Genomic DNA, 58,501 nt, shown 5'->3' with positions numbered 1-58,501 from the left:
GTCTGTGTGGTTACATGTCTGTGTGTTGGAAAAGCAGCCATCTCATCCTGCTGCATGCCAAAATAAAAGGGCTGAGGGGCCGAAGGAGACTTATGGGCTCGACACACGGGGAGCGACAAACGACAGCGACGAATGGGTCGCATCGCCACTGGGGTGAAACCGAACACACGGGACGCGATAGCGACGGCAGCTTTGCGAATCGCGCTCTTACGTCACTCGTCTCCAAGAAATGTGATTGGTTATGAAACTGGAGGGATTTAGACATTTTCAAAGCAGTCCATGTCAGACACGGCAATAAAGATGAGGAGTCTGAAGATTTTATTGGAACTGACAGAAATCTTGCTGTTAAGTCTCCTCTACAAAAGAAAAAGACAACCTCGCGTTCATCCTATATTAGCACAAAAGTCCTCTCTATCCGTCTGTTTAACGTTAGTCTTGCACCAACACGTTCTCATATGGCTGCCTTTTATGTTTAACTCGATAATCACTGCGTGAAGTGTCATATAATATAGGAAAGTCAAACACAGCTAAAACGATGCTTTCCTTCCTGCTGAAAGTGGTTGCAGACTGCAGTGTGTAGCATACTCTTCGCTCATTGGTCAGTCAATGAAACTCTTGCTGATTGGTTTAGTGCCACGCGACAGCGACAAAAGTAGAACATTTTCCAACTTTGTTGTGTCGCGTCGCCTGGTCGCGTGTGCACGTCTACGTGTACGAGCTCGAAATTTCACATGCACGAATGTCGCCGGTCGCTTAGCTGGAGGAGGGCAAGCGATTGTCGCCTCATCGCACAAGCTCCATAGGAAATGAATGGAGAGCGAGCGACGTTGCTCCCCGTGTGTCGAGCCCCTTAGACCACTTCAGTATTCAGCTGCTGATGAGGAAACTGAGAGTTTAGCTGAAACACTTCATCAGTCTCACACTCACATGCCCACCTGGAAACTGGTCTCCCATCTCTGTTTCCACTGCTCAGCTATCAGTGGGCAGATCAGTCATTTCCTTCAACATAAGCAGCAGGCTCAGTAGAAACTTTGTTGCTGGATTTTGTTAGACTCTAAAAGGCAGAGTGCCGTGTTCCTAGTAATGTTTGGTTATTGTACATTTGTTTGTGGTGCCTCCATTTCCTCCCATGTCCCCCTGTACTTCCTCTTTTAATTAGGAAGGTAGTTTCTTGCAGTGTATTGTCATCCTGGGACCTACAATACTGTTTTGTCAGATGCTGCCTGCGTCTCAAGATTATGCAACACAAATCTGCATCATTTGGCACTGTTGCTTTGATGCCCCAACAGCAGGAATATCGGCCACTATGAGACAACGGCTTCATTTTACTGACATACAAAGTCTGCCTGAGGAGGCTGGGGGTGTCTCAAGTTGTATGTTTATCAACCATGAAGTTCAAATTCCATTTGGACCTTTGTGTTTTACACCTCCCATTTTTTTCCACTTGTGTTTTACATCTGCCTTCACTCACTGGTTTGTTTGGGTTCAGAGAAAGGTTGTGGTAAATACACTTGCAGGAGACTCTTGTATGAAAAGCAGTGGCTCCTGTGAGCCTTTCACTGAAAAATGAGTTGGAAGTGACAGAGATGTCTCACTAATACACCACCTGGCATAAAATAAAAAGTCACCACCTGGATTATGATCTGGGGTTGCTGCAGTTGGTCAGGTCTAGGTTCAGCAACATTATGTGGTCAAAGAATGAGGTCAGCTGACTACCTGAATATACTGAATGACCAGGTTATTCCATCAATGGGCATATTCCAAGATGACAATACCAGGATTCATCGGGCTCGAATTGTGAAAGAGTGGTTCTGGGAGCATGAGACATCATTTTCACACATGGATTGGCCTCCACAGAATCCAGACCTCAACCCCACTGAGACTTTGCACAGTGGTCAGAATCTGCCATCATCACTGCAAGATCTTGGTGAAAGATTAATGCCACAGTGAATGCATGCCGTAATCAAAACTAAAGGTGGTCCAACAAAATATTAATGTGTGACCTTTTTTTTTGGCCAGGCAGTGTATATTAACCAGGTGCATCTCACACCCTCACCAGAGGACATCTTGTGCAGTACTTTTACTTTTCCTCTGGATTGAGAACCACCTGCTCCCTCATGGGTCTTACAGATTGGGAATACACCAGGTGTGTGATGGTAAGTTGTGCCAGGCCTTTTATCTTGAAAACTGATTAGAGTCTTCTTGTGTCTGAATTCCTGGCATACTTCTCATAAGCAATACACAACCACGGGCACTGCTGGTGAGTGGCTGTAGCTCAGAAAGTAGAGCAGGTCACTTATTAATTGGAAGGTTGGTGGTTTGATCCCTGGCTATTCGGGTCTGCATGCCAAAGTATCCTTGGGCAAGATACAGAACCCCAAGTTGCCCTCTGATGCTCTCATTGGAGTATGGATGTGACACAGAAATCACTTAGAAAAGCTGGTGGGAATGGTTGCATAAAGTGCTTGAGTAGAAAAGTGCAATAAAAGAACCAGTCTGTTTACCATGTTTGTGTGGCAGTGTGACTCCTGTTCACGCCCCCGGTTAACCTTTGTGTTTGGCACAGAATATGACAAAATGTCATTATATGACACCCAGGTGGAAAATTAACCTTCAAAATAAAACATGAAGTAACTGAAAGAGAGAAAAATAATAAGGATCTAGAAACACAGGAGTTCAGCAAAAATCCATCAACACAAAAAACATCTAGGGTCATGGTCCTTACATAAGAGGCTTTTAACAGTTTTAACAACTGTACTCTTAACAAATTCACATTGTTAAAACAACATTCGGAGGAAGCTGCAGACTTTTAGTCCAGTTTGAGTTTCTTCACACAAAACACTGTAATTATACTGAAGCAGCATTGTTTGCATATGGCAGAAAGTAATGCTTCTGTAATGCTTCTCTGTTAGGAGTGGTTTTGGTACCTTTATATAAAAGCACCCTCGGAAGTCCCCCAGCAGCCTGAGCCTGTAGCAGGACATTCAGGGTCACCTGATCCAGCCTCAACTATAAGTTTTATCAAAAATGAAAGCTTGACACACATTCTTAAAAGTAAAGATTGTGTTTGTCTCCTGACCCCAAACCAGGAACTGGAGTTGGTTTCCTCATGATCTTGTGCAGACATCGCTGAAAGGAAGCACATATAATCTGAAGTATATCGATTGAGCCCTGTGGATTAAAAAACTCTTCAAAATATTTTTCATTCTTTTTACATTTAATGTAAACTCTTTTTTTTTCTGCTTTCACTAACTCATAATATTTAGCTGCTTAATTCAAGATATTCAGCAACTTCTGTTCAGTGTCTTGTGTGAAGAAAAGCACATCAGCATCATTGCACTTGTTGCAGATAATGAGATAAGCTGTGGTTTTGGTGTAGATCTATATAATGGTTAACACTGTGAGCAACGGCATAACACAGTAAACTTTAACCAGAAAACACGGCAGTACAAACGGCTATGAAAGCAAAAATGAAATGGCTCATGACGCACAGAACAGCTATGTATAAACCACAACCACAGGTGCAGGATGAAGATTAGATGAGAAAAATATCAACATGCAAAAAACCAGCTAAAAGTTTGCATAGATGCAATATTTTTTAACAATTATCGATTTCTTAATTTTCCTGCAGGTATATTTTTGTAGAAAAATTGTGCCTATGATCATGTTATGATTGCTTCAGGGTTCTTGAATTTGTTTTTATTTTACAGAATAATAAAATAAAACTAAAATTAACTATCTTTCTCCACTTTGGCAACATATTTAGTGTTTCACACCTGTCGGCACAGGTATAACACACTGAACTTTAAGCAGAATCAATGATGGTAAAAATGAATATGAACAGCCATAAGAATGGGAATAATGAGCTCATTTTATTTATATGTCAAAACCAGAACCAGCAAAGGGGGAGTGTGTGTGGTGTAGCTTGGAATGTTAAGTGTGTCGTTATGCAGAGAAACGTCAGAAAGCAAAGCAAAAGTAAAACTGGACTTACAGTCTGCACCTTCTCCTGAATATTGGCTGGAAAATAAGAAATTATTAAAATGGCAGCTGGTGTTAATTTGAGGGAAAATGCTGGTGAGTCAGGTTGATGAATGACACATTTTTGAGACGTCACCGAAAGTTACAGGATGGCTTCACTCTGGCGCCCTCTAGAGGACTTGAGGCATTTAAACATTATTGTGTAGCTCATACAAATGATTGATTGAATACTGCAACAGGAAACCTTGTGAAATGTTCTATCTATCTATCTATCTATCTATCTATCTATCTATCTATCTATCTATCTATCTATCTATCTATCTATCTATCTATCTATCTATCTATCTATCTATCTATCTATCTATCTATCTATCTATCTATCTACACACACACACACACACATACATACATATACAGATATATATAATATATTATATATATATATATATATATATATATATATATATATATATATATATATATACACACACTTAAAAGACACTAGGTGCATTTTCAAAAACACAACAGTTTCATTTATTGTTGGCATAGATTTAATATTGATGTAGAAAACAGTGCAGTGCAGAATAAATCAGTCATTATTTTTTAATAACAGTAAATATGAATTAAATGATACTGAAGCTGTTTTGGAAAAGGTTGAATATCCAGTTTTAACTTCTAACACAGAAAAAGAGCTTTTTTTTTTTTTTTTTCTAACATTCCAGCTTCAGCTGTGGAAAGTGGTTGCCATCATTTCTTTTGGCTTTGGGAATCTGTTGTAAGGAATAGGATGAATGAGTCCCCTGTGATGGACCTGTGAACAGAGAGAATGCTGCAGTGCTTATAATATGAACATAAAAAATGCCTGAAAACAAGTTTATAAAGTTGATTTTATTAAAATATGGAACTAGCTCAGTTTTCAGCAGTCCTGATTCCTGTCTTTGATACACATCATTTACATAATTTCAAAAAATTAGAGCAATAATGTTTTCATTTTTACCTCATCATAAATTCACCCTGCCACCTAAATAGATACCAAAATACAGAACGATTTGTGTTTCAACAAGACAGCAGTAAAAAGTGCTTGATGATCTACCTGGAAAACTGGCCAAGGAGTAAGCAGCTGATGAATGTGCATTTCTGTTGTCTTTGCTGCTTTGCAGACCTAAGAAAGAAAGAAAGAAAGAAAGAAAGAAAGAAAGAAAGAAAGAAAGAAAGAAAGAAAGAAAGAAAGAAAGAAAGAAAGAAAGAAAGACATTTTCAAATATGAAAACATTTACCATGTTTTCATATTCCTTTAGGTTGGAGGTTTATTGCTTCTGTATTGCATGTTTGTAAGTGTCTGAAAAGTTTATCTAAAAAAAAAAACATATTCTGTTGTTCTAATGTAGCCTTGTTTGATGTGGATTTGAATTGGAATTTCATACGTTCCAGTTTCCAGTGTGCCTAATAAGAAATACCTCTTAGAAAAAAATATTTCAGCTGTGCAATCTAATAAAAGTGTAAGATTTGAACCTGCAGTGAACATTTTACATGTGTTTTAAATGTCTAATAAAAACAAAACATCGAGCAGTGACTGCAGGCGCCCTAACATTTGCATCAACTGAAGGTGGCATTTATTTATGTTTTCTTGGCCATTTTTTTAAAATCTCATAAAATCTGCACATATGAATGGACACTACACAAACATTGTGTTACACACTGTGAGGTAGCTGCTGATTGTCACAGTGATGTCACAACATTACTGTGAGCTCAAATAAGACCAAATAGCATTTAGCTTTACACCAGTTCCTGTTTCTTACCATCAACTATATAATGATAGACATGGTCTTCTTCTTCATTTCCTGGCAAAGTCTCTCTTAACACTTCCTGTTTCTCACAGTTTGCAGGTTCAGACCTGCTGACATCAACTGTGTGGTGACAGGTGTGGCCTTTCTTCTCATTTCCTGCAAAGGGAACAAGTGAAAAGTAATAATCTCTAAAGCGAGTGTGTATGGCTGAGTGTGTGTGTGTGTGTGTGTAATACTGAATAGTTAACAAAAAGTGGTTTCAAGCTGTAAGCTGGCTGTAGTTCAGTGCTTCTGTCCTGCAGTGTCTGAGTATTCAGAGACATTTTGCAGTGTACAGTTAGTGCTGTAAAGTATTCTGTCAGTGCCATGTGTGCATTTTCTCCCTGCCTGCATTCTTAGAGATTCGGTTACTTGTCAATTTCCTATTTTTATTATTAATCTTAAATTTCTTTGTCTTCATTATTTTAATTTTCAAAGGGGAAATTTAGGAACTGAAAAATTGGTTGTGTTTAACATTGTGTTGCAGAGACGGCTACTGATAATTCTGAATTTACACACCACAGTCAGCCCATGGCTGCAGTTACTGATTATGTATGTATGTCTGAGCTGATTCATGATTTTCACGAGTCTTTCAGCTGAATTCATTAAGTCTATATCAGAGTCTGTTTCACAAACACAGTTTTCCATATTCCAAAGTGAGCAATATTCATAAAGCACATTACAGTAGTTTTTTTTTCATTATTATTAGCATTAAATTGATGCAATATATAGTAATTTGTACTAATTTGTATTAATTTAATAAAATTTGTTTGATTTGATGTTTTCCATTGCTGGGTGTTCAGATGAGGCTTTATTCACCTTGTTTGGTAGACCTGCACCTCCCAGCGGAAAGAACAGTGATGATGGAGATTATGAAGAGTGTGGCAGTTATTCCAGACATCAGTCCAAAATGCAGCTGCTTGTCTTAATGAGCAGAAGAAAGAAAAAAGTAAAAATCTACTTATAATACATCTGCTAGACATTTTATATCTACTTTTCTGCCTTGTTGCTTTTCTTGCATGTTTGTTTATTATTTATTTATTTATTCATATGTTTGTTTATTTTTCACTCCTGCTGAGTTTGTGTAGCTACTGGAACTTTAAGTTCCCTGACTGAATCAGATCACATGCATTAGACAGGAATTCCACACAACACAACACACAATTGAGTTTCACTCAGTTCTGGGAAGTAACTCTGTTTATTACAGTAAAACTAAAAACTTTACTTGGGCACTTCAGTTTTTTTCTACTTCTAATAAAGTTCTACGTCTGCGACTGCACTACAGTCCCAATATTTCAGACCTGTTTTCACCTGTAATTACAACAAGTTTATCACCAAATAACATTTTACAGTGTGCAATTTTGCATATTGACGATATGATAAATGTTTCATTTCTTTTCCATCGTGGTGTTGCTGCACTCACACAGGAAGGTTAAATTATCTGAGTACCTCCCAAATTTGGTGAAACTTTGGATCTTTATGGTGGTCATACCTGTGCTGGCCTGCGCTTTCCTCAGAGCTTTTATGAGAGATGGGAGAAATGATAAACACATGTTAAAATGACATTTTTTTTAAAGACAGCAACAGTAATATATATATACATATACATAATCTATCTATCTATCTATCTATCTATCTATCTATCTATCTATCTATCTATCTATCTATCTATCTATCTATCTATCTATCTATCTATCTATCTATCTATCATCTTCCACTTATCCATTATTATTATTTTAACATTTGATTTTTTAAATAATACTAATAATAAACAAACAAACAAAAAAAACTTTAAAGATCTAGTTGGTTCTTTGTAATGTGCTCGCTTACATTTGAGTCCTAACTCCAGTATGTGTGTGATTTGTACCTGGTAAAAATATGACATTGTGTGCTCCTGATCAGATGTACTGTGGGCATCAGGAGGGATTACACAGACATAAAGATCACAAGCAAAATAATTTTTTTTAATTAACACTGAACCATACAAAACCCAAACCTTTTTGATTTTAAGGGTCTTGAGCCCAGGCTTTTCATTGGGTTTTTCAAGATTGGATTATGTTTCTATATTCTGTATTTCTGTTCTCAGGTGGTAAAGTTTATGTTGGGTTGGTTCGTGCTGTATTCTTGCTCGTCCCTGTTTATCTTTTGTGCTCTGTCAGTTTTTTTGTCTCCTTGTGTGCCTCACTTATAGTTTGATTTCTTGTCACTGCTGCAGTTTAGTGTGTTTCATGAGTTCTCAGCAATAAAGCTGTTCATAAGTTCATCTTGCTTTCCATTGTGGGTCCATCCTCTGGGTCCATAGAGATGTTATATCCTAAAAATGCAGTTTACTGGTTCTGTTTTGACAGCTTTTTTACAATGCAATCATTTTAAATTATTATAAATCAATAATAAATATAAGTATTCATTTTTTTATTTATATGTGAGGATCTGGTTATTATCATTTATATAAATCAAGAATCACATTACCATCATTGGCAGCTGTATCACGAACACAGACTAATTCATGTTTCTAATTATCAGAAAAAGTTGCATGCTATTTTTATCATTTCCCAAAATTAGCACATGTGAATGAGGCATTATGAAGTTGCTTTATGAAGTTCAGTCTAGTTACAGAGCAGATCTACCACACTCAATATGTCAGTCGCACTGACGTATTGCAGCAATGCAGGGTCTGCATATGTGTCTGTGATGCAGCCTCTAAGTTGAGACACACCCACAGAGCAGGTTGATTACATTACTTTTTGTTTCATAACCCTGAGAGTTGCTGGAAGTGAGTATAAATGTTGCTTCATAGGTTTTGCTGCAGGTTACAAACACTTTTCCAATCTGATCTTTGAAAGAGAAACGTTTGATGTTACCTGATGGGAACACTGTCAGTTGCACAGCTGGTTCATTATTACACAGGTATCTTCCAGAGTCTGATGGAGTAGGCCTCAGGATGAACAGCGACTGATCAGGTAATGACGTGAATCGTGTGTCATTAATGTGTCTCATGAACGTTTTACAATCAGCTGTAAGTATTACAAATTTCCTTCCTTTATTCTCTCTGCTCCACGTCACGTTCCCCTTCACAGAGAGAGGACAGGACAGAACGATGGACGCCTGATTTCTGATTATTTTTTGTTGTATTTCTGCAAGAGAAACATGTTTCTCAAAAACGTGTGCATTTTAATCAAAGCATCTTTAACATTTTGATCAATCAACCCAAAAATATAACTCACCTCTCAAACAGTAATGTTGGTTAAATTAAAACTTTTCATGTTCTTTAGTCTAACTATTTGCAGCCTGTGCATGTACTGCTTTTTCATTGGGAATAATACTCATTTAAACAGAATTGAAAGAATTTCCATCAAGATATGAACCCAAAATCATGCATAAAGTCATCGTCGGCTGTAAATGATTCTTTCATAATATTTGCTGTTTGAGTTTGTTATATTCAATGTTTAGATCTGTCCCCCCTGTTTGTGTTTGTCTCTGTGTTTGTATTTCTGTGAACTGTAATTTCCTCATTGTGGGACTAATAACGGTATTCGTATTCATATTCATATTCGTAGATGAGGCTTTAACTTAAAGAGGTTTGTAGAGAGGTGCTTTATGAAGTTCAGTCTAGTTACAGAGCAGATCTACCACACTCAATATGTCAGTCGCACTGACGTATTGCAGCAATGCAGGGTCTGCATATGTGTCTGTGATGCAGCCTCTAAGTTGAGACACACCCACAGAGCAGGTTGATTACATTACTTTTTGTTTCATAACCCTGAGAGTTGCTCGAAGTGAGTATAAATGTTGCTTCATAGGTTTTGCTGCAGGTTACAAACACTTTTCCAATCTGATCTTTGAAAGAGAAACGTTTGATGTTACCTGATGGGAACACTGTCAGTTGCACAGCTGGTTCATTATTACACAGGTATCTTCCAGAGTCTGATGGAGTAGGCCTCAGGATGAACAGCGACTGATCAGGTAATGACGTGAATCGTGTGTCATTAATGTGTCTCATGAACGTTTTACAATCAGCTGTAAGTATTACAAATTTCCTTCCTTTATTCTCTCTGCTCCACGTCACGTTCCCCTTCACAGAGAGAGGACAGGACAGAACGATGGACGCCTTATTTCTGATTACTTGATGTTGTATTTCTGCAAGAGAAACATGTTTCTCAAAAACGTGTGCATTTTAATCAAAGCATCTTTAACATTTTGAACAATCAACCCAAAAATATAACTCACCTCTCAAACAGTAATGTTGGTTAAATTAAAACTTTTCATGTTCTTTAGTCTAACTATTTGCAGCCTGTGCATGTACTGCTTTTTCATTGAGAATAATACTCATTTAAACAGATTTGAAAGAATTTCCATCGAGATATGAACCCAAAATTATGCATAAAGTCATCGTCGGCTGTAAATGATTCTTTCATAATATTTGCTGTTTGAGTTTGTCATATATTCAATGTTTAGATCTGTCCCCCCTGTTTGTGTTTGTCTCTGTGTTTGTATTTCTGTGAACTGTAATTTCCTCATTGTGGGACTAATAACGGTATTCGTATTCATATTCGTAGATGAGGCATTAACTTAAAGAGGTTTGTAGAGAGGTGCTTTATGAAGTTCAGTCCAGTTACAGAGCAGATCTACCACACTCAATATGTCAGTTGCACTGACGTATTGCAGCAATGCAGGGTCTGCATATGTGTCTGTGATGCAGCCTCTAAGTTGAGACACACCCACAGAGCAGGTTGTTTACATGACTTTTTGTTTCATAATCCTGAGAGTTGCTCGAAGTGAGTATAAATGTTGCTTATTTACAGTGCAAACTTCCCTTTGGGAAGTCCGATCACACCTCTGTCCTTGTCATGCCGAAATACAAACAAAGGCTCAGGCAGGAACCCCCTGCTGTGAGAGAAGTGACACGGTGGTCTGATCAAACAGAGACCGCTCTGCAGGGTGCGTTGGATTCAACCGACTGGGACATGTTTCGCAGCACCGCGGGCGGAGACATCGAGGAGTTTACGGAAACTGTCGTGGGATTTATTGGGAAAGTTGTTGATGACACTTCGCTTAGGAGGACCATCAGGACCTTTCCCAACCAGAAGCCGTGGGTGGATAAATCTGCCCTGAGGTCCCGCACCATTGCCTACAACTCCGGCCTCGCCTCTGGGAACATGAAGGACTACAAGGTTGCATCATACAACGTCCGCAGAGTGGTGAAAGAGGCTAAACATCGCTACGGCCGCAGACTGGAACAGCAACTACAACAGTCTGACTCCAGGGGACTGTGGCAGGGACTACGCACCATCACGGACTACAAAGCACCACACACACACCCGGTGAGTGCCGACGCTTCTCTGGCTGATGAACTCAACAACTTCTTTGCGCGCTTCGAGTCGGGAAGCCGACAGCCCGCTGCGCTCCCGGCCGGAGGGGCGGAGACACTCACTGTGACGGAGCGCGACGTGAGGAGGGCGTTTAGACGTGTAAACACCAGGAAAGCGGCTGGACCAGACGGTATTAGTGGACGTGTCCTTAAGACCTGCGCTGACCAGCTGGCACCTGTGTTTACAGTGATATTCAACCTCTCACTGAAACTGTGTGTGATTCCCACCTGCTTTAAAAATTCCATCATAGTCCCTGTCCCAAAGAAACCACACCCCAGCAGCCCCAATGACTTCAGGCCCATAGCGCTCACCTCTGTGGTGATGAAGTGTTTTGAGAGACTCATCAAGACATTCATCACCTCCTCACTGCCCACCACCCTCGACCCACTACAGTTTGCATACCGGCCAGACAGATCCACAGACGACGCCATATCCTTCCTCCTCCACAAGACCCTTTCACACATAGACACTGGTAAGGGGAACTATGTGAGAGTGCTGTTTGTAGATTACAGCTCAGCATTCAACACCATAGTTCCCTCCAGGCTGGTCTCTAAGCTGCTGGACCTGGGCCTGGGCCCATCCCTGTGCAGGTGGGTTCACAGCTTCCTGACCAGCAGACCACAGGTGGTACGAGTGGGTCACCTCACCTCATCCTCCCTCACCCTCAACACTGGATCCCCCCAAGGCTGTGTGCTCAGCCCTCTGCTGTACTCACTGTACACCCATGACTGCGAGGCCACGTCAGAGTCCAACGTCATCATCAAGTTTGCTGACGACACTGCTGTTGTGGGACTAATCTCCCACAATGAGGAGACAGCCTACAGGAGAGAGGTCTCCCGCCTGGAGAACTGGTGCCAGGAGAACCACCTCCTGCTCAACGTCAGCAAAACGAAGGAACTGATTGTGGACTTCAGCAGGAAGCAGCAGAGGGACTACCATCCACTTGTCATCAGTGGTGCTGAGGTGGAAAGAGTGGACACTTTCAAATACCTGGGAGTGACCGTCTCACAGGACCTGTCCTGGACTCATCACATAAACATCACTGTGAAGAAGGCCAGACAGCGTCTCTACCTCCTCAGGCGGCTGAGAGACTTCAAGCTCCCACTCAAGGTGCTCAGGAACTTTTACACCTGCACCATCGAGAGCATCATGCGTGGGAGCATCACCACCTGGATGGGAAACTGCACCAAGCAGGACTTCATGGCTCTAAAAAGGGTGGTTCGTTCAGCTGAACGGACCATCAGAACCACCCTCCCCAACCTGCAGGACATTTACACCAAGCAGTGCAGGCTGAGGGCCATGAAGATCCTAAAACAGCCCAGCCACCCCGGACACTCTCTCTTCTCCCTGCTCCCATCAGGCCGGCGTTACCGCTGCCTGAGGACTAAGACTGAAAGGTTGAAGAAGAGTTTTTACCCACAAGCCATCCGTCTGCTCAACTCTGAGCCCTAACTGGACCATTATTGCACAATGTAAATATTATAATCTATAATTCCATGTAAAGTGTGTATAGTGTATAGTGTGAATTACTTTTTTTTTATTTTTATTCTTCTTATTTATATGTGCGTGTATATATGGTTGCAGGTACAAAATACATTTCACTGTGCATTGTACTGTGTATAACTGTGCATGTGACAAATAAACACTATCTTATCTTATCTTATCTTAATAGGTTTTGCTGCAGGTTACAAACACTTTTTTCCAATCTGATCTTTGAAAGAGAAAACTTTGATGTTACCTGATGGGAACACTGTCAGTTGCACAGCTGGTTCATTATTACACAGGTATCTTCCAGAGTCTGATGGAGTAGGCCTCTGGATGATGAGCGACTGATCAGCTGATAATGTGAATCGTGTGTCATTAATGTGTCTCATGAACGTTTTACAATCAGCTGTAAGTATTACAAATTTCCTTCCTTTATTCTCTCTGCTCCACGTCACGTTCCCCTCCACAGAGAGAGGACAGGACAGAACGATGGACGCCTTATTTCTGATTATTTTTTGTTGTATTCCTGCAAGAGAAACATGTTTCTCAAAAACGTGTGCATTTTAATCAAAGCATCTTTAACATTTTGAACAATCAACCCAAAAATATAACTCACCTCTCAAACAGTAATGTTGGTTAAATAAAAAAATGTTCATGTTCTTTAGTCTAACTATTTGCAGCCTGTGCATGTACTGCTTTTTCATTGAGAATAATACTCATTTAAACAGAATTGAAAGAATTTCCATCAAGATATGAACCCAAAATTATGCATAAAGTCATCGTCGGCTGTAAATGATTCTTTCATAATATTTGCTGTTTGAGTTTGTTATATTCAATGTTTAGATCTGTCCCCCCTGTTTGTGTTTGTCTCTGTGTTTGTATTTCTGTGAACTGTAATTTCCTCATTGTGGGACTAATAAAGGTATTCATATTCATATTCATATTCATAGATGAAAATAAAGCTTAGAAACACATATGCATGTTTTCACACAATAATAACAAATTACAAGAAAATCCAAAAATATCAAGATGCCTACTGCTGCAGATAAAATGGAAACCTGTTCAGTACAAAAATGTTAAAAGTGTTGAATAAGACTGAGTTTGAATACATTTTTAAAGATCTCACCTGCAGCAACATCACAGCCCAGAGCCAAGGTCACAAGGCAGCAGCAGATATTCACCCACATCCTCATCAAGATATTTGAAAACAGACGAGCTTTGAAAGCAGTTTTTATCTCTGCTGAAAACAGGAACTCAGCTGGTTGTGCTTATAAGGCTGTTCCTCCAGCAAACACCCACCTCTTCAAGAAATATTTTGACACATTGTGGTTAACAAACACTGATGTTTCCCATTATTTGACCACAGGATGACATCAATTATCATTTGTCAAAAACATTGAGATACCTCAGTGAGGAATAAAGGACTTAATATCTCGAATTAACATGGCTAATATAACACAGAGCTCAGAAACATATACATGTTATTGCACTGATGAAATGTTTGTTTAACATTTAACAGATGTCATAAAATCAATAAAATAATAATGCTGAATGAGAAATGCTTTGTCATTATGAACAGGAAGTCAGCATGAGTCAGACAAACGATTAAAAATATGAACCAGTGTCATGACAGCAGACATGTAGACAGGAGTGGTCTTAGCAGAGTGAGGGGGCAGCAGAGTCTGTAAAAGAATACAAAAAAATTATGTTTTCTTAATTCTTCTTAAAGTTGTGTTTACCTTCCATCCATCCATCCAGCCATCCATCCATTTTCTTCCGCTTATCCGGGGCCGGGTCGCGGGGGCAGGAGCCTAAGCAGAGAAGCCCAGGTTTCCCTCTCCCCAGCCACCTCCTCCAGCTCATCCAGAGGGACCCCAAGGCGTTCCCAGGCCAGCTGAGAGATATAATCTCCTCAGTGTGTCCTGGGTCTATCACGAGGCCTCCTCCCGTAGAGCAACAGCTCTACTCTGAGCCCCTCCCGGATGGCCGCACTCCTCACCTTATCTCTAAGGGAGAGGCCAGCTACCCTTCGAAGGAAACTCATTTCTGCCGCTTGCATTCACGATCTTATTCTTTCGGTCACTACCCAAAGCTCGTGACCATAGGTGAGGGTAGGAACGTAGCTCGACCGGTAAATCGAGAGCTTCGCTTTTACACTAAGCTCCCTCTTCACCACGACAGACCGGTGCAGCGTCCGCATCACTGCAGAAGCAGCACCGATCTGTCTGTCGATCTCCCGCTCACTTCTTCACTCGTGAACAAGACCCCGAGATACTTGAACTCCTCCACTTGGGACAAGAACTCGTCCCTGAGCCGGAGAGGGCACTTTACCATACAGCCATAATTTCCCTCTTTACCAAATTTAGTAGTAGATATTCAGGTTCAGCTCCCAAAATTAGTTCTTGCGATTTATGAAGTTTTTTTTTAATGCAAACTGGCTTTATTACTGGCAGGGATGCTGCGTGGCTGGTAACTGTACTTGTGAGGCTGCTTGGTTAGGTACAATAGAGAAAGTTGGGGAGCCGCTAAGACACTATAGTTAAAGCTAGAAGAGTTCCTGCTCCACCAGTTAAAACTGGTTTCTGGTGACTGCTGGGGTAATACTCTTTATGAGCAGAGACCCTTTAAACAGAGAGCCAGTCCAGAATCATGAGAAATCATAAATATTTATTGAGTATTTTAATGATTAGTGTGGTTGATTCTTCCAGGCTCTTGGGCACCTACTCAGTGTGTAGCAGGCACAAAGGCACAGCTGTTAAGTGAAAGCCAGTCCAGGTGGCCACCTCAAAAAGCTGAGTGAGAAAATACCAAGATGTGCAAAGGTGTCATTTAAGGAAGAGGCGCCTACTTTGAAGAACCTAAAATATAAAACATATTCTGGTTTGTTTAACACTTTTTTGTTTACTAAATAATTCTATATGTATTTGTTCATAGTTTGGATAACTTTAGTATTAAGTCATGATGCAGATATTTTTTAAACAATGAAAAAAAAAACACTTAATTAGAAGGTATGTCCAAACATATGACTAGTTTGAATATATACTACTGTAATATACATATACTAAAGTTTGAATAAATCACATGAAGATTACACTGGGAAATATATCGTTATCTAGAGTAATCGAGCTACACAGATTAAACAGCTAGCAGATACATTAAAACACCACTGTGCTTTGGAACAGGAACAGGAAGTGATACAATACCGCAGTGAGAGCCAACACCAAGCGACAGCCAGTGATTACAGCTTTTACCTTTGACAGGAATGCTGTTTCTAGCTCAAAATGACTTCTCAAGAGACATGTTTGAGAGCTATTTTGCAGATTATAGCCATACTGCTCATTCGATTCAATTTTAATTCAAATGTATTTATATCTCACCAAATTACAATGAGCAGTTGCCTTGAGGTGCTTTATATTGTAAGGTAAAGACCCTACAATAATTAACGAGAAAATCCAGCAGTCAAAATGGCCCCCTATGAGCAATCACTGTGGGACAGTGGAAAGGAAAAACTGCCTTTTAACAGGAAGAAACCTCCAGCAGAACCAGGCTCAGGGAGGGGCAGTCATCTGCTGTAACCGGTTGGGGCTGAGGGGAGAGAGACAGGACAACAGAGATGCTGTGGAAGAGAGACAGAGATTAATAATAACTAATGAAAATGCAGAGTGGGGTATAAACAGAGTAAAAAGAGGTGAATGAAAAGAAACCCCCCCCCAGCAGCCGAGGCCCATAGCAGCATAACTAAGGAGGGTTCAGGGTCACCTGATCCAGCCATAACTATAAGCTTGATCATAAAGGAAAGTTTTAAGCCTAATCTTAAAAGTAGAGAGGGTGTCTGTCTCCTTAATCCAAACTAGGAGCTGGTTTCACAGAAGAGGGGCCTGAAAGCTGAAGGCTCTGCCCCCCCATTCTACTCTTAAGTAGGAACCACAAGTAAGCCAGCAGTCTGAGAGTGACGTGCTCTATTGGGGTGATACAGTACTATTACCACATACTTATATGTGAGAAGAAGAATTTTAAATTCTATTCTGGATTTAACAGGGAGCCATGAAACATCTGCATGAATCCTATTAAATTCAGTTGGTTAAATCCGAAAAGACCAGTGAATACTGAAGTAGCATCACAGCTCAGCTGATCACAACCTATACACGAATAAAAATCTACTGAAGCACACAAAAAAATTTCTATATTGTGGTTTTTAAAATAGCACTGATGGGAAGTAAGGAAATAGTAAAGAGAAAGTGCCCAAGGATGGATCCTTGAGGTACACCACATGAGAGCAAGGCAAATGATGAACAAAATCTTCCAAGAGTAACTGAAAAACTTAGGGTTCCCCTACCAACCAGATCCCACGTTAAGACCTGTCCACAGGTACACTATGTTGTTACAATGGTAAAAGAACTAGTTCTTATATAGTGCTTTTCTACTCTGAGCATTCAAAGTGCTTTATCCAACACGTTTACATTTACCCATTCACACACACATTCGCAGAAGCACTGCTTACTATCTAACATTCATACACATTCATACTCCAACAGTTGCACTGGAAAGCAACTTGGGGTTCAGTATCTTGCCCAATGATACTTTGGCATGCAGACTGGAGCAGCCACAAATCGAACCACCAACCTTCTGATTAGTAGATGACCTGCTCTTCCTCCTGAGCCACAGCCACCCCAAAAGTATTAATTTGTCTGCCTTCCCACAAATATTAACTTGAGTGTCAGCTGCCACAGCTTTATTTCTTCTGGGAATGGGAATTTTTTTGACAATTCTCCACAAGCACACCAGTGTCTGACCTCACAAATGTGCATCCAAAGCTGTTCTGTCAGGTTGAGGTCAAAACTGTGCAGGACAGTCAAGTTTTTCCACACCAAACTCACTCATCCTTGTCTTTATGGACCTGCTTTGTGCACTGGTGTGCAATCAGGTTGGAAGAGGAAGGGCCAATCCCCAAACTGTTCCCACAAACTTGGGAGCATAAAATTGTCCAAAATGCCTTGGCATGTTGAAGCATTAAGAATTCCTTTCGCTGAAACTGAGGGCCTGAGCCCAGCTCTTGGTAAACAACCCCACACCAACCCCACTCCCCACTTGAACAAACTTTACACTTGGCACAATGCAGTCAGAAAAGCACCATTTTCCGGGCAACCACCAGACTCATCCATCGGATTGCCAGACAGAGAAACATAATTCATCACTCAACAGAACACATCTCCACTGCTCTAACAGTTCAGTGGTGGCGTACTTTAATCAACTGCATCCAACGCTTCATATTGCGCTTGGTGATGTAAGGCTTGGCCATGGAAACCCATTCCATGAAGCTTCCTATGCACTCTACTTGAGCTAATCTGAAGGCATCATGAAGTTTCAAGGTCTGTAGCAAGGAAATACATCACTTTCACTTGTATTTTGATGGGAGTGAAGACAGGCTTCTAGCCAGGAAAATGACACAGGCCAGTGCTATCGGATGACTGAAGAGTGGGGCCACATGGGATTTTCTGGTTTTTTGAGAGGGCTGCAGAGCTCTTGACTTTGGGAACCACTGCATCGGAAAAGTAAAATTCTTACTTGCCGATTCAGCCAGAGTCTCATTTAACTGCCCTAAGAGGATGTTGCTGGCTGCTCGTTATTTTGCTCATGTCTTTCCACTCAAAAATAATAAAAAATGTTAAGTCTCAAACTTTTTATAGAAAACACAAATTTCTTTTTATTTCATCAGCACTATGATCTCCATCATTATACTAACTGTGCTACATAAAGGGCTACAAAAGGCTACTGACACTTTAGCTCACATCTACCAAACCAAGAGTGTCAATGTAAATATGAATCCTCAATGTCTGTCTATACTAAAAGAAGAGAATTAAAAGAAGAGACTAAGACAGCAAAGAGGAATCTTTTTTATTGGGTTCACAAAAACAAACCTGTCCAAGACCTCAGCTTCTCATGACAATAAAGTGATCACAGAGGACAATTAATGCCGAACTCCCTCATGCTCCTCTTTTCATGTTATAACTGTGATGTAAAATGTAAAAAAATGACCAAACTTTCAGTTTCAGATTGCTCTAAACACCCACAAGGTTTCTTCTACTCTTGGCTCTGTATGATGTCAGAGAGAAGAACTACAGGGTATTTATGGGTGTTTAGAAGGTTTCATGATGTGTTTTGTTTGTGACTGAGTGAATCACAGAAGGCAGAGAAGGAGTCGGTTGAATCAGAGTTATGGTGACACAGTTTGACAAAGAGGGAAAGCAGAAGTGATGAAACAGGAAAGAAAAGCAGATGGTGACTCTGCCCATTATCCAGAATCGTTACACAAACCACCTGTTAAGTGTAGTTTAATTTTAAATAGACTGGGAGTTATACAGTACCTTTCTACACTTTATACTACAAGTTTCATTCACCCAATCTCACACACACACATCCACTCACTCAGACTCCAATGGATGCATTGGGGGAAACCTAAAGATACGCTGATATTATCTATCACCCACCTGGTCCTTACTCAGTTTCTGTCTGATTTGTCAGACTTTTTATCTGATTTAGTGCTCAGTTCAGATAAAATAATTATAGTGGGTGATTTTAACATCCATGTAGATGCTGACAATGACAGCCTCAACACTGCATTTAATCTATTATTAGATTCAACTGACTTCTCTCAAAATGTAAAGGAGCCCACCCACCACTTTAATCATACTCTGGATCTTGTCCTGACATATGGCATAGAAACTGAAGACATAACAGTATTCCCTGAAAGCCCCCTCCTGTCTGATCATTTCTTAGTAACATTTACTTTAATGGATTACACAGCAGTGGGGAATATTTTATTAATGTTTTATTACAGTAGAAGTTTAAGGACCTAATTCCTATAATCATTAGTAATTGAACAAGAGCAGACTAAAACCCTTCATGTCATTTTGAGCAATTATGCTGAAATGTACATATATGACATTGTAAATTTTGAAATCAGGTCAAAATTACCTAAAGACAACAAGAGAATTGCAGGTGTTTACTTAATTCATATAATATTAGAGCACTTCAAGACTGTGGTAGCTTCAAATCATTCATTTACAAGGAGGTGTTGTCAACCAACAATGAAAAATTGTTGGTTGTCCGCTTTTTGTCGCTATTCTCATTTTTTTTTAACTAGACCCACTCCCCAGCAGCTGCTTCCACAAGGAAACGGTGAACGCTGCCGCTTGGTAGAGAAAGCAGGATGGGTGATACCAAGTTTTTGTGGGGGGAGGTGGGGGGTTACGTTACCAAATGATTAAATATGCTAGAATTTTACCCAAAATTGATAATGAATAAAGAAAATTAACATGTTATTCACGTAAGAGTTTTTTTGTAAATCGAAATGATGGATAACACAACAACAGCAATCAGCTGTTTTACCTGCAGTCTGTCTTCACAAGCGCAAAGAGGCGGAGCCGGTGAGCTCAGAAGGAGTGGACAGAATGTTTTTCTAGCCTCCAGAAAAAGCTTTTCCCCCTGTAACATCTATTAAACAGTAGTACAGAAGTTAAAATATGCAAATGAACTGTTCTTATCCAGTTACTCGGGTAATCTATGGAATAATCGATAGAATACTCGATTGCTCGAATAATCAATAGTTGTAGCCCTAATGAAATATGCAACACACCATAAGCCAATGCATCACCTTCTCACATAGGAGCAACAGGATTCAGGTGATAGAGCGATTGTTGTAAGTAAGTAAAGTTTATTGATATAGTGCTTTACACAGACAAAAGTCACAAACTAAAACACAATATCAAAAAAAGAGAACCACACACACACACACACACACACACACACACACACACACACACACACACATAAAACACTGTGTTAAAAACATATTAACATTACCATATTAAAAGAAAGTCAACAGAAAGTCTGGTTAAACAGAAAAGTTTTCAACTTTTTTTAAAACACACCACAGAGTCAGCTAAATGGAGCTGGAGTGGTAAACAGTTCCAGAGCTTTGGCGCCACTGCCTGAAAAGCTCTGCCCCCCCTGGTCCTTAGGTCTTGTACGTGGGACAACTAAAAGATTTCGATTTTGTTGTGTGAGAGACTGTTGACTTATGTAAAATGTATCCAGGCATTTAAAAACAGTTTTTAAAAATAATAATACAAAAAGATTGGATTTGTATCGGTATCGGACATAAAAAAAGTGGCATTGTGCCATCCCTCGTTTGAACTGGATCAGGTGACCCTGAACCCTCATGCTGCTGTAGACCTAGGCTGCTGAGCAGTTCCCATAATGCACTGTTTCTTTTCACTCACCTCTTTTTACTCTGTTTATACTTCACTTTGTATGTAATAATTAGTTATTATTATTCTCTGTCTCTCTTCCACAGTGTGTCTTTTGTCCTGTCTCTCTCCCCTTATCCCCAACTGGTCACAGCAGATGACTGCCCCTGTTGACTGTTGGGTTTTCTCTGTAATTATTGAAGGATCTTTACCTTACAAAATAAAGCACCCTGAGCCAACTGTTTGCTGTGATTTGGTGCTATATAAATGAAATTGAACTGAATTGCATGTGGACTGGTTGACCCATGGTAATTTTATTTCCTTTTGTATCTGCTGGTTGGAGGCAACAAATGAAAAATAGTCATTTAGGTTCTTTTTGAAAACGATATTTAAACAAAACCTGCTGGACTTGTTTGCATCACTCGTGGCTATATTTAACTTTCTGCATAGACAGACAGAGGGAGTAAAAAAATAGAAAAAAAGAAATTGTAATGATGACACACAGTGAGGAAGCAGAGTCGCATTATCTGGAAACCTGTGGTTTTCCTCAGAAGCGCAGGCTCTGTGTCAAAAATAAAAGTTAGACGATACGGAAGTATTGAGCTGATGATGAGCCAGCAGAGGAAACTGAGAATGTACAGCCCCAAGCATCTTACAAACTGGACACAAAACTGGAATCAGCTGCACTGAATCTCTCAACACGGAGGTTGTGTTTTAGCCTATGACAAAGAAGCACATCATCCAATAAAAAAGTTGAAGAAGTCTGACCCAAAAGTGAATCTTTCACACAGAATTAAATGTTAATAAATATGTTTGTTATGATTTGACCAATCTAATCAAAATAAGTAGATGAATGAGTTATTTAAAATATAATATTCTTGAACAGAAATTTAAGGAATGTAATTACTGTTATTGAATTATATTTATCAGTTTCAAAAATAAATCCCCTGTTTTTGGACCCCTGACTTGAGCTTTTACCAGAACTCCAGTGCTGATGTCACAGCGTCGGTGACTGACTGCAACAGTTCTGTAATTCCCAAACATGTAAACTTTGTGTCGGAGCCCTTTAAAGTCTGCACTTTAGTCATTTATTCATTTAAAATCCCTGTGGCAGTGTACAGAAGCAAAACAAAAAAAAATATGTCTCTGACAAGGAAATTATGAACCTAACTGCAGCTCCTGAGATCTCTCAAGGATACAAACTCTCCACCTGGATACATGGAGGGGCGGAGACCCCGGGGGACAGTCAGACCGACCTGAGAGAACTTATCCAAGGTTCTTGAAAAAGTTGTTTTTAAGCAACTTCAAGCATTTTTAAGTGAACATGGAATGTGGGAAAAGTTTCAGTCAGGTTTTAGAATGCGTCACAGCACAGAGACGGCTCTTTTAAGAGTTTTTAACGATCTGCTTTTAACTGTGGACTCTGGTAGTCCTGCAGTTTTAGTACTTCTAGACCTGTCAGCTGCCTTTGACACTGTGGACCACGAGATCCTTCTATCCCGCCTAGAACATGAAATTGGCATTAAAGGCACGGTTCTGACTTGGTTCAGATCTTATCTTACTGATAGAAGTTTCTCTGTCCATCTAGGAAACTGTTTTTCTACCACAGCAAAGCTTTCTTGTGGAGTGCCTCAGGGGTCCATTCTGGGCCCAATTCTTTTCTCATTGTATATGTTGCCTCTAGGGTCGATTTTTAGGAAACATAATATTTGTTTCCACTGTTTTGCTGACGACATCCAGGTGTATATGCCCATCAAACTGAACAGCAGAGATCCATGGGAACCCCTGCTGAACTGTCTAAGTGACATCAAGTCCTGGATGAGAAACAATTTCCTAAATCTTAATGAAAGCAAAACCGAGGTCATATGCTTTGGTAAATTTGACCCCTCAAGCTACTCCTCTGGCACTCCGAGTCATTTGGCTCCTCACTGTCATGATGCTGTGAAAAATCTGGGTGTCATTTTAGATAGTAGTTTTAAAATGGAGAAGCAAGTAAGTGCTGTTACCAAAATCAGTTTTTACCAACTCAGAGTCATTGCCAAGGTAAAACCTTATCTCCCGCAGCAGGACCTGGAAAAAGTTATTCATGCTTTTATTACTTCCCGCCTGGACTACTGTAATTCTCTGTACTTTGGCATAGATCAATCATCTGTGCGCCGCCTGCAGGTAGTCCAGAATGCGGCAGCTCGTCTTTTAACCGGTTTAAAAAAGCATGAACACATTATCCCAGTCCTGTCATCCCTTCACTGGCTCCCTGTCCGTTTTAGAATCGATTTTAAGATTTTATTGCTTACTTTTAAAGCCTTAAACGGACTGGCACCTTTGTATCTGTCTGAGCTGCTTCACTGTCACACCCCTGTAAGAGCTCTGAGGTCATCGAACCAGCTGCTCTTACAGAGGCCTAAAACTAGACTAAAACAGAGAGGTGATCGAGCTTTTGCAGCAGCAGCACCAAAGCTATGGAACGATCTACCTCTCCATATCCGCACAGCTCAGACGATACACACATTTAAATCTCTATTAAAAACACATTTCTTTTCCTTGGCATTTGGCTGCAGTGCTACCTCCTTTTAGATGATTGTTTTATGGTATTTTATGGTACTTGTTTTAAACGTTTTAATTTTTAATTTTCTTATGTTATTTATTGTTCTTAATGTTTTTATTTATTTATTTTTATTTTATTATTTTATTTATTTATTTATATATTTTTATTTTTATTTAGTATAGTCCTTGGGGTTACAGATCTTGTACAGCACTTTGGTCAACGTCGTTGTTTTAAATGTGCTTTATAAATAAACTTGACTTGACTTGACTTGACTTATCTGGGCCTCGGTGTCCCTCGAGAGAAGCTGGTGATATTTTTATCAGCTAGATGTTGCAACCTATGCAAGAGTTGATACATCAAGTTTTGGTGCAGTCAGCAGGTATGAAATGATTTGGTTAGTAGTATTAAGGCAGTGGCTCACTTACATTTCATGGTTCATGGTTTTTTCCCAATAAAAAATACATGAGTATGGTTGCATCACGATGTTTCCTTCAAAAATATTTACTGGAAATTTGGGGATTTAAAATATAAAGTTAAAAACACAGAGGCACTCAAATATTCAAAACTTTATAAAATGGAAAAGAAGCTTGTGCTAATGATATTCTAATTAAACTCTGAACATTTATTCAAAGAAAACATTCAGAAATAATACACTAGGCCCCCAGTAAAAGTTTAATTTAATTTAATTTAATTTAATTTAATTTAATTTAATTTAATTTAATTTAATTTAATTTAATTTAATTTATAAATATCATTATTATTTAAACAAGAATAATGCAGCTAGAAAGACAGAGGCTTTTTTTTCTCCATCAGTGCAGGTTGTGGTTTTCATTTCCAGCTTTGGGCTTACCCAGTGAGCAATACGATGAGTTATAATGCAGAGATGGCATTCCGGATAAAGTAAATACATTAAAATAATATCCTTTGCTCCACATTAAGTATTTAATAACAGAGACTTTCTTGTTACCACAAAAAGTGAATCATATGTGTATATATGTATTTACTTGTATCGTGATTATTTCTGTATTTATTTTGCTGGTGAAGTTGTGTTACATTCGGGCTGCCAGTTATGAGTTACAGGGTAGCTTCGTGGGATGAAATAAACTGTGTGTACACAGGTATATAGTTAGAAAGTTATGTAGACAACTGTTGTTAGCTCAGTCTTTTACCAGCCTTGTTTCCCATCTTTAGAGGAAAACAGATCAGCTATGATAATATTATAACATAGCTTCATCTTCATTTAAAAACACCAAAACACAGTAAAAATTTGTGTTTCCCGAGGATGGCAAGAAGTTTTTTTAGTGATCTGAAAGTGACCGATGAATGAGCAGCTACTGCTTCCCACACCTGAGCAAGACTTTTGGTTTGGAGCTGCAGCTTCAGGACTGATCTGCAAACCTGAAAACTAGAAAAAGTTTTGAATAAAGACAGAAAATGGTAAAATTAACATTTATGAAATCCAAAAGTAGCAATTTTGTTTGTCAGCAGTATGTGTGTGTGTGTGTGTGTGTGTGTGTGTGTGTGTGTGTGTGTGTGTGTGTGTGTGTGTGTGTGTGTGTGTGTGTAGGAGCACAGTTTGGTCACAGACAGCAGAGCAGAGGATGCAGTGAGATAATAAATGACAATAAAACATTAAATATGATGTTCACAAATACAGTAGGGTCAAAGCTAACCAGTGCTACAGCTTTCCTAGTTTAACCATGGGGATCTGGCTCTGTATCTGCTGCTGTTTGCGCTGTTTGTGTGAGACACGTGCTGTGGATGCAGTTGTGTGGTCTACAGAGACCTCAAGTGGACATTTTCAGACATTGCTTGCAGAGTTTTTGACTGTCCCAGCACAAGGTGATGTTATTGTAGTAAGTGACAAATTACACAAAGGGTAAATAAAGAGCGGAGCCTCCATTTTAATCCGATGGATGGAGGATCGCACATGTCAATGTGGAGCATGACAAGTCACTTTAACCAGCCTGACCCACTCTGCTGTCATAACAGACAGAATCAAAGTTTGTTATAAAATATATGATTTCTTTTATAATGTCTGCCGTCATCATTTACACAACTTGAATCTCCATCAGATGAAGCTGAATCCTAATTTTACATTTGATTTATAAAATCTAATTATTCAATTCAATTCAATTCAATTTTATTTATATAGCGCCACATCACAAAAAACAGTCGCCTCAAGGCACTTTGTATTGTGGATAAAAACCCTACAATAATACAGAGAAAACCCAACAGTCAAAACGACCCCCTATGAGCAGCACTTGGTGACAGTGGGAAGGAAAAAACTCCCATTTTAACAGGAAGAAACCTCCAGCAGAACCAGGCTCAGGGAGGGGCAGTCATCTGCTGTGACCGGCTGGGCTGAGGGGAGAGAAAAAATATGTGCTGTGGAAGAGAGCCAGAGATTAATAATAATTAATGATTAAATGCAAAGTGGAGTATAAACAAAGTAAATAAGGTGAATGAAAAGAAACAGTGCATTGTGTGAACCCCCCAGCAGCCTAGGCCTATAGCAGCATAACTAAGGGATGGTTCAGGGTCACCTGATCCAGCCCTAACTATAAGCTTGATCATAAAGGAAAGTTTTAAGCCTAATCTTAAAAATAGAGAGGGTGTCTGTCTCCCGAATCCAAGCTGGAAGCTGGTTCCACAGAAGAGGCGCCTGAAAGCTGAAGACTATGCCTCCCATTCTACTCTTAAGTATCCTAGGAACCACAAGTAAGCCAGCAGTCTGAGAGCGAAGTGCTCTCAGACTGCTGGCTGAGAGCTTCTTCTTGCTCTTGTCGGAGACAGTCGCACTATCTCTCTCTCCCTGCCCTCCCCATCTCTCCGCTTGCTGCTTGCTGTGAGAGCGTCTTTTACACACTGTCCGAATAAGAACAAGATTGAAACATGGATCTGGCAAACTGGGCATTCTCCATCATTGATCGAATTTTTTCCACTATGAGATCCGGGACAGGGGAGCCTGCGTGTCCGAGTGGAACAGACCCGGTTGGATACGTCATCGACTCTTGGAACTCGTGGAGACCGGTGTGCTTCTCAGCCCTTGGAGTGGAAGACGTAGAAGACGCATATATATTCGGCCTTTTGGTAGCGGTATCTTCTCTGTTTGGGCTCGGTGGATACCTGCTTTACTGGCAAATTAAGAAAATCTGGACGGCGGTTCGACATCTGCAGAGGCTGCCGACCCAGGTGGAAGGGCTGAGCAGAGCCGTACAAACTCAGACTCAAAGCCTGGTGGACCTGAGCCGCAAGATTAGCTGGCTCGCAGGCGAGAGGGGTTAGATCAGGAGATATAGTTCGGTTCTGCACAGTGAGGACGGCAATCAACGAATTTGGAATATTGGATTTTTGAATGGTTTCCCAGTAAGACTGAAGGCTGTTGGAAAAACAAGCAGCCTGTTCCAAAACAACATTTGTTATCAGGAATTCGGCTCCCCTGCCGGCCTTGGGTTGGCAACCATATCTCTCTCCAGGGCTCTGTGTGCGGCTGCTCTTCCCCCCACTCCGCATTGTGATTTGTGAAGCTGGGTCGCTGATGAAATTCCACCACTATCAGCGAACTGTTTTGGCTGGAACCTGGCATCTGGCTCCACAATGCCCCCACCTCTCGTCTCCGTCTGCATTCCCTCCTGACCTGACCTCACCTACCGCCGCTGTCCTTGCTTTACATGTGCAAATGCTTTGCTAAGGTGGTTTTTTTGGACCCTGGTATAGTGCTCTTTTTGAGCACTGTACCAGATGACTTTTTTTTTAACCTAACTTCCCCATGATGTGTTGTTTTCTCCTCCTGCCAAAGGTAGCGCTGCAAGTCGGCTGCATGACCCTAGGACACATATCCCCCCATGTGTGTTGTGTTTTGTGTATTTTGGATGGTGTTCTGTAACTGCAATTTCCAATGTGTGAAAAAAAAAAAATTCATTCATTCATTCTATTTGGGTGATATGGTACTATGAGGTCTTTGAGATAAGATGGTGCCTGATTATTCAAGACCTTGTATGTGAGGAGAAGGATTTTAAATTCTATTCTAGATTTAACAGGGAGTCAATGAAGAGAAGCCAGTATGGGAGAAATCTGCTCTCTCTTTCTAGTCCCTGTCAGTACTCTAGCTGCAGCATTTTGGATCAGCTGAAGGCTTTTCAGGCAGCTTTTAAGACAGCCTGATAATAAGGAATTACAATAGTCCACACTAGAAGTAATAAATGCATCAATTAGCTTTTCAGCATCACTCTGAGAAAGGATGTTTCTAATTTTAGTACCCCTGATACTCTGTACAGGGGTACCAGCTGGGCCCACGCCCCGGCACTGGCACTGGCTTCCCGCCCGGTGAACACCCGTGTCTTCAAACCTACGTTTTTTTTGTTGTTGTTGTTTTTTTCTTGTCTATGGTCAAGTCCGATCACTGCCGGGAAGGCGAGTCATCGGTGTCAAGGTGAGCTAAACACACGTGGGCTACATGCCCATCTGCTCCATAGACCCTCGATTTCTCGCGCTGTCAGTCCGCCCCTTTTTCCATACTGATGATCCGACCGCTGACCTATTCACGGTGCCTTGAGCATTCGTGGATACCCCACTGACTGAGCCCACGCTCTGACTGAGCACAGTTTCCCCTGCCATTTGCTTTGTCGTGATTTATTTATTTATTTTTTAAGTTTGAGGATAGGTTTTTAAGATAAGATAATATAAGATAAGATAAAACTTTAATGATCCCACAACGGGAAAATTTGCGCATTACAGCACCTCAGTACAGGGAAAAAATGAAAAGGATGAGTAAGAACAAATAACTAAACTAAAACTAAAATAGAATAGAATAAAATAAAATAAAATAGCAAAAAAACTATACACATATACATAAGCACTATATACATAAATATATATATCAATGTCAATACACACATTTACGTATACACACATATACACACACATCAAAACACTATATACAGATATCAAAATATTATATACAGTTGTAGCCGGTAAGGTACACAGCATACACGGTATGCATTATATGGGTGAGTGTAATAAATAAAATGTATCTGGACTGTATGGATAAAGTGATGGCAGAGGAGGTAAAGTGTTCAAGTGACTCAAGACATTATGATGTGTTATACAGTCTAACTACTGTTGGGATGAATGACCTGCGAAAGTGCTCCTTCCTGCAGCGAGGATGTTTCAGTCTCTGACTGAAGGAGCTGCTCAGCTCACCCACGGTCTCATGCAGAGGGTGATGGGGGTTGTCCATGATGGATGTCAGCGTTGCTAACATCCTCTTCTCACCCACCACCATCACAGACTCCAGAGGACATCCCAACACAGAGCTAGACCTCCGCACCAGTTTGTCAATCCTGCTCCTGTCCCTTTCGGTGCATCCACCCCCCCAGCAGGCCACTGCGTAGAAAAGGGCAGATGCTACCACTGTGTCATAAAAGGTCTTTAACAGAGTCCTGCAGACACCAAAGGACCTCAGTCTCCTCAGCAGGTGGAGTCGACTCTGGCCTTTCTTATACAGGACGTCTGTGTTTGTACTCCAGTCCAGCTTGTTATTGAGATGAACACCCAGGTACTTGTAGGAGACCACTGTCTCAATGTCCTTTCCCTGGATGTTCACCGGTGCTGTAGGGGGTGGCTTCCTCCTGAAGTCTATAACCATCTCCTTCGTCTTGCTGGCGTTGATTTGCAGTGCATTGTTCTCACACCAGCCGACAAAGTCACTGATGACCCCCCCTGTATTCCTGGTCGTTCCCATCTGATACACATCCGATGATGTGAACTTCTGTAGGTGGCAGTGGTCCGAGTTGTACCTGAAATCTGAGGTGTACAGACTGAAGAGAAAGGGTGAGAGGACCGTGCCCTGTGGCGCCCCTGTGCTGCAGACTACTACATCAGACACACAGTCATGGCACCTCACATACTGTGGTCTGTTGGTGAGGTAGTCGATGATCCATGCCGTTAGCTGACTGTCCACTCCGGCTCCCTCCATCTTCCCTCGCAACAGTGCAGGCTGGATGGTGTTGAAAGCACTGGAGAAGTCAAAGAACATGACCCTCACAGTGTTCCCCGCCTGCTCTAGGTGAGAGGGATCTGTGCAGCAGGTAGATGATGGCCTCGTCCACCCCGATGCCGGGCTGGTAGGCGAACTGCAGGGGGTCCAGCGCTGAGCTCACCAGTGGGCGGAGGTGGTGCAGGATGAGCCTCTCCATGGTCTTCATCAGGTGAGAAGTCAGGGCCACAGGTCTGTAGTGGTTGGACTCCCTGGGATGTGTGATCTTTGGCACTGGAACTATGCAGGAAGTCTTCCACAGTTCAGGAACCCTCTCCAGATTCAGGCTCAGGTTGAAGATGTGCAGGACCACCTGACAGAGCTGGTCTGCACAGTCCCTGAGCAGTCTGGAGCTGATTCCATCTGGACCCGCTGCCTTCCTGATCTTCGTCTTCCTGAGCTGACTTCTCACCTGATCAGGTGTGAGGTGGATGTGAGGCTGGGTTGGGGTGGGTGATGGGGCTGGCTCCGCTGTGGGTGAGGGTGAGGAGAGTGCAGACAATGATGGCATTGCACCAGGAGAGAGGGGGGTCAGCATACAGAAGGGGGCAGATGGGAGCTGAGGGGTGGGGGAGGGGGTCAACGACCCAGAGTCAAATCTATTGAAAAATAGATTCAGGTTGTTAGCCCACCCCCGGTCAGCAGACACTGTGGCTCCTCCATTGTCCTCAAAGTGGCCAGAGACTTTTTTCATGTTTCTCCAGACTTCTCGGACTTTGTTATGTTGGAGCTGTTCCTCCATCTTCCTCCTGAAGCTCTCTTTGCCTCTCCGGATCTTGTATTTTACATCCTTTTGCACTCTCCTCAGTTCCTCCTTGTCTCCAGATCTAAAGGCCCTCTTCTTCTCGTTCAGCAGGGCCTTCAGCTCTGGGGTCACCCACAGTTTATTGTTGGAGAAGCACCGTACCTTCTTGGTTGGCACAGTGTTCTCCACACAGGAGTTAATGTAATCTGTGATGCAGTGGGTGAGGGCGTCGATGTCCTCACCGTGAGGCCTGCAGAGTTCCTGCCAGTCTGTACATTCAAAACAGTCTCTCAGGGCCTCATTGCAGTCCTCAGACCACAGTCTTATTGTCTTCTTGGTGGGGGGGTTTCTCTTCACAATGGGGGTGTAGGTGGGGTGAAGAATGACCAGGTTGTGGTCTGAGTGGCCAAGCGGGGGTAGAGGTGATGAGCTGTAAGCCTCCTTTGTGTTAGCAAACAGCAGGTCTAGAGTTTTATTGTCCCTTGTGTGGCAGTCAACATATTGGGTGAAGTTAGGGAGAGTGGAAGAAGGTGAGGCATGGTTGAAGTCCCCAGAGATGATAATCAGGGAGTGCGGATGTGCCGTCTGTAACTGAGAGACGGTGGTGTAGATGTCCTCACATGCTGCTGTACCGTCAGCCGACGGCGGGATGTAAACAATTAACACAATAGCACGTGAAAACTCCCGGGCCAGGTGGTATGGCCGAACGCTAACCGCTAACAGTTCAATGTCTTTGGTACAGCGCTGCTCCTTCACAGTGATGTGTCCTGGGTTACACCATCTCTCATTAACGTACATCGCCAGTCCCCCACCTCTCCTCTTACCACTCTCGCTCATGCTCGGGTCTGCTCTCACCAGTTGAAAGCCCTTCAATGTTACTACGGAGTCCGGTGTGTGGTCCGTGAGCCAAGTCTCCGTGAACAGCAGGAGGCTGCTCTGCTGGTACTCCCACTGCAGTCTGGTTAGCGCCGTCAGCTCTTCCATCTTGTTGGGTAAAGATCTTACGTTGCCCATGAGAATAGATGGAATGCTCGGTTTGTACCATCTCCTCCTCTCCCGGTACTTCGCTCCAGCTCTGCATCCCCTCCTCCGATGCCGTAATTCCTTCGGAATCTCGGGTCGCTCCTCCGGGAGTACGCTCCTGTTGCGCAGGGCTAACAGCTGATCCCGGCTGTAAACAATAGAGTGGCTCACAGGTTCTCCAGATGAAGTGGTGAAAAGTCCCAAAAAGAGTATAAGGAATGCCACTACTCTAATGAAACTTTGCAGGTCCATGGCGGGTTAGATATCTAATATAACTACGAAACTAAGAGTCTGAAAGAAAAACTAAAAACATAAGAAAAACACACAAGAAAGGGAAGTAACCTGGGAGCTGCAGTAACAGGCTGTCTACCGTGGCGCCATCTTGGACAGAAGATGGCGCCAATTAATCCATCTTATATAAGAGGGTACTGCCCCCTTCCTCCAACCCAACTGGTTTCCACGCAACAGAGTACAGAGTTAGGCAAGGGTACTGCCCTTGTTGCCCTCATCAGCCCGAACTCACCCGGATGGTCCCATTAGACCATGTTCCATTATTCCAGGTCTGGTTGCATTATTCATGCAACCAGACCTGCTTTGAACACAAATTTTTTTCAAAGTGAACGCTTTGGACCAGGACACTCAGCCAAGCGCTTGCACCTGAATGGCTTAATCTTTGAAACAAGCATATGCTGCTGCTGGCAGGATCAACCAGGTAGCCCCTCAACAGCTCACTCTTTCTCCCCTGCTCCCTCCCGGAGGAGGCAGAAGACGGAGGAGTAGGAGAAGGAGAAGCGCGCGTGGCTGTGGAGCCATCGCCAAGACGTGCCTGCCAGACTCCCCTCTCGCTCCGCTGAGGAGGAGAGGGCCTGTGTCTGCTGCGTGCGGGGGGAAGGGGGGGGGGGGGGGGTGTGACTGGATGGCCGGGAGCACACCCGCTCCCCCTCCCCTGACCCACCGCAGGATCGGCAGCATGGATGTTTTGCAGAAAAGCATCGGATGGAAGACCCCCGTTCAGTCCCGTCGCCAGATCTCAGTCTTAAGGGGGGCTTATGAAATCCAACAGGGGGGCACCACTACTATTAGCTTGATTAGTGATCTGGCTTGGGTGGGCGGGCCAGGGCGGGCCCAAGCGTATCAGTGGGCGGGCATGGCCCCCTAGGGCCCGCCCATAGCGACGGGTCTGACCCCGTTGGCTGCGGGCAAGGGCCGCTGCCGGGCCACATCTCTGCTGCGACGGCGGCGGGGGGATCCGTCGTAAGACGGCTGGGTCGGACGGGGCATCTCGGTCTCGCTCCCGAGGGGTCGCTCCACCTCGTCCCTCGCAGTGGATAATGCGGCGGCGGCTGCATGGAGACAGAATGCCGCGTTATTCCCACCGGATCGAGGGGAAGAGAAGTTGGGGCTGGAGGCAAGCCCGCGGGTCGGAGGAGCCCACCGCCCGAGAGCGACTGGCACTACGGTCGGGGCTCCGGCGGCTGCCCTCCAATGGCGGGCCATGTTTGCCGGTCGATCGGAGAAGCGTGGCTGTCGTGAGCACCCGCCAGACAAAGCGAGGTGTGGAGCGGAGCGCCGAGTGCGAGGTGGAGGCTGGAAGTAGAGCCGGAGGTGTACGGGGAATGTTCCCAGCCTCCTCTCCCCGCCGCACGAGCACTCTAAGTCGGACACCTGACACCAGAGTATGACCAATATAGCATTCAAGCTAGAAATCACCTCTGCTAATAATGTCAGAGGTGGTGTTTTGGCCTACCCCGCAAAAAAGGAGACTAAGGAGAGATGGTGGGAAATGTGTTTCTTCATGGACCTGCCCTGAAGACGGACTCATCTCCTCTTTGAAACACTTTGACAATTTTTCGAGTTCTTCAGGGAGGGTCCCTGAAGAACGGGCACTCGTCTCGAGGGCACGGTACGGACACACACTGTGTCTGATGGATGGTGAGCCGCGGCCTATTGTAATTTTCAGCATACCGCCCTGGAGCCCAGAGCTCCTCCAGCGCTGGAATAAGGGCATTTTTACCGGTATGTGGGACCCAGGGAAGCAGCCTGCTCATTCTCCCGACCCCAGGCCCACTTCCCCGACCCGGTTGGGAGAGGCACCTGCTCCAAACACTGTATCAGAGACTGTGGGAAAATGGACAGGAACCCCTAACATGGAGAGAGCAGCTTCAGCCTTAGGAAAGGCCTGTACACCTGCACATCTGTGTTTAGTGTCTGATGTAAGTATACCTTTTATTTACACACACACACATACACACACACACACACACACACACACACACATATATATATATATATATATATATATATATATATATATATATATATATATATATATATATATATATATATATATACAGCCGTCGGAGTTCTTCAGTGTTCATCGCACGGACAGAACGAGTGAGTCTGGAAAATCAAGAGGAGGAGGTGTGTGCCTAATGATTAATAACAACTGGTGTGACAGTAGGAATGTTGTCCTTCTGAAACAATCATGTTCGCCTAACCTGGAGCTCCTAACCCTGAAATGCCGCCCCCACTACCTGCCCCGCGAGTTCACTTCGGTCATCTTCAGCGCCGTCTATATTCCACCTCAGGCGGACACAAACACTGCACTATCCGAGCTACATGAGGCTATTTCCACCTATCAGGCTAACCAGCGTGATGCGGCTCTCATCGTAGCCGGGGACTTTAACAGTGCAAACTTGAAAAAGCTGATACCGGAGTTTATTCAACACATCGACTGCCCCACCAGAGGAGAGAGGACCCTAGACCACTGCTACTCTCCATACAAAGAGGGCTACAAAGCAAAGCCTCCTCCGCCCTTTGGGAAGTCAGATCACACCTCTGTCCTTCTCATGCCGAAATACAAACAACGGCTCAGGCAAGAACCCCCTGCTGTGAGAGAAGTGACACGGTGGTCTGATCAAACAGAGGCCGCTCTGCAGGGTGCGTTGGTTTCAACCGACTGGGGCATGTTTCGCAGCAGCGCGGGTGGAGACATCGAGGAGTTTACGGAAACTGTTGTGGGATTTATTGGGAAAGTTGTTGATGACACTTCACTTAGGAGGACCATCAGGACTTTTCCCAACCAGAAGCCGTGGGTGGATAAATCTGTCCGCGACGCCCTGAGGTCCCGCACCGTTGCCTACAACTCCGGCCTCGCCTCTGGGAACATGGAGGACTACAAGGTTGCATCATACAACGTCCGCAGAGCGGTGAAAGAGGCTAAACATCGCTACGGCCGCAGACTGGAACAGCAACTACAACAGTCTGACTCCAGGGGACTGTGGCAGGGACTACACACCATCACAGACTACAAAGCACCACACACACCCCCAGTGAGTGCCGATGCTTCTCTGGCTGATGAACTCAACAACTTCTTTGCGCGCTTCGAGTCGGGAAGCCGACAGCCCGCTGCGCTCCCGGCCGGAGGGGCGGAGACACTCACTGTGACGGAGCGCGACGTGAGGAGGGCGTTTAGACGTGTAAACACTAGGAAAGCGGCTGGACCAGACGGTATTAGTGGACGTGTCCTTAAGACCTGCGCTGACCAGCTGGCACCTGTGTTTACAGTGATATTCAACCTCTCACTGAAACTGTGTGTGATTCCCACCTGCTTTAAAAAGTCCATCATAGTCCCTGTCCCAAAGAAACCACACCCCAGCAGCCCCAATGACTTCAGGCCCATAGCGCTCACCTCAGTGGTGATGAAGTGTTTTGAGAGACTCATCAAGACATTCATCACCTCCTCACTGCCCACCACCCTCGACCCACTACAGTTCGCATACCGGCCAGATAGATCCACAGACGACGCCATATCCTTCCTCCTCCACAAGACCCTTTCACACATAGACACTGGTAAGGGGAACTATGTGAGAGTGCTGTTTGTAGATTACAGCTCAGCATTCAACACCATAGTTCCCTCCAGGCTGGTCTCTAAGCTGCTGGACCTGGGCCTGGGCCCATCCCTGTGCAGGTGGGTTCACAGCTTCCTGACCAGCAGACCACAGGTGGTACGAGTGGGTCACCTCACCTCATCCTCCCTCACCCTCAACACTGGATCCCCCCAAGGCTGTGTGCTCAGCCCTCTGCTGTACTCACTGTACACCCATGACTGCGAGGCCACGTCAGAGTCCAACGTCATCATCAAGTTTGCTGACGACACTGCTGTTGTGGGACTAATCTCCCACAATGAAGAGACAGCCTACAGGAGAGAGGTCTCCCGCCTGGAGAACTGGTGCCAGGAGAACCACCTCCTGCTCAACGTCAGCAAAACGAAGGAACTGATCGTGGACTTCAGCAGGAAGCAGCAGAGGGACTACCATCCACTTGTCATCAGTGGTGCTGAGGTGGAAAGAGTGGACACTTTCAAATACCTGGGAGTGACCATCTCACAGGACCTGTCCTGGACTCATCACATAAACATCACTGTGAAGAAGGCCAGACAGCGTCTCTACCTCCTCAGGCGGCTGAGAGACTTCAAGCTCCCACTCAAGGTGCTCAGGAACTTTTACACCTGCACCATCGAGAGCATCATGCGTGGGAGCATCACCACCTGGATGGGAAACTGCACTAAGCAGGACTTCATGGCTCTAAAAAGGGTGGTTCGTTCAGCGGAACGGACCATCAGAACCACCCTCCCCAACCTGCAGGACATTTACACCAAGCAGTGCAGGCTGAGGGCCATGAAGATCCTAAAACAGCCCAGCCACCCCCGACACTCTCTCTTCTCCCTGCTCCCATCAGGCCGGCGTTACCGCTGCCTGAGGGCTAAGACTGAAAGGTTGAAGAAGAGTTTTTACCCACAAGCCATCCGTCTGCTCAACTCTGAGCCCTAACTGGACTATTATTGCACAATGTAAATATTATAATCTATAATCTATAATTCCACGTAAAAGTGTGTATAGTGTATAGTATATAGAGTATAGTGTATAGTGTGAAATACTTATTTTTATTTTTATTCTTCTTATTTATATGTGTGTGTACATATATGGTTGCAGGTACAAAATACATTTCATTGTACTGTGTATAACTGTGCATGTGACGAATAAACACTATCTTAATCTTAATCTCTTAATCTTAATATTAGGGCTGGGACTTTAACGCGTTAATTTCGAATAATTAATTACGGGGAAATTAATGCGTTAAAAATTTTAACGCATTTTAATCTCACTTTGCACCGTGGAACGTTTCTCAGTGCACGAGTTCCAGGCATACAGATTATATCGATGCACAATGTCCAAATTAGGGGCCGAATCCTGCGAAGGACCCGGCCCACGTCTTTCGCAGCCCACGAACACCACAAAGGCCGGAAATGAGTGGCTAGCCTTCATATCAGCGTCACCTGCCCTCACCTCTGCGTAGCTCATGTCGCCTAGCAACCGTGAGTGCGACGCACAGCTGTGTAAAAGCAGCTGGTTAAACGGAGAACGAACTTTTTCTCCTTTTTGTGGTTTAATTTTAAGTCATTAATTCAAAATAAGCTGTTAAAACAAGCATAACACATTTCAACATCAAGGAATACAGCTGAGCTAATGATTAATTTCCAACTATAACAAGTGAGACATTAATGTTGAATAAAACTATCCAGTTATGATGCTTAACTTTAATTTCAGGTGTTTGCTTATCACAGGAGCACTTCCACCCTTCATTGGTCTGTGTAGTAGACTGGTGGGAAAATGAACAAAATTTTGAAGTTTAAGCTTATGTATATTGATTCATTCATCAACTAAACTTAAATTAATATTTCTCATGTCAAATATTGAAATGCGATTAAAATGCGATTAATTTTGATTAATTAATTACAAAGCTTGTAATTAATTCGATTAATTTTTTTAATCGAGTCCCACCCCTACTTAATAAATATATATATATATATATATATATATATATATATATATATATATATATATATATATATATATTAGTTAGCCTAATAGCATTTGGCATATTTTGAGATACCTACCTAATTCTACTCTGCTAACAGTGTAGATTAATTTAGATAGATATCTCAGTTTTGGCCAAAATATGACTTAGGCCATTATGCTATTAGACTAATGATATATACATTATATATTGGGGAAATAGATAATTCACGTGTCACCTGAAGTGCTAAACAGTTTCAATTTCAACAGTAAATGTGCACATACTGGTACATGCATGTTCACAGAGGCAACAGCATGCAGTAACAGTTGTCTTAGTGCATAGATAGACCAATGGGGTCTCAGTTTTGGCAGCTCAGTGAAAAAAATGTTACCCTTTGCTTTTTAGAGTTAAAATGGCTCTATTGAACTATTTCCCAGCAGCTTTGTATGATTGCAGTTAAAACTGCATACCAGGGCCCTCATGCCCCTGGTATGCTTCACTGCTTTTGTTCCCCTGGTATACTACACTGCCTTCATGCCCCTGGAATGCTGCACTGCCTTCACGCCCGTGGCATCCTGGTTTGGACTTGGGCTCTGGCCGCTGTGCACCCCTTTGTGCCCCTGGTATGCTAAGCTGCCTTTGTGGCCCTGGTATGCTACGCTGCCGTCATGCCCCTGGTATCTCAAGCTGCCTTTGTGCACATGCTATGCTACACTGCCTTTGTGCCCCTGGTAACCAAGGCTGTCTTCATGCCTCTGGTATGCTGCACTGCCTTTTTTCCCCTGGTAGCCCAGGCTGTCTTCATTCCACCAGTATGCCATGCTGTCTTCGTGCCTGTGGTAGCCCAGGCTGTCTTGGTGATCCTGGTATGCTGCGCTGCCTTCATGCTCCTGGTGTGCTATGCTGCCTTTGTGCCCCTGGTATACTGCGCTACCCTTGTGCCCCTGGTATCCCAGGCTCCCTTTGTACCCCTGGTGTGCTAAACTGCCTTTGTGCCCCTGGTATGCTGCACTGTCTTTGTGCCCCTGGTATGCTGTGCTAACTTGGTGTCCCTGGTGTACTAGGATGTCGTCGTATCCCCGGTATGCTAAGCTGCTTTCTGCCCCGGTATGCTTAGCTGCATGTGTACCCCTGGTATGAGCCGCTTCTTCTTCCTGCTCTTGACGGAGACGATCGCATTCTATCTCTCTCCCTGCCCTCCCTATCTCTCCGCTTGCTGCTTGCTGTGAGAGCGTCTCTTACACACTGTCCGAATTAGAATAAGATTGAGAGCAACATGGATCTGGCAAGCTGGGCCCTAAACACCACTGATCGAATTTTTTTCCACTATGAGATCAGGGAACGGGGAGCCTGCGTGTCCGAGTGGAACAGACCCGGTTGGATACATCATCGATTCTTGGAGCTTGTGGAGACCTGTGTGCTTCTCAGCCCTTGAGGCAGAAGACGTCTACATATTTGGCTGTTTGTTAGCGGTATCTTTTCTGTTTGGGCTCGGAGGATACCTGATTTACCGGGAAATTAAGAAAATCTGGGCAGCAGTTCGACATCTGCAGAGGCTTGCCGACCCAGGTGGATGGGCTGTGCAGGGCCTTACAAACTCAGACTCAAAGCCTGGAGGACCTGAGCCGTAAAGCGGACAGGTAGTCCAGCTGGGAACGTGGTCGCAGGTGAGAGGGGTTCGACCTGGAGATAAGGTTCGATTCTGCACGGTGAGGACGATAACTAATGAATTTGGAATACTGGATTACTGAATGGGTTCCCCAGTGAGACTGTAGGCTGTTGGAAAAAAAAACAAGCAGCCTGTTCCAAAACAACATCTGCATTATCAGGAATTCGGCTCCCTAGCCAGCCTTGGGCTGGCAATCATATCTCTCCGGGCCTATGTGTGACGGTCGCTCTCCCCCTCAGCCCCTCAGCCGTCACTTGGTGTTGGCTTTCACTGCGGTATTGTATCACTTCCTGTTCCTGTTTCGGAGCACAGTGTTTTGCTGTCTGTTAGCTGTTATATCTGTATAACTCGATTTATCTGGATAATAACATATTTTAGTGTAATCTTCACCTACTTTAAATAGCATACTCTTTGCTGAATCACCTGTATTCACATTACTCACTTTATTTGTTTTTAGAAATTCGCTAGCTTAGCTCAGCTAGTAGCTTAGCCCTTAGCCGACTCACTACCAACATGGCTTCTTCTCCTGTCTCTCCTGCACTTTCCTGCTCTGGGTGTCACATGTTTAGTTACTCCTCGGCCTCCTTTAGCAGTAACGGTACTTGTAATAAATGTAGTCTGTTTGCAGCTCTGGAGGCCAGGCTTTCTGAACTGGAGACTCGGCTCCGCACCCTGGAAAATCCTACATCTAGCCAGGCCCCTGTAGCGGGTGCGGACCATGGTAGCTTAGCCGCCGTTAGCTCCCCCCCAGCAGATCCCAAGCAGCAGGGAAAACAGGCCAGCTGGGTGGCGGTGAGGAGGAAGCGTAGTCCTAAGCAGAAGCCCCGGGTACACCACCAACCTGTTCACGTCTCTAACCGTTTTTCTCCACTCGGCGACACACCCGCCGAGGAACAAACTCTGGTTATTGGTGACTCTGTTTTGAGAAACGTGAAGCTAGAGACACTGGCGACCATAGTCAAATGTCTTCCAGGGGCCAAAGCAGGCGACATTCATGGAAATTTGAAACTGCTGGCTAAGGCTAATCGTAGATTTGGTAAGATCGTTATTCACGTCGGCAGTAATGACACCCGGTTACGCCAATCGGAGGTCACTAAAATTAATATTGACTCGGTGTGTAACTTTGCAAAAACGATGTCGGACTCTGTAGTTTTCTCTGGGCCCCTCCCCAAGCAGACCAGGAGCGACATGTTTAGCCGCATGTTCTCCTTGAATCGCTGGCTGTCTGAGTGGTGTCCAAAAAATGACGTGGGCTTCATAGATAATTGGCAAAGTTTCTGGGGAAAACCTGGTCTTGTTAGGAGAGACGGCATCCATCCCACTTTGGATGGAGCAGCTCTCATTTCTAGAAATCTGGCCAAATTTATTAACCCTCCTAAAAACTGACTACCCAGGGTTGAGACCAGGAAGCAGAGTTGCAGTCTTACACGCCTCTCTGCAGCTTCTCTCCTCCTGCCATCCCCCCAAAACCCCATCCCCATAGAGTCGGTGCCTGCTCCCAGACCACCAAAAACCAAAGCTAAAATCAGCAAAAAGCTATTTAAGCATAAAAATTCAAAAACAATAAATAATACAGCTTCATCAACTGCACCAAAAAATAAAACAATTAAATGTGGATTGTTAAACATTAGGTCTCTCTCATCCAAGTCCCTATTAGTAAATGATTTAATAATTGATCAACGTATTGATTTATTCTGCCTTACAGAAACCTGGTTACAGCAGGATGAATATGTTAGTTTAAATGAATTAACACCCCCGAGTCACAGTAACTGTCAGAATGCTCGAAGCACAGGTCGAGGAGGAGGATTAGCTGCAATCTTCAATTCCAGCTTATTAATTAATCAAAGACCCAGACAAAGTTTTCATTCTTTTGAAAGCCTGACTCTTAGTCTTGTCCATCCTAATTGGGAAAATCAAAAACCTGTTTTATTTGTTATTATCTATCGTCCACCTGGTCCCTACTCAGAGTTTCTGTCTGATTTCTCAGACTTTTTATCTGATTTAGTGCTCAGTTCAGATAAAATAATTATAGTGGGTGATTTTAACATCCATGTAGATGCTGACAATGACAGCCTCAACACTGCATTTAATCTATTGTTAGATTCAATTGGCTTCTCTCAAAATGTAAAGGAGCCCACCCACCACTTTAATCATACTCTGGATCTTGTCCTAACATATGGCATAGAAACTGAAGACCTAACAGTATTCCCTGAAAGCCCCCTCCTGTCTGATCATTTCTTAGTAATATTTAGATTTACTTTAATGGATTACACAGCAGTGGGGAATAAGTTTTATTACAGTAGAAGTCTTTCTGAAAGTGCTGAACCTAAGTTTAAGGATCTAATTCCTTCATTGTTATGCTCTTCAGTGCCATGTGCCAACACAGTGCAGAGCAGCTACCTAAACTCTGCTCCCAGTGAGGTCGATTATCTCGTCAATAGTTTTACATCCTCACTGCATATAACTTTGGATACTGTGGCTCCTCTGAAAAGGAAAGCTTCAAATCAGAAGTGCCTGACTCCGTGGTATAATTCACAAACGCACAGCTTAAAGCAGATAACCCGAAAGCTGGAGAGGGAATGGCGTCTCACTAAATTAGAAGATGCTCATTTAGCCTGGAAAAAGAGTTTGTTGCTCTATAAAAAAGCCCTCCGTAAAGCTAGGACATCTTACTATTCATCATTAATTGAAGAAAATAAGAACAACCCCAGGTTTCTTTTCAGCACTGTAGCCAGGCTGACAAAGAGTCAGAGCTCTGTAGAGCCGAGTATTCCTTTCACGTTAACTAGTAGGGACTTCATGGATTTCTTTACAAATAAAATTTTAGACATTAGAGAAAAAATTATTCATAACCATCTCAAAGATTATTCTTCATGTTCGGCTGCTTTCAGCACTGCTGGTATTTGTTTAGATTCTTTTGCTCCAGTTGATCTTTCAGAGTTAACTTCAATAGTTACTTCCTCCAAACCAGCAACATGTTTGTTAGATCCCATTCCTACTAGACTGTTCAAAGAAGTCTTTCCAATTATTGATGCTTCAATCTTAAAAATGATCAATCAGTATTTATTAGTTGGCTATGTACCACAGACCTTCAAGGTGGCTGTAATTAAACCGCTACTTAAAAAGCCATCACTTGACCCAGCTGTCTTAGCTAATTATAGGCCAATCTCCAACCTTCCTTTTCTCTCAAAGATTCTTGAAAGAGTAGTTGTAAAACAGCTAACTGATCATCTGCAGAGGAACGGTTTATTTGAAGAGTTTCAGTCAGGTTTCAGAATTCATCACAGTACAGAAACAGCATTAGTGAAGGTTACAAATGATCTTAGAGCCTCTGACAGTGGACTCATCTCTGTTCTTGTCCTGTTGGACCTCAGTGCAGCTTTTGATACTGTTGACCATAACATTTTATTACAGAGATTAGAGCTTGCTATAGGTATTAAAGGTACTGCACTGCAGTGGTTTGAATCATATTTATCTCATAGACTCCAATTTGTTCATGTAAATGGGGAGTCTTCTTCACACACTAAGGTTAATTATGGAGTTCCACAGGGTTCTGTGCTAGGACCAATTTTATTTACATTATACATGCTTCCCTTAGGCAGTATTATTAGAAAGCACTGCATCAATTTTCATTGTTATGCAGATGATACTCAGCTTTACCTATCAATGAAGCCAGATGACACACATCAATTAGTTAAACTGCAGGAATGTCTTAAAGATATTAAGGCCTGGATGACCTCTAATTTCCTGCTTCTAAATTCAGATAAAACTGAAATTCTTGTTCTCGGCCCCACAAATCTTAGAAACATGGTGTCTAACCAGATACTTACTCTGGATGGCATTACTTTGGCCTCCAGTAACACTGTGAGAAATCTTGGAGTCATTTTTGACCAGGATATGTCCTTCAATGCACATATTAAACAAATATGTAGGACCGCTTTTTTGCATTTGCGCAATATTTCTAAAATTAGAAACATCCTTTCTCAGAGTGATGCTGAAAAGCTCATTCATGCATTTATTACTTCTAGGCTGGATTATTGTAATTCATTATTATCAGGCTGTCCTAAAAGCTTCCTGAAAAGCCTTCAGCTGATCCAAAATGCTGCAGCTAGAGTACTGACAGGGACTAGAAAGAGAGAGCAAATTTCTCCCATATTGGCTTCTCTTCATTGGCTCCCTGTTAAATCTAGAATAGAATTTAAAATTCTTCTCCTCACATACAAGGTCTTGAATAATCAGGCCCCATCTTATCTCAAAGACCTCATAGTACCATATCACCCCAACAGAGCACTTCGCTCTCAGACTGCTGGCTTACTTGTGGTTCCTAGGATACTTAAGAGTAGAATGGGAGGCAGAGCCTTCAGCTTTCAGGTGCCTCGTCTTTTTTTTTTTTCTTTTTTTTTTTTTTTTTGCCTGTCATGTCTGGCAGATCTTGCAAACAGAACTGTGATCTGAATGCATTGTTGTGCCAAACATATTTGCTATTTCAAGATGAGCTCTATAGGTTCTCTATAGGCTCCTCTTGTTACTGTGTAATCCTTTATTTTATTTGAATTATTTTTAACATGCTATTTATCAAATTGTGCCAGAAATGACAGGCTTAAGAAATAGAAAAGAGAAAAGAAAGAAAAGAGAAAGGAAAAGAGGAAGAAGAAGAAAGGGAAAAAAAAGGAGAGAAAATAGAAAAAAGAAACAGGAAAGAGTGCAAGTAAGTAAACCAAATAGTTAGCCACTTGTTAAACTTAAGATATTGACAATATCTGCAAAATTAAAGATTGTGTGGGGAAAAATAAATAAATAAATAAATAAAAATAAAAGAAGAATAGTTATACAAACCAACCATTTTGTGTCATTATGTGGGTATATGTGTTTGTGTCATGAAATGTACTTACCAATGAAGGCAGAAAGCCGCAGCCCCGCCCATCAGAACCCAGAGGCAGGCAAAGAGAATCCCAGGAAGCCCAGGCCACCAGCAGCCCATCAAGACCTACGAAGACCCGCGGCCACTCATTCCAAAGACAACCGTACACCCCTCCCAGCAGACGGAGGACGGAGGTCTCAGATGGAGTCCCAGCAGCCAAGGAGCAAGGGCACCAGAGCATTCGAGGCAACGAGAAGCCAGCCCCCCCCCAGCGGCCAGCCCCCCGCACGGCCGGCAGCAGGGCCCCAGGGCCCCCGGCACCCAAGGGCCGCCCGAGCCCCCACAGGGCCCCCCCCCACGCCGAAGAAGCCAACGCAGCCCCGCGCCGCAGCCCCCAGGGGAGCAGGTCACCACCCACATCAGAACATCCGGCCCCACCCAGGAACCAGGAGGTACCCACACCCCAGGGGGGCAGGGGGGGAGAGGCAACCAGCAAGGAGCTGTCAGGAGGCAAGCCACCGGCCCAGACCCAGGTCCAGCCAAACATACAACCACACGCACACCGGCAAGCACACCCATGTACACATTCATACTCTCCCACACACATATAAACATAGATACACCATATTCACTCGCCCACCCATACTCACGAAGACTGTGACAAATACAAAGACACACATTCATCCATAGCTACCCACTCTCTGAAGATGGGAGCGGAAACCACCCCAGGGCCAACAGTGACCCCAAGATGCCGCCAGCCCGGTCCCCAAGGAACCACCCGACCCCGGGCGAGGCATAAGAAATCGGGGTGTGAGATGGCCCACCCCCCCCCCCCTCCCCCCGCCCAACTTATAAGTGTATGTGTTTATGTTGTGAATGAATGAGTTGTATAGGGTGCAGTTAAAATTGAGGGGGCAGTTGTGCCACAAGCACCAACTGCTGGACGTCAGTGCTCGCCCACACTGCCCCCCCAAAAACCCTCCATGTCTAAAATGCAAATAAAATTTGGGGACAGACAGAAATGAGGATCTGAATGGGGCCACCTCAGCGGCCGCCCCTCATCAACCTCTGTGTAACATGCCTGCCCCAAAGGTCCTATATGTATCGTGTAGTATGTGTGCATGTGTTGTGAATTATAATGTCTATAGTGCAATTAAAAAGGAGATGCAAGTGGCCGCGTGACTCTGCACGCAGCCTCTCAACCCTACACCCTACGTGTGTGTGTGTGTGTGTGTGTGTGGGTGGATGGGGGGGGGGGGGGTAAGACCAGCAAGGGGGAATAAAAAAAAAAAAAAAAAAAAAAAAAAAACCCCACCCAACCTGGAAGAACAGAGCCAGCAGTCCACTGGCTCAGTAGGCACCCCGACCTCCCACACCCCAGCACAGGGCAGGGAGGGGTGAGCCCGGGGCCATGGTGACAGCATCCCAGAGCACTGCAGCACCTGAGACTGGTGCCACCGCCCCCATCATAGAGGGTAGCCCACTCTCACTAGACGCCCATTCACTCAACAATAGACACAAACAAGCGACAGGACATGCTGGCCTGAGTTGGAAATACGGTGCCCCGTCCCCACCAACCACCCCACCGCCGTCCCCACCCCCCACCCCACCCCCCGGCAGCGCAGGCACCCCAGGGCCCCAAAAGCGCACACCGGACGTTCCAACGCAGGTTAGGTCAACCCACCCCACCCGGTGGCACGCCCGGGACAGCAGAGACCCCCCAGCGCCAGGGGGGACCCACCGGGAGCCGGCACGGCCCCAGGCCCGGGGCCCCAGGGCCCAGCCCCCAAGCCACCCAGGGAAGACCAGCCAACCGACCGGGGGCCGGCACCCATCACCCCAAACACCCCGGACCACACCCCAGGACCGCAAGGCAGCACCATCCAAGCCCCCACCACCATCAACTAGAACAGGCACACAGACATCACCAGAAGGTCGCCCCAGGACTCCAGTCTCAGGAGGCTACCAGCTACACAGGCCCCCAGAGCTCCCACCCGACCGCCTACAAAGCACCTCAGGGGCAGAACCAACAGCCAACCACCCCCACTAAGTAATGGAGCTGATCAGTGGGAACCAAAGAGAGTCAAATTCCTCCAATTGATCTTTAGATGAAGCAGACATTCTCTCTAAACTAATATAATCTATTAATAAATTTCTGTACTGAGTAATACATAGTTTATTTTTTGACTTCCAATTCATAAGGATAGTTTTCTTAGCGATGCACAAGGCGGTGAGAACTATGTGTGACATATTTGACTCCATCACTAATTCACTGATGTCACCTAAGATGCATAGTCTGGGGGAAGTTGGGACGCGACAGCTAAACCATGTGGATAGGTCTTTACATATCCTTTGCCAAAATCTCTGAACAGGTACACAAGACCACAGAGCATGTAGATAATTCTCCTCTGAATTGCTTGTACAGTGAGTGCATATGTTTGAATCTGTAAGGCCCATTTGGAACATCCTTTGTCCAGTATAGTGTGTTCTATGGAGAATTTTATATTGTTTTTTTTTTTTTTTTTTTTTTTTTTTTTTCTTAAAGCCTGTCATGTCTGGTAGATCTTGCAAGCAGAACTGTGATCTGAATGCGTTGTTGTGCCAAACATATTTGCTATTTCAAGATGAGCTCTATAGGTTCTCAATAGGCTCTTCTTGTTGATGTTTTAACCCTTTATTTTATTTATCTGAGTTATTTTTCCACGTACTATGTAATAGCCAGAGCTGACAGGCTGAAGAAGAGGAAAATAAAGAGAAGAAAAAGGGAGAGAGAAAGGGAGCAAAAAAAAAAGGGGGAAAGAGCACAAGTCTATTAATCAGATACTTCATCACTTTAACATATAAAAAAATACTATCAATACTTGCAAAAATAAATTTGTGTGTGAAAAACAAAACTAACAAAGCATGTTACGCACACCAACAATTTTGTTGAGTTGTGATTGAGTGGGCGTTTGTGTCTGTGTCATGTTTGTGTCTGTGTCATGGAACGTACTTACCAATGAGGGCAAAACGCTGCAGCTCCACCCATCAGAAGCCAGAGGCAGGTACGGAAAGCCCCCGGAACCCCAGGCCACCAGCAGCCCACCAAGAGCCAGGAAGACCCCCGGCCACTCAGTCCAAAGACAACCGCACACCTACCCCAGCAGACGGGAGAGGGTGGTCTCAGACGGAGCCCCCCCAGTCGAGGAGCGAGGGCTCCAGGGAACCCAAGGCGATGAGAAGCCAGCCCCCCCCCCAGCGGCCAGCCCCCTGCACTGGCCGGCGGCAGGGCTCCCGGGCCCACGGCACCCAAGGACCGCCCGACCCTCCACAGAGCCCCCCCCCACGCCGAAGAAGCCAACGCAGCCCCGCACCGCACCCCCAAGGGGGGCAGGCCAGCACCCACGCCAGAACACCCAGCCCCACCCAGGAACCCCGAGGCACCCCCATCCCAGGGGGGTAGGGAGGAGGAGGCAACCAGCAAGGAGCGGCCAGGAGGCAAGGCACAAGGCCCAGACCCAGGTCCAGCCATACATACAAACACACCCAGACACCCGTGTACACATTTATACACAGATACTCATACATGCCCATACATACTTACCCACACACAGATATGCCATACATACACATTCACTCACCCACCCATACTCACGGAGACGGTGACAAATACACAAAGACACACATTCATCCATAGCTACCCACCCTCTGAAGGCGGGGCAAGTGGAAACCACGCCAGGGCCAACAGTGACCCCAGGACGCCACCAGCCCGGTCCCCAAGGAACCACCCGACCCCTACCCCGGGCGAGACGCAAGAAATCGGGGTGTAAGATGACCCATCCACCCCTCCTCCTCCCCAACTTGTAGGTCTATGTGTTAATGTTTGTGAGTGAATGAGGTGTATAGGGTGCAGTTAAAATTGAGGGGACAGTTATGCCACAAGCGCCAACTGTTGGTCGTCAGCGCTTGCCCACACTGCCCCCCCAAAACCCTCCATGTCTAAAGTGCAAATAAAATTTGGAGACAGACAGTGACGAGGATCCGAGTGGGGCCACCTCAGCGGCCCATCTCATCAACCTCTGAGTAACATGCCTGCCCCAAAGGTCCTATGTGTATCAGGTTGTAAGTGTGTATGTGTTGTGAGTTATAATGACTAAAGTGCAATTAAAACGGAGAGGCAAGTGGTGGTGCAGCTCTCCACGTGGCCTCTCCATCCTACATCTGTGAGTGATGTGTATTCTGTGTGTGTGTGTGTGTGTGTTTGTGTATGGGGAGGGGGAGGGGGGGGGGGGGGGGGCATATGACCAGGAATCCTGGAAGAAGAGAGCCAGCTGTCCGCTGGCTCAATAGGCACCCCGACCTCCCACACCCCAGCACAGGGCAGGGGGAGGTGAGCCCGGGGCCGCGGTGACAGCATCCCGGAGCACTGCAGCACCCGAGGTTGGCGCCCTCGCCCCCACCGCAGAGGGCGGCCCGCTCCTCCTAGATGCCCATTCACTCAACAATAGACACAAACAGGCGACAGGACATACTGGCCTGGGCATGGAAATGCAGTGCCCAGTCCCCCCCAACCACCCCACCGCGGCCCCATCCCCCACCCCACCCCCCTGCAATGCAGGCACCCCAGGGCCCCAAAAGCGCACACCGGACATCCCGACGTCAGGCCAACCCACCCCACCCGGCGGCGCGGCCGGGACAGCAGAGGCCCCCCCCGCGCCAGGGGGGGCCCACCGGGAGCCGGCGCGGCCCCAGTGCCGGGGCCCCAGACCCCAGCCCCCAAGCCATACAGGGAAGACCAGCCAACCGACCGAGGGCCGGCACCACCCCCCCAAGCACCCCGCCCACACCCCAGGACCGAAGGCAGCACCATCCAAGCCCCCACCACCATCAACCAGGACAGGCACACAGACATCACCAGAAGGTCGCCCCAGGACCCCAGCCTCAGGAGGCTACCAGCTACCCAGGCCCCCGGAGTCCCCCCCCACCCCCCCACAAAGCACATCAGGAGCAGAGCCCGCAGCCCACCACCCCCACTAAGTAATGGAGCTGAGCAGTGGGAACCAAAGAGAGTCAAATTCCTCCAATTTGTTTTTAGAAGAAGCAGACATTCTCTCTAAACTAACATGATCTACTAATAAATTTCTGTACTGAGTAATACATAGTTTATTTTTTGTCTTCCAGTTCATGAGGATCATCTTCTTAGCGATGCACAAGGCAGTAAGAACTATGTGTGATATATTTAACTCCATAATTAATTCACTGACATCACCTAAGATGCATAGTCTGGGGGAAGTTGGGATATGACAGCTAAACCATGTGGATAGATCTTCACAAATCCTCTGCCAAAATCTCTGAACTGGTACACAAGACCACAGAGCGTGTAGATGATTATCCTCTGAATTGCTTGTACAGTGGGTGCATATGTTTGAGTGTGTAAGGCCCATTTGGAACATCCTTTGTCCAGTGTAGTATGTTCTATGGAGAATCTTATATTGTACAAGTTGTATTTGGGGTCTTTTAGTCATTTTGAAGATATTTAAACATATTTCTGTCCATAAATTTTGATCCAGGTTGACAGAAAGATCACGCTCCCATTTTGTAATTGGGAGGGAAACTGAATCATCAGTTTTTATTAATAATTTATATAATTTTGATAACAATTTTGGGGTACAGAGGTTAAGAAATTCTGTTACCCAAGTAGGCATTTCTAGATTCAATTGATTAAGGTTAAATCTTCCCTGTAGGACGGACTTAACTTGTTGATATTCCAGAAATCTACCGTTGCCAATTCTATATTTTGATATAAGTTCTTGGAACGTGATAAAATTTCCATCTTGGATAATATGTTCTAAGTTATTTATACCCTTATCACGCCATAACGGAAAATTCAGCATTTTCTTTTTCTGACAAATATCTGGATTGTTCCAAATGGGTGTTAGTTTACAGGGGATGAGTGAAGACTTAGTTATTTTTAAAAATTCCCACCAGGCTGTCAGAGAGGTATTTATACTAAGGACTTTATAGCAGTTATGATGTTTAATACTGGAACTAATGAAAGGTAAATCTGAGATTTTTATTTTTCCACAAAACGCCTGTTCTAGATCCAGCCATGGGTTGTCTAATGAATTGGATTTGATCCACTTTGAAATATACTGCAATCTACTGCTTAAGAAATAGTAATAAAAGTTTGGTAATTCTAGACCTCCACTGTGTTTTGGCTTTTGTAAAGTTTTTAAGCTTATTCTTGACGGTTTGTTTTTCCATAAAAATTTTGAGATGTTTGAATCTAGTGACTTAAACCAAGGAAGAGTAGGTTTATTAGGGATCAATGAAAATAGATAATTAATTTTTGGTAAAACCATCATTTTAATGGCAGCAACTCTCCCCATGAGTGATATAGGTAAACTGTTCCAACGTGTGAGATCATCCTCTATTGTTTTTAATAAGGGGATATGATTTAATCTTACCAAGTCTGAGAGCCTGGCGGAAAAATTTATGCCTAAATATCTAATATTTCCTGACTTTAGTGGGGTCCTAGAGGTTCTCTGGAAATTACAATTCAGAGGCAAAACTGTTGATTTACTCCAATTGATAGAGTAATCAGATATAGATGAGAACTTATCTATCAGTGTGATAGTCTTCAAAAGAGAGCCTTGTGAATTCCCAAGGAAAAGTAATACATCATCAGCATAAAGGCTAATTTTATGGTTCATATTTTCAGTTTGAATCCCTTTAATATTTACATTTTGACGGATTGCTGCTGCTAGCGGCTCAATGAAAATTACAAAAAGAGAGGGAGAGAGTGGGCAGCCCTGCCTAGTGCCCCTCTGCAGACTGAAACTTTGGGAAATGAGATCATTTGTCCTAACACGTGCATTTGGGGAGCTGTGTAGTGTTCTGATCCAGTTTATAAAGGATGAACCGAATCCAAATTTTTGTAGAACTGCTAGTAAGAATTTCCAATTTACCCGATCAAATGCCTTTTCTGCATCTAAAGACACGATTGTCGTCTCTAATTTGTTAATAGAACAATAGTCTATTATATTTATCAGTCGACGTGTATTATTGGCTGAGTGCCGACCCTTGATAAAGCCTGTTTGATCTGGGCTTCACTAAGTTCAGACAATGAAAGAGGTAATTCCAGAGCTGCAGCCTGGCTGTCATTTAGTTTTGGTAGATTTATATTATTAAGAAATTCTTCCATTTCAGTATCAGATGGGTTAATCTGTGGTGAGTATAAAGCTTCATAAAAGTCTTTAAAAGAGTTATTTATTTGTTGTGGGTCATGAGTAATAATACCAGTCGAGTCTTTAATAGAAAAAATAGCTGTTTTTTCTTTATTCAGTTTTAATTGCTTGGCCAGGAATTTTCCAGATTTATTTCCATGCTCAAAGTTTTCCAAACGCAGCCTCTGCAACATAAATTGTGTCCTTTTATCAATTATTTCATTTAGCTCCAGTTTCAGTTTCCTCAGGCTGATAATTGTATGTTCTTGTGGTGAAGCGGCATAGGCAGTTTCTAAAGATTTAATTTTTTGTTCTAATTCTAACACAAGTGCTTTTTCTTTATTTTTCCTATGCGAGCAGTAAGATATTATTTTGCCCCGCATTACTGCCTTTCCTGCTTTCCAAAGAACACATGGTGATATTCCTGGAATATCATTATATTCTAAGTATGCTGACCATTCCTTTTTGAAATAATTAATAAAATCTTCTTCTTTAAGTAATGATGTATTAAATCTCCAGTTCCTGATTGGTGATGTGACTCTTTTCTGTGTCAGAGACATAGACACCGGTGCATGATCGCTAATAGTGATAGGGTGAATCTGAGTGTCTGTGATATCCATCATTATGGAGCTGCTAACTAAAAAGTAATCTAAGCGGGAATGAGATTTGTGTACTGGTGAGAAATAACTATAATCTCTCAAAGTAGGGTGATGTGAACGCCAAGCATCGCAAAGTCCAAAATCCTTCATGTACTGTTTAAGAATGTCTGCAGACTGCCAGTTCCTCTGACTCACTGCTGTACTGAGCCTGTCAATATCTGCATTAAGTACCAGGTTGAAGTCTCCTCCTATTACAAGTGTGGTGTCAGAGTGATCTGAGAGTGAAGTGAACAAAGCATGAAAGAAGGAGGGGTCATCAACATTTGGTCCATATATACTAGCAATACATAAATCTGTATTCTGTATAGATAAATTAAGTATTATAAATCTACCTTCAGGGTCTATTGTACTGTTGCTAATGTTAAAGTTTATCTTCTTGTTAATCAATATAGCTACACCTCTTTGTTTGGAGTTATAGCAGGCTGAGTACGTGTGAGGGAACTGTGGAGAGGAAAGAGTGAGCACAGATGTTTTGGACACATGTGTCTCCTGTAGAAAAACAACATCTGCTTTTAAGTCTTTTAACCGATTAAAAATTTTTAGTCTCTTTTCCCTCGAACCAGCCCCGTGCACATTCCATGAGACAAATCTGAGTGTGCTCATATTTAAACTAACTGATGGACTGTTGTGTGCTCACTAAGGATGTGTGTGTGTGTGTACATATGTTCTGTATGTTGGCGTGTGCCCTTTATATTGATGTGTGCGTGTGTATGTGCGCTGTATGTTAGTGTAGTAAACTGTAGCATTGTAAGTGACGTAGACATATTGCTGAGTGCAGAAAGAAAAAAGACGTGTAAAAAGTGACCTAAGTGACATAAGAATGAAATTAGATGAGGGGAAAACAAAACAGAACAAACAAACAAACAAACGATCACGGTACTATGCTGACTCGTCGGCGTTAATGGTACTACTTAGACAGATTTAGACTATTTAATGGTACTGTTTAGATGGTTGAAAAAAAAAACTCAGAAAAGAACGTTAATATGGACACAGATCACCTGATCGATCAGCAGAGCCATGGCGTGGTGGTTTTGTCTCGGTAAAGCTGTCCGTTTACATACAGTTTGTCCACGGCGATGACAGCCCGGGAGCCTTCCTGCATGAGCATGAGAATTTCCATCCATCCATCCATCCATTTTCTTCCGCTTATCCGGGGCTGGGTCGCGGGGGCAGAAGCCTAAGCAGAGAAGCCCAAGCTTCCCTCTCCCCAGCCACCTCCTCCAGCTCATCCGGAGGGACCCCAAGGCGTTCCCAGGCCAGCCGAGATACATAATCTCTCCAGCGTGTCCTGGGTCTACCACGGGGCCTCTTCCCGGTGGGACATGCCCGGAACACCTCACCCAGGTGGCGGCCAGGAGGCATCCTAATCAGATGCCCGAGCCACCTCAACTGGCTCCTTTCGATGTGGAGGAGCAGCGGCTCTACTCTGAGCCCCTCCCGGATGGCCGCACTCCTCACCTTATCTCTAAGGGAGAGGCCAGCCACCCTTCGAAGGAAACTCATTTCTGCCGCTTGTATTCGCGATCTTATTCTTTCGGTCACTACCCAAAGCTCGTGACCATAGGTGAGGGTAGGAACGTAGATCGACCGGTAAATCGAGAGCCTCGCTTTTACGCTAAGCTCCCTCTTCACCACGACGGACCGGTGCAGCGTCCGCATCACTGCAGAAGCAGCCCCGATCCGCCTGTCGATCTCCCGTTCCCTTCGCCCATCACTCGTGAACAAGACCCCGAGATACTTAAACTCCTCCACTTGAGGCAAGAACTCGTTCCTGAGCCGGAGATGGCACTCCACCCTTTTCCGGCTGAGGACCATGGCCTCAGACTTAGAGGTGCTGATTCTCATGCCAGCCGCTTCACACTCGGCTGCGAACCGTTCCACTGCGAGCTGGAGGCCCCCCCCTGATGAAGCCAACAGAACCGCATCATCTGCAAAAAGCAGAGATGAGACTCTGAGGCCACCAAGGAAGAAGCCTTCCGCCACCTGGCTACGCCTAGAAATTCTGTCCATAAAAATTATGAACAGAATCGGTGACAAAGGGCAGCCCTGACGGAGTCCAACACCCACAGGAAACAAATCCGACTTATTACCGGCTATACGGACCAAGCTCTCACTGTGGTTGTACAAGGACTGAATGGCCCGCAACAATGGGCCAGACACCCCATACTCCCGCAGAACCTCCCAAAGAACACCCCGAGGAACACGGTCGAATGCCTTCTCCAAGTCCACAAAGCACATGTAGACTGGTTGGGCAAACTCCCACGCACACTCGAATATCCTTGAGAGGATAAAGAGCTGGTCCAGCGTTCCACGACCAGGACGAAAACCGCATTGTTCCTCCTGAATCCGAGGTTCGACTAACGGACGCACCCTCCTTTCCAGCACCCTGGCATAGACCTTACCGGGGAGGCTGAGGAGTGTGATCCCCCGAAAGTTGGAGCACACCCTCCGGTCTCCCTTCTTAAAGATGGGGACCACCACCCCGGTCTGCCAATCCAATGGCACTGCCCCAGATCTCCACGCGATGTTGCAGAGGCGTGTCAACCAAGACAGCCCTACAACATCCAGAGCCTTCAGGAACTCAGGGCGAATCTCGTCCACCCCAGGGGCTCTGCCACCAAGGAGTTGTTTAACTACCTCAGTGACCTCACCCCCAGTGATGGTCAAGTCATCCCCCTCATCCCCAGACTCTGCTTCCACTACAGAAGGCGTGTCAGTGGGATTCAGAAGGTCCTCGAAGTATTCCTTCCACCGTCCGACTATAGCCTCAGTTGAAGTCAGCAGCACCCCCCCCGCACTATAAACAGTGTGAGTGAAGCACTGCTTTCCCCTCCTGAGTCGCCTGACGGTTTGCCAGAATCGCTTCGATGCCGTCCGAAAGTCTTTTTCCATAGCCTCACCAAACTCCTCCCACACCCGAGTTTTTGCTTTGGCCACTACCCGAGCTGCATTCCGCTTGGCCTGTCGATACCTGTCAGCTGCCTCCGGAGTCCCACAGGCTAACCAAGCCCGATAGGACTCTTTCTTCAGCTTGATGGCTCCCTTCACCTCCGGTGACCACCATCTGGTTCGGGGGTTACCACCACGACAGGCACCAACCACCTTGCAGCCACAGCTCTGAGCAGCAGCCTCAACAATGGAGGTGCGGAACATGGTCCATTCGGACTCAATGTCCTCAGCCTCCCTCGGAATGCTGTCGAAGTTCTGCCGGAGGTGGGAGTTGAAGATCTCCCGGACTGGGGCTTCTGCCAGGCGTTCCCAGCGCACCCTCACAATACGTTTAGGTGTGCCAGGTCTGTCCAGCATCTTCCCCCGCCACCTGATCCAACTCACCACCAGGTTTTGATCAGTTGACAGCTCAGCTCCTCTCTTCACCCGAGTGTCCAGAACATACGGCCGCAGATCTGATGATACGATTACAAAATCGATCATCGACCTGCGACCTAGGGTGTCCTGGTGCCATGTGCACTTATGGACATCCTTGTGTTCGAACACGGTGTTTGTTATGGACAAACTGTGGTTTGCACAGAAGTCCAATAACAAAACACCATTCGGGTTCAGATCGGGCAGGCCGTTCCTCCCAATCACGCCCCTCCAGGTCTCACTGTCATTGCCCACGTGAGCGTTGAAGTCTCCCAGCAAGACTATGGAGTCACCAGATGGAGCACTCTCCAGCACCCCACCCAGCAACTCCAAAAAGGGTGGGTACCCTGAACTGTCATTCGGCGCATAAGCGCAAACAACAGTCAGGACCCGTTCCCCAGCCCGAAGGCGCAGGGAAACTACCCTCTCGTCCACCGGTGAAAACTCCGACGTACAGGCAGCAAGCCGGGGGGATACAAGAATACCCACCCCAGCTCGCCGCCTCTCACCGAGGGCAACTCCAGACTGGAACAGAGTCCAGCCCTTCTCCAGGAGACTGGTTCCAGAGCCCAGGCCATGCGTTGAGGTGAGCCCAACTATGTCTAGCTGGTATCTCTCAACCTCACGCACTAGCTCAGGCTCCTTCCCCACCAGAGAGGTGACATTCCATGTCCCAACAGCCAGTTTCGATAGCCGGGGATCGGTCCGCCAGGGCCTCCGCCCTCGGCCACCGCCCGACACACATTGCACCCGACCCCTACGACACCTCCTGCGGGTGGTGGGCCTGCAGGAGGGCGGGCCCATGTAACCTCTTCGGGCTGCGCCCGGCCAAGCACCACGGGCTAATGCCTGGCCACCAGACGCTCTCCCTCGAGCTCCCTCCCCAGGCCTGGCTCCAGGGTGGGGCCCCGGTAACCCTATCCCGGGCAGGGTAAACTGTTCCCTTGTTTTTTCACTCATAAGGGTCTTCTGAACCGCTCTTTGTCTGGACCCTCACCCAGGACCAGTTTGCCATGGGAGACCCTGCCAGGGGGACAAGCCCCCAGACAACATAGCTCCTGGGATCACTGGGACACACAAACCCCTCCACCACGATAAGGTGGCGATTCACGGAGGAGAGCATGAGAATTTTACAATATAAAAAAAAAAAAAAAAAAAAAATAGCATGAGAATTTTATATTGTAAAAGTTGTACTTGGGGTCTTTTAGTCATTTTGAAGATATTTAAACATATTTCTGTCCATAAATTTTGATCTAGGTCAACAGAAAGATCACGCTCCCATTTTGCAATTGGGAGGGAAACTGAATCATCAGTTTTCAGTAATAATTTATACAATTTTGACAACAATTTTGGGGTATAGAGGTTAAGAAATTCTGTTACCCATGTAGGTATTTCTAGATTCAACTGATTAAGGTTAAATCTTCCCTGTAAAATGGACTTAAGTTGTTGATATTCCAGAAATCTACCATTGCCAATTCTATATTATGACATAAGTTCTTGGAATGTAATAAGGTTTCCATCTTGGATAATATGTTCTAAAGTATTTACACTCTTATCACGCCATAACGGAAAATTCAGCATTTTCTTTTTCTGACAAATATCTGGATTGTTCCAAATCGGTGTTAGCTTACAGGGGATAAGTGAAGATTTAGTTATTTTCAAAAATTCCCACCAAGCTGTCAGAGAAGTATTTATACTAAGGCTTTTATAGCAGTTATGATGTTTAATACTAGGGCTAATGAAAGGTAGATTCGAGATTTTTATTTTTCCACAAAACTCCTGTTCTAGATCCAGCCATGGGTTGTCTAATGAATTGGATTTGATCCACTTTGAAATATACTGCAACCTATTGCTTAAGAAATAGTAATAAAAGTTTGGTAATTCCAGACCTCCACTTTGTTTTGGCTTTTGTAAAGTTTTTAAGCTTATTCTTGATGGTTTGTTTTTCCATAAAAATTTTGAGATGTTTGAATCTAGTGACTTGAACCAAGGAATAGAAGGTTTATTAGGGATCAGTGAAAATAGATAATTCATTTTTGGTAAGACCATCATTTTAATGGCAGCAACTCTCCCCATGAGTGATATAGGTAAACTATTCCAACGTGTGAGATCATCCTCTATTGTTTTTAATAAGGGGATATGATTTAATCTTACCAAGTCTGAGAGCCTGGCGGAAAAATTTATGCCTAAATATCTAATATTTCCTGACTTTAGTGGGGCCCTAGGGGTTCTATGGAAATTACAATTCAGAGGCAAAACTGTTGATTTACTCCAATTGATAGAGTAATCGGATATAGATGAGAACTTATCTATCAGTGTGATAGTCTTCAAGAGAGAAGCTTGTGAATTCCCAAGGAAAAGTAATACATCATCAGCATAAAGGCTAATTTTATGGTTCATATTTTCAGTTTGAATCCCTTTAATATTTGCATTTTGACGGATTGCTGCCGCTAGTGGCTCAATGAAAATTACAAAAAGAGAGGGAGAGAGTGGGCAGCCCTGCCTAGTGCCCCTCTGCAGACTGAAGCTTTGGGAAATGAGATCATTTGTCCTAACACGTGCATTTGGGGAGCTGTGTAGTGTTCTGATCCAGTTTATAAAGGATGAACCGAATCCAAATTTTTGTAGAACTGCTAGTAAGAATTTCCAATTTACCCGATCAAATGCCTTTTCTGCATCTAAAGACACGACTGTCGTCTCTAATTTGTTAATAGAACAATAGTCTATTATATTTATCAGTCGACGTGTATTATTGGCTGAGTGCCGACCCTTGATAAAACCTGTTTGATCTGGATGTACAATAAATGGAGTAATACTTTCTAATCTTTTGGCAAGGGCTTTGCAAATTATTTTAAGATCTACATTAATGAGAGAGATTGGCCTGTAGCTGGATGGGAGTGTGGGGTCTTTGCCTGGTTTAAGAAGCAGGCTAATGTTAGCAGAGTTTAGGGTTGGAGATAAGATGTGATCACTCTGAATCTGAGTTACCATTCTGAAAAAAATGGGAGCTAGCTCAGACCAAAATTCTTTATAAAACTCGGCTGGAAAACCGTCTGGACCTGGGGCTTTATTATTTGGGAGGTGCTGTACTGCTTCACTAAGTTCAGATAATGAAAGAGGTAAATCCAGAGCTGCAGCTTGATCGTCATCTAGTTTTGGTAGAATTATATTGTTAAGAAATTCTTCCATTTCAGTATCAGATGGGTTAATCTGTGGTGAGTATAAAGCTTCATAAAAGTCTTTAAAAGAGTTATTTATTTGTTGTGGGTCATGAGTAATGTTACCAGTTGAATCTTTAATAGAATAAATAGCTGTTTTTTTTTTATTTAGTTTTAATTGGTTGGCCAGGAATTTTCCAGATTTTTTTCCATGCTCGAAGTTTTCCAAACGCAGCCTCTGCAACATAAATTGTGTCCTTTTATCAGTTATTTCATTTAACTCCAGTTTCAGTTTCCTCAGGTTGTTAATTATATGTTCTTGTGGTGAAGCAGCATAGGCAGTTTCTAAAGATTTAATTTTCTGTTCTAATTCTAACACAAGTTTTTTTTCTTTATTTTTCATATGCGAGCAGTAAGATATTATTTTGCCCCGCATTACTGCCTTTCCTGCTTCCCAAAGAACA

General features: G+C 44.1%; 1 protein-coding gene across 1 annotated transcript; it reads right to left on the bottom strand.

Moving 5' to 3' along the window:
* Nucleotides 1-4,563: 4,563 nt before the first annotated feature.
* On the bottom strand, nucleotides 4,564-13,881 carry LOC115788551 (uncharacterized). Its single transcript, XM_030741617.1, has 9 exons — nucleotides 13,788-13,881; nucleotides 12,915-13,187; nucleotides 9,672-9,944; nucleotides 8,669-8,941; nucleotides 7,300-7,326; nucleotides 6,627-6,731; nucleotides 5,781-5,924; nucleotides 5,075-5,143; nucleotides 4,564-4,792 (listed from the first exon to the last, which is right to left on the bottom strand). Exons 1-9 carry the CDS (start codon nucleotides 13,852-13,854, stop codon nucleotides 4,692-4,694), a joined length of 1,332 nt encoding a protein of 443 aa, XP_030597477.1. The 5' UTR covers nucleotides 13,855-13,881; the 3' UTR covers nucleotides 4,564-4,691.
* Nucleotides 13,882-58,501: the final 44,620 nt, after the last annotated feature.

This window comes from Archocentrus centrarchus, chromosome 11, assembly GCF_007364275.1.
Source record: "Archocentrus centrarchus isolate MPI-CPG fArcCen1 chromosome 11, fArcCen1, whole genome shotgun sequence".
Taxonomy (NCBI): Eukaryota; Metazoa; Chordata; class Actinopteri; order Cichliformes; family Cichlidae; genus Archocentrus; species Archocentrus centrarchus.
Note: the sequence above shows the minus strand (reverse complement) of the source record. Positions and strands in the feature narration are given on the sequence as shown.

What these genes read in the sequence shown, in the direction of transcription:
- LOC115788551 (XM_030741617.1), bottom strand. Translation starts at nt 13,854, where the DNA reads ATGAGGATGTGGGTGAATATCTGCTGCTGCCTTGTGACCTTGGCTCTG. An exon ending in GGGCTGTGATGTTGCTGCAG is followed by an intron (nt 13,188 to 13,787) that starts GTGAGATCTTTA and finishes TTTCTCTTGCAG; the next exon opens with GAATACAACAAAAAATAATC. An exon ending in CTATCATTATATAGTTGATG is followed by an intron (nt 5,144 to 5,780) that starts GTAAGAAACAGG and finishes TTTCTTTCTTAG; the next exon opens with GTCTGCAAAGCAGCAAAGAC.